Below are 66964 nucleotides of genomic sequence, written 5' to 3'. Positions count from 1 at the left end.
GTAGCAACCCAGGGGCCCCTTCCAGACATCCTCAAACTCGGACCAGACAGCGTCGAGGAAGGGTTGGCTGATGTGGTGGATGCCTGCGAGATGGAGCCCAAGGGCAGGGAACCACTCGAGGCCCAGGAGACTGGTGCGGGGGGCGTCGACCACGATGAGGTGGAGGCGACTGGAACGTTGCTGGAAATGGATGTTCACATGGGCGACGCCACGGACCGGCACCCGCCGCCGCTGGTAGTCCAAAATGGCGATGCCGGTCGGTTGCAGCTCAGGCAAGGCGATGAGGCGCCCCAGGGCGCAGAAAGTGTCCATAGAGATGAGGGTGAGGGCCGAGCCCGAGTCGACCTCCATCTCGCAGGGGGTGCCCTCAATCTGGACCGTGACTGAGATCTTCGCTGCGCCTTGGACCTTGTTAAGGTGGATGCTGTGCAGATGGTCATCGGGATAGTAGCGGTAGGGTGCGACACCAGCCCCGGTGGCGAGCTCGTGCACTGGCTGCGCGACGGGTTCCTTCTGGCTGGGAAGAGCCAATCGACCCTTCTTGGCGGAGCGAGAGTGATTCAGCAGGTCAGCCGGGCAGCTCCCCCATCCTCGTCGCCACTGTTAAGTCTGCATGGGAAGGATTCACGAGGTCAGAGACGGAGTTCAAACAGCAACGCTTTATTGTGGTACAGAACAGAACTGGAGAACTGTTCAAAGGGCCCTGCTTATGTGCCCCCCTGGCCGCCTGCGGCCACTCCCCACCGATCCATGATAGGGGGAAACAACCCCCGGGGTGCCAATGGCATGTCCCGGCTTAGGGCCAATGGGGCGCTCTGACAAGGGCCAATAGCGTGAGCAGGGGCCAGGAGCCTTCGTTGGGGATTCAAGCTCCTGGGTTCCCCCTGCTTACTATCCCAACTATTTACATACATAACAAAATGCATCACTAACAAACACATATTAGAAAAAGCAGAGGGTGTTGTGAAAAATTCAAACAGTGCTCGATAGATTTTTGAAGTGCAGTTTTACAGATTCCTTTGCAGGCAGCAATACGATGAATGCCACTGACTGTGCACGATGACGCAATGTAACTTTAAGCTCTGGATGGAATGGACTCTATGGCATTATACCCTACTGAGGTTGGTCCCCAAACCCCACCCCCAGCCTCCACTCCCAAAATCTTTCCCAGCCTGGAGTTGGCAATCCTATGTGCAAAAAAACATCAGGGGGGATAGGGTTGCCAACCTCCAGGTAATAGCTGGAGATCTCCTGCTATTACAACTGACCTCTATCCAATAGAGATCAGTTCACCTGGAGAAAATGGCCACTTTGGCAATTGGACTCTAAGGCATTGAAGTCCCTCCCCTCCCCAAACCCCGCCCTCCTCAGGCTCCACCCCCAAAATCTCCCACCGGTGGTGAAGAGGGACCTGGCAATCCTAGGGGAGGAGCTATTGGGTGTCTTGGGGAAACCCACATGCCTCCCAGGAAACACATGAGCTTCTCCAAACAGCACCCCACTGGGACTGTTTCAGGTTGAGAAAATGATACAGGTAGGCTACAGCCCCTTCTTCACACGTACCATTGACTCGATCCTAAATAGGCAATGTACATATGGGAACTGAGGAGAACATGCAACTCACAGGTGACTGTGACATCAGACACAGGGTGAGGACCCCACACCCAACCAGTGTATTCCATAATATTTGAAGAGGCAAATCCTGGGCTATTTTTTTCAAAAACCTATACATAAGAAACTGTAATCCATATTCTGACCTGACCTGAACCTACTTAGCTTTAAAATCTGACTGGCGAGGCTGGAATTATTTTCTGCCTAGTTATTGTTTCCCAGGCTTCTTCACAAAGACCGCATTGTTTTAAGTGGCCTTTACGTAACAGCCTGCCTGATTATCTCCAAAATATTTTGGGACAGGAGCTGGATAATGTAATGATGTAAGACCCGACCAATTTTTACAAATAGCAATTTTGTTTTAGGTTTTTGTTTGTTTGTTTGCAGACTTTGTAGTTGAAAAGGATTCGCCGTAATGCTCGAAAACATTTCAAAATGAATTCAGGTAAGATTATTTCATTTCCCTGCTTACCACTGAAGAGGGAGAGGAGGAAATCAAGCATATCTTTCCTTTCTCCCTTAGAAGCGCCTTGATTCATAAATCTTGAGCAGTGTAATTCTAAATCTATTGTTTAAGGGCTATAAGGACTGAGATAAATTTTGCCACCGCCAGTGTGTTTAGGATTACAGTCAATAAACAGGGTATTAGCTCAGACACAGAGATCCAATCTGTTAGAAGAGGAATAATGTAACTTGATCTTAGATCCTCATAAAAACGACTCTCCAGGAGCACATGCGCTAGAGAATCAATAATCAAGCATATCAATGTGCAAGGCACAGAAAAATTGCATGACATTTTAGCAGATCTCAAATACTATCTGAGGAGTCGAATGCAAGGAACAACTATCTTTAAGTTAGTTTTTACATTTCATGCACAGAACCAGACCCTATACAAAGTTTTAAAATAGTTATTGTAATTGTCGTTGAATAACAATGTTTATAAGTAATTAAAGGTATTTGGGGGAAACAAAATGTATCAAGATTAGCATTGCTAGTACTTCTTGGTGTGCTGACTGTTTTATGGTCCCGATTTCAACTCTGTGAAGCTGTTTTCCTCTTGCCTACATAATACAGACTTACAGAGCAAAAAAGATGTGGAGAGGACAGTTTCCCCTTCCCCACACCTACCGCTTGTTGCTTTACAGCGCCATTTTATGTTAAGTTACACCCTTCTAAACTTGTTGACTTCAATGGACTTTGAAGGAACATAACTTTGTTTATGGTTGACTATTAGACCCTCCAGGGTTGCTGTGCAGAGGAAGGCACTGGAAACCACCTCTGTTAGTCTCTTGCCATAAAACCCCAAAAGGGGTCACCATAAGTCAGCTGCGACTTGACGGCTCTTTACACACACACACACATTAGACCCTAAGGTCTGTGTCTGACTTGGGATCTGAGACTAGGTTCCCCGTTCCAAGGTCATACAAAATACAAACCAAAACATTTGGTCCTAACCTTCTTACAACTGAGATGTACCAAGTTGTGTCCATTTATTCAGAATCTTCTCAGTGCTACCTAGGGTTGGCAACATCAATGTGGTACCTGGAGATCTCCTAGAATTACAACTGATCTCCAGATGACAGTGATTGCTTCCCCTGGAAAAAATGGCTGCTGTGGAGGGTGGCCTTCAAACTGTACCCCACTGAAGCCCCTCTCCTCCCTCGAACCCTGTCCTTCCCAGGCTCCACCTTCCAGTAATTTCCCAACCCCAAGCTGGCAACCCTATGACCTAGAAGCATTTACTCCTTGTACAACATTTTCAGCCACAAAGTTTCCCCATGGTACTGGGCAAGAAAACAAGTATGAGATGGTTTGTTGAAAACTAGTTTTTAAAAAAATATATTCTTGGACATATGTGGTTAATGTCTTGAGAAACAGTGTGGTAACTGTTCTGTGCTGCTCGAGTTTGTGTGCAAATCAATATCTGCCAAAACCAGAAAAAAATTGATTTCCCCTTTTATTAATATTGAGAACAGTGTGACCCCACCATTGATCTTTCTGTTGGGACGCATGTAGCTATCTAGGTGATACCCTGATGCGTTGCAGTCTGTTTTCACCAACTGACCCAGACATAACATCACCATTTCCTGATTAGATTGATATGGCTTTCTATTATTTGCTCCCTTATTTTTGCGCCTTGAGAAACAATTCCTTTTTTGTTGTTGCACAGTAAACAGCATTGCAAGGCCCATATTAAATCATAATTATTTACCATGCTGTTCATGCACCTTTGTCCCAGAGGAGTGTGGTGACGTGAATTTACAGGAAGATCGGCGTATTTCTCACCAACAGCTTCCTGTTATTGATATGCTTTTGTTTAGTTGTGATCTTTTTTTTAGCCTTTCAGATTCTCAAGGGAAAAATAAACCAGCACATTCCATTAATCACAATAATGGAAACCATAGTTGGGTGTCTAACAAAACAGTGTTAATTCTGGACTCTGGATTCCTCACATTGTTGTGTCGGGTTTAAAAATATAATAACCAGATTTTTGTTTTTGTTTTACAAAAAAATATTTAGTTCACCACTTTTTTCAAGTCACACAACCTGGAGTTTGGTCACGCTCAGAATAAGGTTGTAAGATTAAATACACGCACTTAAATGTTGGTGCTTTGGAAATCTATGCTGAGGCTGAAGTTATAGGGAAAGAGCAGGTAAGTAGGCCCTGTTCAGATTGTGGGGTAGGGGAAGAAGAAGTGGTTACAATGTCACACCGGGAGCTGGGAGAGCTGGGTTGTAATCTGCATTCTGGCATGAGGCCCATGTATACCATCTTGATTTCCTTGAAGGAGGTATGGAATTGTGGTTTCCAGCCTCCGAGTGGGGACTGGAGTTCTTCCAGAATTACAACTGATCTCCAGACAACAAAGATCAGTTCCCCTGGAGAAAATCGCAGCTTTGGAAGGTGGACTTAGAGCGGTTCCCCAGTGGAACAGGCTTCCTCAGGAGGTGGTAAGCTCTTCTTCCCTGGAGGTTTTAAAGAAGAGGCTAGATGGCCATCTGATAGCAATGCTGATTCTATGACCTTAGGCAGATCATGAGAGGGAGGGCATCATGGCCATCTTCTGGGCATGGAGTAGGTCACTGGGGGTGTGGGGGGGAGGTAGTTGTGAATTTCCTGCATTGTGCAGGGGGTTGGACTAGATGACCCTGGTGGTCCCTTCTAACTCTATGATTCTATGACTCTGTGGTATACCACAGTATAGGAGAAACTGAAGTCTTTCCCAAAGCACAGTCCCCAGATCTCCAGGAATTTCCTGTGCCAAAGTTGGCAACCCTATAGGGAATATAAATATGATATATAGAAGGGTTTATCCTCCCAGTTTTGGCCATCAAGCCACCTCGCTCCTACCCTATTGGCAGCCCTAAAATGAAGAGAGAGAAAACACCTTTGCCTGCCTTTATCCCATCCCAGGAACCTGTGCATGGGTGGAAGAATTAAACCTCTTCTTCCCCCATGGTATGGTTCCAGTCCCCAACTCCACCCAGTTTTCCTCCTTGTACAGGAAGAGTCCTGCTGTTGTAAGGGTATCACCATGCCAGAATAATTTTTCCCCTGCCAGCATAGCACTGTGGTCCTCTGTGTGTGTGTGTGTTAAGTGCCATCAAGTCACTTCCAACATATGGTGACCCTATGAGTTAATAACCTCCAAAACGTCATATCAGTAACAGCCTTGCTTAGGTCTTGCAAACTGAGGGCCGTGGCTTCCTTTATTGAGTCAATCCATCTCTTGTTGGGTCTTCCTCTTTTCCTGTTGCCTTCAACTTTTCCTAGCATCACTGTGTTTTCCAGTAACTCTTTCTTCTCATAATGTGACCAAACTACGATAGCCTGTTTAGTCATTTTAGCTTCTAGGGAGTGTTCAGGCTTGATTTGATCTACAACCCACTTATTTGTCTTTTTAGCAGTCCACGGTATCCGTAAAACTCTCCTCCAACACCACATTTCAAATAAATCAACTTTCTTCCTGTCAGCTTTCTTCACTGTCCAATTTTCACATAGTAATGGGGAATACCATGGCATGAATTATCTTGACCATGGTCACCAGCAACACATGTTTATACTTAAGAATCTTTTCTAGCTCCTTCATGGCTGCCCTTCCTAGTTTCAATCTGCTTCTGATTTCTTGGTTGCAGTCTCCCTTTTGTTTGGTGATGGAGCCAAACAATTGAACATCTTGAACAATTTCAATTTCTTCATTGTCAACCTTAAAGTTGTGTAATTCCACAGTAGTCATCATTTTTGTCTTCTTGATATACAGCTGTAATCCTGCTTTGGCACTTACTGCTTTAACCTTCAGCATTAGTCATTTCATGTCCTCACTATTTTCTGCCCGTAAAGTTTTATCATCTGCATATCTCAGATTGTTAATGATCTTTCCATCAATTTTCACTCCACCTTCATCTAAATCTAATCCAGTTTTGTTTATATGTTCCATGTATAGATTGAAGAGAGAGGGTGATAAAAAACATCCTTGTCTGACAGCTTTGCCAATTGTAAACCATTCTGTTTCCCTATATTCTGTCCTAACAGTAGCCTCTTGTCCAGAGTACAGGTTGCACATCTAATCAACAAGATGTTATGGCACCATAACCAACCATAGATTTTCATAATCCACATGGTCAAAGCTTTGCTGTAATCTGTGAAACACAAACTGATTTTCTTCTGAAATTCTCTCGTATGCTCCAGTAACCAACATAAATTTGCAATATGATCTCTAGTGCCTCTTCCTTTTTTTAATCTAGCTTGAACATCTGCCATTTCTCGTTCCATATATGGTAACAGTCTTTGTGGTAAGATTTTGAGCATCACTTTACTTGTGTGAGAAATTAATACGATGGTCTGATAATTGCTACAATCTTTGAAATCTCCTTTTTTCAGAATTGGAATGTAAATTGAGTGTTTCCAGTCTGTGGGCCATTGTTTTGTTTTATTTGTTGGCATATTCTTGTTAAGATTTTGATGGACTCTGTTTCTGTAGCTTGGAATAGCTTTACTGATATCCCATCTACTCCTGGTGATTTGTTTCTCCCAATTGCTCTCACTGCAGCTTTCACTTCACTTTCTAAAACTGTAGGTTCTTCATCAAAGTTTCTTCTTGGAAGGAATATCATCCTTTAATCTCTTCTGTATAGTTCTTCAATTCATTGTTCCCATGTTTTCTTTATTTTGTGCTGTTCAGTTAACGTATTTCTGTTTTGATTTTTTGGCAAGCCTGACCATGGTTTAAATTTTCCTTTGATTTCTTGGTTCTTGTGGAACAGATCTCTTGTTCTTCCTTTTTTGTTGTTGTCTTCTATTTCTTTACACTGGTTTTTATAATAGTTCTGTTTGTCTCTACACGCAAGTCACTGGAATGCTGCATTTAGGCTTGGTCCTCTTGTATAAGGGGTTTAATAGTCCTATCCAGTCAAGACAGCAAAAATAAATTACAGAATGGTTACATTACACCAAAATCATGTGAAGTAGGTTGAAATGTGACTGTAAATCAACATTCCTGCATGGCGATTGATTGATTCATGGTGAAACCCATTACAACTCCATTCAGAGCTGCCTTTCTATTTGTCACACAAGTGCATAACAGCAGAAGGGCTGCAAAGTACCTAAAACAACAGCTTTAATCTCTTATTGTAAAACTAGTTTAAAGTGAATAATTTCTGATCCCTTGACTGGGTTTTCCCATTTTAGAATGAAGAGTTCAAAAATATTTTTTAATGCTAGGATTTAATATGCACCTGTCTATCTATAAGATTTCTGCTCACAATAGGAATGGGTAGTTTATAACTTGTATTTTAAAAGAAATAAAAGTGTATTGACAGCATTTTAAATCTTAAACGGGGACAATCCATTTCCACGAGTGGGTTTTTACTTCTGCCTATGTCCAAGTTGATAGCTCTTAGTATTCCTGCAAAAAACACTATCAGGATTACAGCCTATCTGTTTACTTTCCTATCTGGTGTTTTGTCCCCTTCCTTGCTAGGGAAGCTATTTATAGGACCTTGGGCTCTATTCTATCTGAAGGTCACATTGTTTACACCTATTGTGGGTCAGTCGTGCTTTTCCTGAGGAGCACACTTAAAAAAAAAAAATTAAGGGCTTCACCTGGCATAACACTGTTGACGTATTACGCAAAATTGGCCGCAAAGAGAGTTCAATAAACCTATAAAGGTGAAAAACAGTGCATATGTAATACATGTTAAGATTGTCTTAATGGTTATGAAATCCCATGGTGTGGTTGAGCTCTGCTGTCCCCTCCTGTAGTTTTAGGCTTAGGGTTGCCAACCTCCAGGTAATAGCTGGAGATCTCCTGCTATGACTACTAATCTCCAGCCGATAGAGATCAGTTCACCTGGAGAAAGTAGCCGCTTTGGCAGTTGGACTCTAGCACTTGGCCAAAAACTCTGGCCTTCTGCTTCCGGGTCGCACCAGAAATTGCATCATCATACGGTAGGGTTGCCAGGTCCCTCTTTGTCACTGGCGGGAGGTTTTTGGGGCGGAGCCTGGGGAGGGTGGGGTTTGGGGAGGGGAGGGACTTCAATGCCATAGAGTCCAGTTGCCAAAGCGGCCATTTTCTCCAGGTGAACTGATCTCTATCAGCCGGAGATCAGTTGTAATAGCTGGAGATCTCCAGCAAGTACCTGGAGGTTGGCAACCCTATCATATGGGGATGACTATTGCAACCCCCCTCCCCCAATTGGCCAGCCAGTTCCATCTACCAATCAGGTAAGCATCAGTGGGCAATGACCAGAATTACCTGGAAGGTCTCTCACCCTAAGGGGGCAAATGGCAAGCCTGAGCAAGACACTCAGTACAATCAAGGTTCCCAGACAGACTTTAAAAAAATACCGGCAAAGTGCTGCTTTGCACTTGGGCTCAATGCTTCCTCCTCCCAGTGCAAACAGTGGGAAGCATGCTGTTTGTACTGGGAGGGGCATCCACCCCCCCAACTGAGAATAGGCTGCTGCTTGAAGCTTGGGCTTTGTGCCGCCTCCACCAACAGCAAACATTTGGGGCAGCTTCTGAAATACAGCACTGACCAAATTCAGGTGTTTTAAGCTTCATTGTACTAATATGCACACAGTTTCTAACCCTTGTGCCCCAATATCTCATATTATAGGGATGCCAGGCAACCAGCAGGAGGGTTGGGGGGGGGGGCATAGTGTCACAAGGCAAATACTTTTTAAAATGCAGCCTCATGGTAACCTCATGTACTTACCAGAAGCCCTTCCGGAAATGACTAAGGGTAGCTGTAGGAATCACCAGAATATGGTAAAACTCTATAGAGATTAAAATATTGTCGAAGGCTTTCATGGTCAGAGTTCATTGGTTCTTATAGGTTATCCGGGCTGTGTGACAGTGGTCTTGGTATTTTCTTTCCTGACGTTTCGCCACAGGCGAAACGTCAGGAAAGAAAATACCAAGACCACGGTCACACAGCCCGGATAACCTACAAGAACCAATCTATAGAGATTCCTTGAGCTACCCCCAGAGCTACTACTGGTAAGGACGTCCAGGAAGCACATGAGACTGCATTCTCCTGCTGCTGCTCCTGGCTAGTTAGCTGGCAACCCTAAGTGAGAGACTTTTGTATCTTACTGTAGTCAAAAACACAATACAAAACATGATTTAAAATCCAAAACCCTGTTGTATTTGAAGAGTACAGCTTTCTTTAGGATAGCACTGCTGATTTTGTCCAACTGGGAGAGAACACTTAACACACACTGAGAGACCGGACCCCCAACAACAGACACAAAACCCAAGTGGGGTCCTTTATACAGGCCATGAGGGGAAAACAAACTAGTTCTTGAGGGCTCACTTACTACATCACATCTCTTATGGGACAAACTTCTGGACAGCAACAGTGGAGTAAACTACGGGCGAAAACGCATGGTCACTTTATCCTCCTTTAATCCCTGTTTCAGCCAGGATCGAACACATGCGTTTCGCCTAATGTGCGTTCGATCCTGGCTAGAACAGGGATTAAAGGAGGATAAATTGACCATGCGTTTTTGCCCTACAGCTATCAACCGGCCTATTGATTTGGTAAAAAATTAAACAAGTAGCCTCTTTCAGCGCATTCCTGACTTCTGAGGACGAAATTCCTCAGGACGCCAGAAGGGGCTGTGCCGGTGTCCAGGCTATTTACACCGGCGTCCGGGCTACTTACGCCGCCGTAAGTGGCCCCAACGCCAACGGGGAGGCCCCGACGCCGGTCTCCTGATGTTGTCATCCCACCGGCATAAAGTCCTGCACCGGCATTCCGGGAGGCGTCCCGGCATCCCCAGGGGCATTCCCGGGGCATGGCGGGGGGGCAGCTCCCTCTCCCCTTTCAGCCCAGCACGCCAGCGGCAAGAGCAGCGGTGCTGCACCTGCTTTTTAGCAGGCACAGCCTTGTTGTTCTCTATGGGGCGAAAAGCCCCATTTAAAATTAAAAAGCCTTTAAAAAGGCTTTTTTCACGTTTTCCGCGCCGAGGAAATGGTGGCGCCTCCTCCCCACTGTCCCCGCACGCCGTAAGCTCAGGAATGCACTATTTAGCCAAAATGGATAGGTCTGTCCTAAGAAGCAGCAGCAGAGGATTTCTACTGTAAACTGGAAATCTTTCTTGGGTATAATTTTAGCAGTATATTCTTATGGTGCTCCTTCCATTTGAAAAAGCCGTACATTTTGTTGGTGCTGGAATCTAACCCCAAATTCCTGTGGGATTTTTTCCCTACTGGAATAATATCTGAGCTATATATTTCAGGCTTGAATTGTCTTTGTGTTCTGTGCCTCTTTTATACCTATGAAGCCATGAAATATTAGAAAGCTGAACAATGTAAACATAATTCCTAAATAGAATTGACTAAGAATTTTACCTTTGCCAATACAAACATACCGGTATACTCCTAAAGTTGGCAAAGAGTACTTGGGTTTCCTCTGGAGGAAAGGGAAAAAATTGACATGCAATATATAAGGAAGAGTTATAAAAGAGTTAGGGGAAGCTACATGGGAAGCCACATGAAATCTAACATAAAAATCAGGAATAGAAAACTAAAAATAACCAGGAGGAAAATGTGACACAGCTGCTAGGATCCTCTTGCATTCTCTTTTTCATTGTACTTCAGACTTCAGGAACATGTTAATATTGTTTTTGGATTTCAATAGTTTTCCAGTTCGTTTTTTTGTTCTTCAAAAATAGATCTTTCTCATAGGAGGGTATGGAATGCTTTGATATTGGTTTTCAGTCCATGTGTCCATTTTGTAAGTGCATTTCCTATGAGTCTGAGTTTGCGTGCTTGCTTCATTTATAGCCCACCTTTCTCACAAAGTCTCAAGGCAGATTAGAAAAATTAGAAATTAACCATACAATTAAAACAATACTTACAATTTAAAAAATCAGTGAATACTGTCATAAATACTGCAACAATATTATTAAACCCCCTTTAATTGGGGTTTGTTTATCTTATCAGCTTTTTAAAGGTCTGCTTCTGTTGTATGGATAGTTTTTAGGCTGCTAGGAGCCAGCATGGTGTAGTGGTTAAAAGCGGTGGTTTGGAGCAGTAGAGTCTGATCTGGAGAACCGGGTTTGATTCCCCGCTCCTCCACATGAGCGGCGGATACTAATCTGGTGAACTGGATTTGTTTCTCCACTCCTACACACAAAGCCAGCTGGGTGACCTTGGGCTAGTCACAGTTCTCTCAGCCCCACCTACCTCACAGGGTGCCTGTTGTGGGGAGGGGAAGGTGATTGTAAGCCAGTTTGAGTCTCCCTTAAGTGGTAGAGAAAGTCAGCATATAAAAACCAACTCTTCTTCTTCTTCTTCTTCTTCTTGTGTCTAATGGCTTGTTTTTTAAAGGCTTTTTTAAATACTGTTTGTTTTAATGTAAGCTGCCTCGAGCAGGACTCCATGGAGGTGGCATAGAAATATTCAAAATGAATATATAAATTTAAAAAAATGCCCTCCTAAACAATTCCATGCACATTGTGAGGAGTAAACATAGTGTAGGAACCTCCTTGACCTCTTCAGGCAGACTATCCAGCAGGTGGGGGCCACTAAGAGAGAATGAGCAAATACCAGCAGTCACTGATCTTAGCCGTTTCCATGGCAGCACCTTCAAAAGGCCTTGCTAAGATGAGTTAGACTGCAGTGGAGAGCATCAAGAAAGGCGTCCCTACAGACATATGGGTCCCAGTGGCCATGAAGGAATTTATAGTTAATAACTAGGGTTGCCAACTGACAGGTAGTAGCAGGAGATCTTCTGCTAATTCAACTGATCTCCAGCCGATAGAGATCAGATGACCTGGAGAAAAATGGCCACTTTGGCAATTGAAATCTATGGCATTGAAGCCCCTCCCCAAACCCTGCTCTCCTCAGGTTCTGCCCCAAAAATCTCCTGCCGGGGGCGAAGAGGGACCTGGCAACCGTATTAATAACCAACGTCTTGGATTGAAACCAGAATCTAATTGGTAACCAAAGAAGCAACTGCAGAATAGGTGTAATATGCAAAGTCCATCATTTTAAAAAGTAAAAGGAAATCATAGTTTAGTTTCACGATGGTCTTGCTGCTGTTATTGCTGATTGCCCAGGAACTGACAGGACACACAGTCATCATAAGGTCAATGTACTTTATCCACATTATTTGTTAGCAAACACATTGGCCCCTTTCAAACTGCCCTTCAAACTGCATCTGGCTGCTAACGGATTTTTTGTGTCATTTGAGACACAACCGTTTTACCTCCCAGCTGCTAACGGATGTTTTAACCTTTCCATACAATGCAGCTTGTGTCCCGTTTGCATCCCAGGGCTGTTGGTTTTTATGAAAACTGCTTTCTCCTGTTGTCAGTTCTTCCTTGTGCTTCTGAATTGCTGCAGTGTGCTATTTAAAATGTCTGGAGTGCTTCTGAAAAGACCACACTTTTCCTGCCTTTTTTCATTCTTTTTTGGCTTTTTTATGTTCTAAGATTACTGCTATAGCGCTATAGCAATCCAGTGCATCCGTATGCTGGTGATATGCTATATCACCAGCATTCGGATGCATTGGATTGTTATGACGCTATAGCGCTATAGCAGTAATCTTAGAATGTTTGAAAACAAGCTGGAAAAGAACACTCTGCGAAAAAAGGCGGCGGGGGGCAGGAGCGGGGCACTGTTTGAAATGGCCAGAGCGCTTCAGAGTGCTTTACAGACGGCTCATTAATGAATTGAAATCAACAGTATGAAATGCCCTTCCCTATATCGCTTTATTTGGAATCGAGTCAACAACAGATAACATCTGGTTTCGAATAGTAATCTGAAAGGGGCCAGTGTGACTTTCCCTATTAGTTTCATCTAGTACAGCTATGAAGAGGGCTTACAAGTAACAAATGGTATTCTGATTAAATAGTCACATGTGCTGATTGCTCATGAATATATTCAGCAAGTCATGGTCAATCTGATTTTCCTAGCACATGAGCATGAAGTAAAATATATGCATGTATAATCATCACACATAATGACCTACATCCAGAAGTGCTGTTAGGTAATTTTAGTCTCTGGGTTTGATGGTCTTATGCTTCCTCCCCTTAGATGGTAATAGGTGCAGTAATAGAAAGTGAGCTTGCGGACAGTAGCGTAAATAAGTGGTGCAAATATAGTATTTGATTTGGTTTTGAAGGTAGTTCAGATTCTCACTTGGCTATGAAACGCACAATGTGACTTTGGACAAGTCATTTGTTTCAGCCTAGTTTTCTTTACAAGATAATTATGAGAATAAATAAAATCTTGTGCTACAAAAGATATGAATCATAATGATTGCAAGATTTGTCACAGATCCTGCAGAGAAACTGCATAATATTGGGGGGCATACTTTTTTTTTTTTTGCTAGATGATGCGAGTGCTCTTACTTTCCATAGAATGGTGGGATGATTGGCATGCATGTGAATGGTTAACGGGTACAGACAAAGGGTTGGAGTACCCAGCTTTTTTGCTCATTCATTCCCAATCCCCCTCCTTATCTCAGCTTCTGTACCACATGGCTTTTGTCAATGCAGGTCCCGTGATCCCAAGCATAGCCTCTTTGATGGTCAAAGCAGATCCCTTGCTTCCTTTTCCACCAGTGGAAAAGTTGGTTGGATCCCACCCAAGGTGAGTAAACATGCGTTTGTGAATTTTCATAAGTCTCCACGTGTAATTTTTTTATGCATGACAAAAATATGTTTTTATTCACTGCATTAAACTAACAACTTGTTATATCCATCATAGTTAATCTGTGGATCCCTAAAGTCAGATGATTTAATTATTTTGACACCCAGTGGCAAAAATAGTAATAAATGTCCAACTGCACACCATCCAGGAATCTGTCAAGGAACTGGTTTCAGCTTGGGATGTTCCTGTTTTCTACAGACACAATAAAAACAGGAAATATTTACCAAATTCCCAGGTGTCAGGAAGTACTTTCAAACCATTGTTGCGACCAAAACGTATCATGTAAAAAGATGCAACATTATGCACAGGTGTTAAGAAGTGCATTTGTATTCAAAATCTATGCTTAGCCACAGTGGAAATGGACTGAATTAAAATATACTCTTTATGTAATTCATGCTAGTCTTTGAATGACAGGGAATTCTTTCATAGTTCTAGTTAGGAATGTCAAGCTATTTCTGATCAGCTTTAACTAACATCGCTACAGTTACGCAACAAAAAACAGTAATGGATAGGTGGAACGTATTTATCTAACCCATATAATAACTAAGCTTTTTTTTCAGTTGTGATGTCGGAATTTAAGCATTTGCAATTGTTGCTCACAGATGGAGATTTTAGAATTTCAGAAACCTAGATGGTAGGCAAGAAACAATCAGCAGTTTTATTAAAGTGCCCCAATTTGGATGTCACAACAAAATCTGGTTTCTTTCAAACCAGCCAGGACTTCATCATGCCTTCATGCATGAAAGGAGGAAGGAGGTGACAGAGTAGGATTGCTAACCTCCAGATAGGGCCTGGAGATCTCCCAGAATTGCAACTGATCTCCAGATGACACTGATCTGTTCCCCTGGAGAAAATGGCTGTTTGGGGGTGTGGTGCGAATTCTTTAGCATTAAAACATATTACTAGTTTGTGTTAAGAAAGAACCATTTATAGGCTTTAACTTATAGTTTAAAAATCATATTAAGGCCTGACTATGGCTTTAGCTTTAAGCTGCTTCTAAACCCCATCTTCAGATTAGATGGGTGCTTACAATTCCTTTCAGAGACATAAAGAGCCTCTGAACCAGCAACAAAATTATCCTGCTGAATGAGGGAATTTACACAAGCTCCACAAGCAGACAATTGTCAAGGACTTTTTCAACTAAAGTAACATATCAGGAACAGAAAGCACAGGCCCATCTTCGGGAGAATTCGCAAGGAGGGGCTGTTTTAAACCCTCTCTCGCACAGTTTAGCCTATAAAATGTCTTCCAAGATTCCAGTTCGGGGTCCTTCTAAGAAAGAGACCAAGGCCTGATTGCCATCCGTCTCCTTGAAATGATCCAGAGATCTCTGCTAACTGTTTGTATGTCGAATGTATGTAAGCTTGTTAACTGTTGTCATATATATTCAGTTACGTATTGTTGTTTCCTTTTGCCTTATATTTCTTGTAAGCTTAATAAATCTGTCTGGTTCACTATCATAATGTTTCTGTTCTATGTAAAAGTTTTCTAATTATCTAAAGGTGCCTTGTGTGCACGGTCTATGTTATCTTTATCTTTCCCCTGATCATTGCTATTGGTAAGTAAGCAGGCCGGGAAGTCCAAATACAACGACCCAAAGGAAGGAGGGGGAAAATTCTCCCCCCCTCTCAGTTGGAAAAATTCTCACATCAGGGGGGTAGACCCAGGGCCATCTTAACGCATGGGCCCAATGGGCACTTGCCCGGGGGCCCCATGAGCATAGGGGCCCTATGCTAATCTGTGTATGTTAAGTGACTTGCCATAAATAAATACTACTACACAGTAGTCCAGACTATACTAAACTTTTTATTCCTGTGAGTGGTTGTTGTAGGGGCCGCAGCACACTGGTTTGCCCAGGGGCCCATAATGTTGTTAAGACAGCCCTGGGTAGACCCCATGGCATTATACCCCGCTGAACTTTCTTCCTAAACCCTGCCTTCCTGAGGCTCCTTCCCCAAATCTCCAAGAATTTCCCAACCCAAAGTTGACATCACTAGGATAGAGTGCTGAACACCAATAATAAACTACATTCATTCTCATCATGAACAAAATTGTTTTTTTTAAGACATCTGAATACAGCTCTAGCAAATGAAGTCTGGAATCTGAAAGTACATTCCTAACTGCTGCCAAAGTTGTGTGAAAGGGTAATAACATTCCCGTAGCCCAACAACATATCAGGTATGTGAGCTTGAAAAAATTACTATTTAATCACACGTTATACCATACATTGGGGCATGATGTAGGGTTGCCAGGTCCCTCTTTGGCGGGAGATTTTGGGGCAGAGCCTGAGGAGGGAGGGGTTTGGGAGGGGAGGGACTTAAATGCCATAGAGTCCAATGGCCGAAGCGGCCATTTTCTCCAGGTGAACTGATCTCTATCAGCTGGAGATAAGTTGTAATAGCAGGAGAACTTTTGCTATTACCTGGAGGTTGGCAACCCTAGCATGATGCGCAGTAACCTAAGACTAAGCTTAACATGGGGCTGTTTGGTTTGCTTGACATGGGCCATTTTGGCTTTGCTTACTGTATGCATCAATTCTGTTCACCCCTGATTAGAGAAATATACAAATGTCTTTTCAGATATTTCTAGTAGTCAGGGTTCCCTGATTACTTGCTTTTTAGATAAGTGTGTAGGAGTCAGAAATACAGTCCCATAGCTCCTTTTATCTATAGGAAGGAGAAATTACAGGTACCCATATTTTGTTTACCACCCGACTTGGTTACATGGCCCACCCTTTCCACAGTTAGAAGAAGAAGAAGAGTTGGTTTTTATATGCCGACTTTCTCTACCACTTAAGGCAGAATCAAACCGGCTTACAATCGCCTTCCCTTCCCCTCCCCACAACAGACACCCTGTGAGGTAGGTGAGGCTGAGAGATCATGACTTGCCCAAGGTCACCCAGCTGGCTTCGTGTGTAGGAGTGGGGAAACAAATCTAGTTCACCAGATTAGCCTCCGCCACTCATGTGGAGGAGTGGGGAATCAAACCCGGTTCTCCAGATCAGACTCCACCGCTCCAAACCACCGTTCTTAACCACTACACCACGCACATTCATTTAGCTTCTTTGCTGTCTCCCCATTTTCCTTTAGTAGTCTTTTTATGCCTTGGTCATCCAAAGGCCCAGCTGTGTCTCTGGCTGGTTTCCTTCTACAGATATATTTAAAGAAATGCTTATTGTTTAGCCTGTGCTTTTAGCCATCCTCAAATTCTCTTTTTGCTTACATAATTTTTAACTTACACTTCTTGTGCCAGCCCTGTTCACTTCTGTTCACTTCATTGGGGCAGATCCTCCCCTTTTTAAAAGAAGCCTTTTTTAGTATCATTATCATATAACAAGTTTATAAACAACTAAAGTACAATTTATTTGATTAGACAGTTTTTGCAAGGAAGTTTTGCCATATCGTATTCAATTTGAACACATCTTTGCCTCTTTTCAGATTTGTCAATTTGATCAACAAAAACATCTCTTTACATTTTGTAAAGACCTTTTGTTTTTATGGCTTCCTTGACTTAGGTCATTAAGGTTAACCATGCAGGTATCCTTAGTACATTCTGTCTGGGCTTCAATTAGTGTGGTTTTAAATAGCTTCCAAGCATATTCTAGGGCTTTGATTCTATTGAGTCTCCCTTTCATCTTCCTTCTAACTAGTCCCCTAATTTTTGCAAAGTTTCCTCTTTTGAAATCAAATGTTATTGTTTTGGACTTCAGGAGTAACTTGCCATTGACATGAATGCTGAACCTAATAGCATTGGGTCACTGTTCACAATTGGTGCAGCAACATCTACAGCTTGCACTAGATCTCGAGCCCCACTCAAAACCAAGTCCAAAGTCCCTTCCCCTCTGGTTGACTCTGTGACCAACTGTTCCAGTGTACAGTCATTAATTATGTCTAGGAAGCTCATTTCTACAGCATGATTCAAGCACATGTTTACCTAGTCATTATGAGGGTAGTTTAAGTCACCCGGTATCACAGAGTTATCTGTTTTAGTAATCTCTATCATTTCTTTCTCCATCTCAAGATCAGCCTCAAGGGTTTGATCAAGCAGATGATAGTACACCCCCACTTTTAAGTGAACACATGAACCAGCCTTATCCTGAATCAGACGCTTGGTCCTTCAAAGTTAGTATTGTCTACTCAGACTGGCAGCGGCTCTTTCACATCACCTACTTGCCTAGTCCCTTTAACTGGAGTTGCTGGAGATTGAACCTGGGACCTTCTGCATGCCAAGCAGATGCTCTACCACTGAGCCACAGCCCTTCTTCCATTAGGACCTAATATCTCCACCCATAACTATTCTGTCACAGATTTCATTTCCCTAATGTTTTCTAGCTTATTTGACTCTTCAAGCAGCACCTCCCCCAACATTCCCCTCTCTGTCCTGTCTACAGAGCTTATACCCATGGATGACCTTATCCCATCGATTTACCCAATTCTACCATGTTTCTGAAACATCCATGATATCTAAATTGTCACTTAGCACTACACACTCCAGCTCCCCCATCTTGGCTCAGAAGGTTATGGCACTGGTATATGGATACCCATAAATAATATGTTTCCTTCTCTGACAATCCTCACATCCCTCAGCCTCTTTGTCTCTTCATGTGGCCCTCCTTTGTCATCCTAGTCTCACTCCCAAGTTCTATTGTGCTCCTACCAATAATACCCTGAGTGTTTACACTTACATACCCTTTAGACTAAATTGTCCAAAACTGGTGGATCTCCAGCTCCTGTTAGCTTTCCACTTGGGATACATTTAAAAGCTGCTCTGCCACCCTTTTTGATTTTAAGTGCCAGCAGCATAGTTCCCCTTTGGTTCAAGTGAACCCTGTCTCTTTTGCACAAGTTTGGCTTGTCCCAGAAAGTCCCCCAGTGCCTAACAAATCTAAGGGGGTTACCGCACTTTGTATTCCCAGCAATGTATTAAGAGTTTGAAAATGTTATAAAAAACATCGGGGGTTACCGCACTTTGAATCCCCAGCAATGTATTAAGAGTTTGAAAATGTTATAAAAAATACTGTTCGCACTTTCTATGTATTCCCACCGATGTATTACGAGTTTGAAAACATTATAAAAAATACTGTTTGCACTTTGCTTGGCCCCTTTAGCTGTGACGACGTCTTCCAACCATTTATTAGCCGTGGTATCCAAAAAACCTTTTAAAGCGATGCTTTTTATAACATTTTCAAACTCTTAATACATCGCTGGGAATACAAAGTGCGGTAACCCCCATCGCTTTAAAAAATAGTTTTTGGATACCACGGCTAATAAATGGTTGGAAGATGTCTTCACAGCTAAAGGGGCCAAACAAAGTGCGAACAGTATTTTTTATAACATTTTCAAACTCTTAATACATCGCTGGGAATACAAAGTGCTGTAACAGCCTAAGTCTTTCCTCCCAGCACCACTTTCTCATCCACGTCATGTGTTCAGACCCCTAATCTGTGCTTTTCTAGCTGGTCCTGGTCATGGAACCAGTAAACGTTCTGAGAACACTAGTCTGACACTGAAACACTCACACCACACAGACTCTCTAATAGATAACTAGGAACAGTCTTCTGTAGTATTCATTCAGTTTCTCCACCCCACTCCACGGAAATTAGGACTAATCACACTTTAGGAGCTGTAATATGAGGTAGAAACTCAGACATATGAATTGTATGTCTGCTTCAGGAGATGCTCTGTGTAAAGTATTTAAACTTAATGTCTGTGCAGAAACAAAAAAAGAACAATCTGTTTTATGTTTTATTGAACAATAATAAAAGGTATACACTTACAAAACAAGTTTGCTTATTACATGTGCATTTAAGGAGCCATCATAGTCATCTGTATTTGGCAAAGAACAAGAGTTAAATTCATGTTAATATTCACAGCGCTATTTAAATAAACTCTCTCATTATGTCCATCAAACCAGACGAGAATCTTGCTTCTCTTGATTCTGCTCAAAAATTTCCTGGAGAAGCATCAGATTTTAACTTGCAGTTGCTTTCTAATGGTCCATTTTCTGACAGAGGGATTGTTGGCACTTCTGACAGAGGGATTGTTTGCACTTCTGTAATGTTGGTTGTGTTGGCTCCTTCCTTATAAACTCCTGTATTCAGATGCTGAACTCATCTTCCATATGGTCTAAATTTTGGGCTATTGAAAGGTGGAGCAATTGGCTTAGCACCAACAAATACATGGTAAGAGAAAGGGCCACCCAATGCAGTATTCATACTTCAGTTGTCTGATCAAAGCAAGAGGGAAGGGAAGGGCAAGTTCTCTTCAGTTCTTCGTCACACTGCATCCCTTTGGTGATAGGTACTTGGTCCAAGAATGGCCAGCACCACCTTTTCAGGAGATCTCCTGGATATGCTTCAATAAGTACAGGGCTGGCAAGTGCATTGTGCTCACAGTTCATAGATTCAACCCAATAAATTAAGGCTGACTGACTTTTCTGTCATTTTCTTTTTAACTGTTGTTGCTAGAGCCATCATTTTGTAATGTCCCCCTTATACTGTTGTTGCTACATACATCATAAAACATGCCACTGAAAGATTTTAAAATTATTTATGTCTTCAAACCGGTGATAAGTTTCTTCCTGTAACTACTATGGTCTCCAGCAAAAATCATCATCTGCACTCCAGATTTCATAATATTTTTTTCCTGGCTGGTTTTTATTGTTCACTATTATTATTTGTTATAATGTTTACATATTATCAATAGCCTGTATAATTTACTTCGCACAAGAAATATTCCATATCATCATAACATATTATCATAGTTCTATCTCTGGTAAATTTGAAATGACCAATACATACAGTGCAAACTGAGTTTTTTTTTAATGTGAAAGATTACTTTTTAATCCATTAGTTGTCAAATAGATAAAGTCTGAGGGAACAAACTCCTGAATGAAATTCAAATTTGTTGAATTTAAACAGCCTCTATGAGTTCAGGATTACAAAATTAGGCCACAATCCAGTACAAAATTTAATGTCTTTATATCCGCTGATATCTTTTCAATTGAGTTATGCTGGATTATGGGCATACAATTAAAACCCGTGCATGAAAAAAACAAAAAGAAATCTTGTGGCAAATGTTTTACAGATTGGCTAGAGGCCTCTTTATTAGAGGCATGAAATTAATTCTCAGCCAAAAATGAGTTGGATCCAGCCAGTTTTTTCATTCAGTCTCACCCAGTTCCCCTCCATGCTACACCCCTTGTCCCACATGGCTTTTGCACTTGCAGGTTTCATGATCCCATAGCTTTGTTCAGTAGTCAGAGGGACTCCCTTTTTCTTTTTTTCAGCAGAAGAAAAACTGTCTGGATCCAACCCAATATATACACAGCAGAGGGAAAGAAAAGAAATTGTGGGGTTAAAAGGCCAGAAATTCAGGAAGTATTAGCTTCAGATGTTTATGATACTTCTGTGCAAAGCTCAAATGTACCCAAGACAAGCACAGTGACCACAACAGTGGTAACTGATGATAAGTTAACCTAGAGAACAACCTTGAACAGGTCTACTCAAAATCCTATTCAAGTTTATTCAGTGGGGCTTACTCCCAGGAAAATGTTTTTTAGGATTGCACTGTTAGTTATATTAAGTAATTCAGTACTGCTAGGGACTCAGAAAAGGTATCTGGTTGAGTTGATAGTCAAACCTGATGATGAATTCTAATTGCTGGATCCTACCTTTTTATATTCTTCTGCTGAAAGGAACAAGACAAATTCGTAATCCTGTACATCAAAAACTAATCTTATACTCAGCAGTGTATTCCACTGAGTTCAATTGAGTTATTCTCAAGTATGTATGGGTAGGATTGCAGTCTTCATCTTCAGAATTAACTCAGGGGCACCCAATGAAATACGGAAACACTTCTTTACTGAAGCACAGATAGCTTTAAAATGTAGGTTAAACAGCAGCCTGAACAGCCCATTTTAACTCAAGTTCCTCAGAACCTAGACGTTAAAGCAGGGTCAGTACTTGGATGAGAGACCACCCAGGAAAACCAAGATTGTTACACAGAGAATGGTAGTGGCAAACCATCTCTGCTTCGCTCTTTCCTGGAGTGTCCCATGGATGGGATTCTCATGGGTCAGTTAGGACTTGATGACATGTTCTTCTTTTTTAAAAAACATTCATGGAGGAGAGGTCCATCAATAGTTACTAGCCATGGTGACTAAAGGGAAGCTCCATATTCAGAGGCATCAAACCTCTGAATCACAGCGCTAGGAGGGAGCATTGGGGGAAGCTTTAGCATCTATGCCCAGTTTGTTGATCCTCCAAGGCAAATTGGTTGGCCGCTGTGTGAAATAGGATGTTGTACTAGATGGATCAGTGATCTGATCCAGCAGACTGTGTTTATGTTCTTCTGTTCTCATTTGAGGCTCATGATTCCGAAGGGGTAATAATGCAAGTCTGTTGCAACAACAATAATTGGAATCTCGTGACACGTCAAAGATCAACATTTGATTCCTGAATCATTGACTTTTGTGGATTAGAGCCCACTTCTTCAAATGCATTGAGCAAGTCCTTAGTTTAGTGAAGTGGGTTTTAGTTTCCAAAAGTTTATGCTGGAATAAAACTGTGAGCATTACTTCTGAGTAAATGTGCATGGGATTTCATTGTTAACCACTCATTTTGCCTCAATCAGTCCTGTACATTATTATTATTATTGCATTACTAAGGATGTCAGTTATAAATGTTGGATTTTCTGACATCCCAACACCATAAATTTCACAATTTTACATGAGCATGAGGAATACTATGTGTAGGGCTTGCACAACTGAGATGCCTGATTTTTAAAGGTTTTTTTTTTCAGTTTTGTTAATATTTTACATTCAACAGTTCATAATAGATTTTACTATTCAAATGCTTATCAGATCTTAAACATCATATACACTATACACAGTCCGTTGAAAGTTTGCTCCCTCCCTCCCCCCCCCCCCCACTGAAGATACGTAGATTTTTACACATTTCCTTTGCTGGAGATCTACCTTTCTTAAAGTGATCTGTGAACATCCAACAGTTCTGAAGAAAGAAAGTTTGAAAGTCCTGCACATGTGGCCTGATATCAACGAGGATTTAGCCATTTTATTATTGGTGAGTGAACAGCTTTCTCTTTGGCAATGTCCTCTTTTACAGAATTTCCATCTCCAGATGCCATGTCGTTGTCTGAAAGTTAAAAAGGGGGGAAAACTGATCAATAACTTTTTCCAAATATTTGCATTTGGTAAAGACGTTTAGAGAGAGAGAAAAACACATTGGATTGGTCCAATTAAAAAAAATTGTACTTACAGTGTAATCCTAAACAGAGTTACACCCTTCTGAGCCCATTGATTTAAAAGAGCGTAGAACAGTATAAATAGGGTTGCCAACCTCCAGGTGGTGGCAGGCGATCTCCTGCTATTACAACTGATCTCCAGCTGATTGAGATCAGTTCACCTGGAGAAAATGGCTGCTTTGGCAATTGGACTCTACGGCATTGAAGTCCCTCCCTGTCCCAAACCCCGCCCTCCTCAGGTTCTGCCTCAACCTTATGCATGGGGGTGACAGTCTTTCTGGCAGCCATGGAGAAGAAGAAGAGTTGGTTTTTACACCCCGCTTTTCTCTACCGAAAGGAGTCTCCCCACACACACACACACACACACACACACTGCAGGCCCCTTGTGAGGTAGGTGAGGCTGAGAGAGTTCTGAAAGAACTATCAGTAGCCCAAGGTCACCCAGCAGGCTGTATGTGGGGAATCAAACCCGGTTCTCCAGATTAGAGTCCGCTGCTCTTACACTACACTGGCTCTCCCAGTTGCATGCACTGCCGTACACTGTCAAGGAAAGGCTGGTGGTGGTGCAGGTGATGGGAGGGCTTGCAAGCGGGTGGGGGGCACAGTTGGGAGGCACGAGGGCGGGTAGGCTGGAAGAGAAGTGCAAGCAGGGGAGGAGGCCCCCTGTGCAATCTCTGCTCAGTGCCCCCAAATCATGGTAACATCCACCAAAGTCAAGCATCCCTTTGGTAATGACATGTGGCACCATCTCTCAAAAAGTTTTGCATGAGCGCAAGAGCGTAGCAGTGGTGTCCTGTGCTTCCCATTCATTTCAATGTGCCTACAGTAGGAACTTGTGCCGGGAAGAAAATCTACAGTGTCTAGAGTTGCCAATCTCTAGGTACTAGCTGGAGATCTCCTGCTAATTTACCTGATCTCCAGCCGATAGAGATCAGTTCACCTGGAGAAAATGGCTGCTTCGGCAATTGGACTCTATGGCATTGAAGCCCCTCCCCTCTGCAAAATCAACGGTGTCTAGAGTTGCCAATCTCTAGGTACTCTTCTATGAAGATTTGTTGCAGTTCATTGTTGGATACTTGTACCTGTATGGGACTGTTTATACCAAATTCCCTTGCCATTCTTCTATGAAGATTACTCATAGTGGAACATTTGAGACTTGTACCCTTTAGGACTGTTAACATAGGATTGTATATAGATTTGTGTGTTGTATGTCATTCACTGCACTTAATACACCTTGTTTTTGTAAACTTGTGATTGATTGATTGATTGAATATCATCAGCCTTTCCTGTACTTAGTTCCTTACCTGTGGTAGTAGTACAGAGGTGTATATTTTGGTTGCTTAATCTCTAGGTACTAGCTGGAGATCTCCTGCTAATTTACCTGATCTCCAGCCAATAAAGATCAGTTCACCTGGAGAAAATGGCTTCTTCGGCAATTGGACTCTATGGCATTGAAGCCCCTCCCCTCTCCAAACCTCACCCTCCTCAGGCTCCGTCCCAAAAACCTCCCACCGGTAGCAAAGAGGGACCTGGCAACCCTAACAATGTCTGAGCTTACCTGTATGTGAAATTAATTGCCGTCTATTAGGGGGTTTTGATGCCGCCAGTTGGAAAAACGAGAACTTTAAACACTTTCCAGTTACTCGGTCACATATTCCAGACTGACAATTGCATGTTCGCCTGCATTCTAGTCCATAGGTGCCATAAGGACATTCTGGAAGGAAAAAAAGTTAAACATCAACACATCTGTTAATGCAGTTTCTCATGGAGGAAATGCTGTGATGTTTATCTTATTCTTTTTTAAAAATATGAATTATTCATCTTAAAAAAACGAATTGCAGTACAATCCTAAGAGGGGGCTGAATTGGTTCAGGGAGCCGACAGACCCTTATACTAGCATATATCTGATATACGCTGGTGTAAGGGCCAGTAACGCCAGTGCAGGACCCCAGTGTTGCTGCGCAACCCTAGCCTGGATGCCCAACCACTCACGAGGTAGGGCACGCAGCATGGAACACTATCTGACAACTCGCTGCCATACAGCCTTAGACTGAGCACTGAGGCACCTTGGTGGCGGGAATAGCACAGAGAGGGCACTTTTAGCACTACCAGGCGAGTCCTTTGCACCAACACCCAACAGGGAGAGCAAAGTCCACACTCTGTGGCTGACCTCTTCCACTTCTGAACTCTAACAGGTACCCCATCTCCAGAGGTAGGACCCAAAGGGTAAGCACTGACAGGTAAGCATAGGGTTGCCAGGTCCTTCTTCTCCTCCGGCAGGAGGCCGTTTTGTTGAAAGTGCGAGTGCGCGCGCCGATACATGTGTATCACTTCCGGTTTAGAACTTTACCACTCAAACGAAGAGGTATAAGGCCCCTCGCAAGGTGGAACTTCCATTTCTAAACCGGACATTGCGCGCGCGGTGTGCACGCATGTGCACGTTTGCCCGCCGACCCTCAGGTAGTCGGCAGGCAGAGGGGCAAATTGGCGGGGGTTTGCCCGCCACCAGCGGGCACCTGGCAACCCTAGGTAAGCAGGGGTCTGTTTCACCAACTCCCTTTCCCTCCACCAGTGGTCAGGAGCTGCCTGGGCAACGCCGCATCCCGCACCTGAGCACAGCAGTGTGGCAATGTGGCAGAAGGAGCCACAAGATCCACCACCACCACCACCATGAACCATTACACCAAGGGGGTGAGACAGCTGCCAGGGGAGCAAGCCCAGGTTTTCTGCTCTGCAAGGGGCTGACAGCTCATTCAATTGCCAGGCTCCCCTTGAAACAGGGTGCTTTGTTGGGGGGGGGGCAGGAGAGCCCTACCATGTTCAGTGGAGTGGGGTAATCACACAATTCTTGAACTCATTCCCTTGCAGGAGCATAGCCCAGTGGAGCAGCTGCTGAGCAGAATCCAGCATTTGCTGGTGCTCGAGAGACGTATGTCACACAGGTGAGGGTGTTTTGGATTATGCCAACCTCTGCCGGGGGGGGGGGAGTTGCACAAGTGTACCTTCCCATGGGCTCTGAAGATGCCAACTAAGGGTGTGACCAATCACCCCCCCTCTCCTGCGTTGGCCAAGCCCCCTCCCCAGCACCCAATCATAGTCCTCCAGCCCTACAAAAACCTCAGCCAGGCTACCCAACAACTCACAAGGTAGGGCAACCCCGATGGGCATGTTAGTGCCCTCCAAGGGATATTTGGCCCCTTGTTGTAGCTGCATATCTCTCTGTTTTGTCATCCTGCAGGTGACAATCCAACAGGGCAGGCGCAGGCTCAGACCACTGTCTCCCCAGCCCCACTGTGTCCTGGCCACAGACCAAGCCAGCCTTCGGAAGTCAACAACTGTCTGCAACCTGCTGCCCTTCGTGGTCCTCTTCCCTATTTGGATGGCACCCTGGGAAAGGAACACCCATTTCCCCTGAGGTTAAGACAAGATGGATTCTCGTTCTCTCAGCCCCTTTCCCCTAGTAGTCCTCCAATAAAGTGTCTTCAGTTGCCACAACTGTGCGTGTGTGAATATGGGTGCTGTCTGAGGGTGGGTGGGGAGGTTGGTGTCAAATGCAGATGCTTCAAACTCCCTGTGGTGCTTATTCTGCAAGTAATCAACACACATCTGTTTGCGCAGACCATTGGGTCCCCCTATGCTGTCGCCCCCTGAACAGTGAGCCCCCAGTTGATAGCAAACTCCATGCATGAAGGTCCTGCAGGATGTGGAGGGAACTCATCAAACAATCAGCTGGGTTTTTGGGTTCGTGGCTGCATTGGAGAGGGACGGGATAAGGTTGTGCCAACGATTAACATTAATTGGGAGGGGATTTGGAAAGATCACAAAGGATCAATGGAACATGGTCTGACCCTGTTTGCCTTGGTGTGTTCATGGGGGAGTGGAGCAGGTGGCGTGGTTTGTGAGAAATACCTTGCCCCCAGTATTAACAGTGGACAGCTGTGGAAATCATTGATGGTCAGTTTCAGGGGGTCTGGCCCTACGGAGGCTGGGAAGGGCCAAGTGGTTCCCAAGGGAAACCCTTCCTCTTGGGTGCTGCGTTCTGTCAGGCATGCTAGTGGCCAATGGGAATAGTCCTGCGGGTTGGTGGAGTTTCCCAAAGAGCAGTGTAAGCGTAAGCGGGCTCTGTTGATCCTGCGCCTGCTACCTTAGATTGGTTCTGCCTGCCCTGTCCGTCATGGCCCCACCGCCTCACAACACCTGTCTGGGACACTACGGCCTGGCTGATGGGGACCCTGGTGTGGTTGTGGCTCCTGAAACCTAGCAAGTTAATTTTCCTGCTGGCCACTGCATAACCAAACCCTTTAGGGAGTGGATTAGTGGCCCCACGGTGACACCACAGCTGGTCTCAGTGGGTGCAGACACCTCACAGGATTGCTCTGCCCATGTTTAGGTCTTGCTGAGGCTACACAGGGCCAGTTCTAAGAACATAAGAAGGCCAGTGGTCCATCTAGTCCAACATCCTGCATCACACAGTGGCAAACCAGGGGCAACAAACAGGGCATAAATGATATGGTTTTTAAGAAGAGGTTAGATGGCCATCTGACAGCAATGCCAATTCTGTGACCTTTGGCAGATGATGAGAGGGAGGGCATCTTGGTCATCTTCTGTGCATGGAGTAGGGATCACTGGGGGTGTGGCGGGGAGGTAGTTGTGAATTTCCTGCATTGTGCAGGGGGTTGGACTTGATGACCCTGGTGGTCCCTTCCAACTCTATGATTCTATGATATGGCCTTCCCCTGATGCTGCCTCCTAGACTGAGATTCAGACAAATACCCTTGCAAACAGTAAAATAATAGAAATCTTTGCATTCTTACAAGAAGAAGAAGAAGAGTTGGTTTTTATATGCCAGCTTTCTCTGCCGCTTAAGGAAGACTCAAACCGGCTTACCATCGCCTTCCCTCCCCCTCCCCAAAACAGACACCCTGTGAGGTAGGTGAGGTTGAGAGAGCTCTAGGAGAGCTGTGACTAGCCCAAGGTCACTCAGCTGGCTCCATGTGTAGGAATGAGGAAACCAACCCGGTTCACCAGGTTAGCCTCCTCCGCTCATGTGGAGGAGTGGGGAATCAAACCCGGTTCTCCAGATTAGAGTCCACCACTCCAAACCACCACTCTTAACCACTACACGACACTGGCTCTCTTATACAAATACAAGGAATATAAAGAACTATCTATGTGTACACCGAAATGTATTTATTTGCTCATATTTAAACATAATGGTTAATGAACGTTATTAAACTTCTTGACTCATTAACCAATCAAGTGCAAGTTTATTCAAACTTTATTCCTGCTAAGCTCAATTAACTTTAATGCCACATAAGCATAGGTAGCGTTACCATCAAAGTGTGCCTGCAACATTAGTATCACAACTTGGATTTTTCAAAATATTTTACAATTTGAAATGGAACAAAACCCTACCCAGATCCCCAATAACTGTTGGTCATTATTATTCTCATTTAACAAAAGAAGAAATCAAGGAGAAGATACTGGCAAGAATCCTACCAGCTTTTCCAATGGGAAAGAGGGTCCCCCTTTTTGACCACCGAGAAGGCTACGCTGGGGATTATGGGACCTGTGTGGACAGGTTGATGGCTACGGTGAGAAGGCACTGAGCAGAAAAACTGAAAGGATCCAACTCAGAGACTGGCACGGTGATTCGTTGAGAGGACAGATCAAGCACCAAACAACACAGTACGATTTTGATGTGTTCTGGCCAGTTCCTCGACCTGGCTTTGAATCTGCCAGAGAATTCCCTACCAAGAACTAATTTCCCAAGTTTATGGGGCTCCAGTTTGGATCAGGTCACAGTGCACAGAGAGAAGGGGTTTCAGTCTCCCCTGGGTGCTGTTTTCCTCGCCAGAAATGGCCTGGGGTGGTATTTGTCCTGTTGGGGGCTGCACATGGACTGATAGACTGCATGTGCTATTTGTAGGGTTGCCAGGTCCCTCTTCGCCACCAGCGGGAGGTTTTTGGGGCAAAGCTTGAGGAAGGCGGGGTTGGGGAGGGACTTCAATGCCATAGAGTCCAATTGTTGAAGCAGCCATTTTCTCCACGGTAACTGATCTCTATCAGCTGGAGATCAGTTGTAATAGCAGGAGATCTCCAGCTAGTACCTGGAGGTTGTCAACCCTAGCCGTTTGCAGGAACTTACATTGACGTATGTCTTTTGGATTTTATATCTAAAGTCTTGCAGCAACTTTTTAGCTTCTCTGCTACTACAGTGAGAAACAATTGCTTACTATTTCCACCACCCCCCCTTTTTGGTATATTTTCCTTTATAACTTTAATCAGTGGTGTAATTTTCTGTAGTCAAGAAGCACTGAGGAATTTTGAATGAAGAGTACCGCAGAACTGCGTGGCTCTGCCCCATTTTGGTAAGCAAGGCTGCATAATTTAATTAATCAGCTAAAAGGTTCAGTTGATTGATAGCTAGGGGACTAATCAGTGAGGCTGAATATTACAGGCATACTTATTTACTTTCAGGGACTATTTTGGTTCCAGGGTGTGACTGTAATAGGAATTGAAAAAGGAAATATTAAAGAAAGCCTTTCCTTCCAACCACAAATGGTAGTTTCTCTTCATTAAACTGTAATGTGCCTTGGACTATCTCAAAAGAGGCTTTAGTAATATGCAGACTTACTTAGGGCAGATGATTATCAAACCCAAAAACTGAGCCCAATTTCACAGCACTGGCTGCGGCTTTCAATGCAGCTGTGCAAAGCATTTTTGGGTTCTTGCAGTTAAAGCATACCTGGGACTTTGATGCAAGTGTGAAAAAACTTGCACTAGTCAAAATGTTCATTTGAATGACAAAATGTCTGTTTCTCTTTCTATAATACCTATCAGATATTCACATAACCGGTACAAGACAGGCTCAAAACAATTAAACACTCCAGATCCCTCTTCTGCAAGATTCTTTGCACAGACCCTTTGCTGGATGTGGGACTGCACTTGTGAATGGGTGTTAAGAACATAAGAAAGGCAGTGCCGGATCAGACCAAGGTCCATCAAGTCCAGCAGTGTGTTCACACAGTGGCCAACCAGGTGCCTCTAGGAAGCCCCCAAACACCTGCAGCAGCATTATCCTACCTGTGTTCCAAAGCACCTAATATAATAGGCATGCTCCTCTGATTCTGGAGAGAATAGGTAAGCATCATGACTAGTATCCATTTTTACTAGCAACCATGAATACCCCTCTCCTCCATGAACCTGTCCGCTCCCCTCTTAAAGCCTTCCACGTTGACAGCCATCACCACTTCCTGGGGCAAGGAGTTCCACAATTTAACTATGTGTGTTAAATTGTTGTAAGACTACCCAGCTCTTTCTGGGACTTTGCACATGTGAAATAAACTGCAGTGGGTCCACTTAGGTATCTGGGAATAAATATGGGATTGGATTTAGCCTGCCCCCCATGAAACAGCTAATTGGCAGGATTGTGCCTTGTTTTATAGGACTATACACATACAGCACCACCATTGCACACAGGCAGAATCGGATTAGGGCCTAAGCCTACAGTCTTATGCAGCAGACCATCTTAGAAGTCAACACAGAAACCAGAAGGAGTTTATGATTTGCATAAGGTGCTTTTTGATGACAACCAAGGCATTGCTTCTTTACCAACGAAGAAAAGTGCAGTTGTACCACGGCAAATGTGTTGATTATCCCTCAGACTTTGGTTCTCAATTCATGTATGTAGGAAAGGGTGCTGCTAACTTGACATGGGATTCACTTTCCAAGGAAAGTATCTGGACTTTGAGGCAGCATGATACAAATGTGGCATTACCCATTGGGGAATTATTGAAGCAACTGTAGTGCCATAAATTCTGTTGCTTTGGGTTATTTTTGCTTTATACAATAAGAATGTCCTTCATTATGTACCATTACCTACCAAAATTGTAGCTTTCTGAAGTCAGTGTCACAACTTACATCATTTTCAAAATGTGTATGTAAAAATGTAATGGTGTATGTGTGTTTGCTGTGGGAAGTTAGGAAGCGTTTGTTAGCTTGCTAGCAGAGTCCCATTAATAATAATAATGCCCGTCTTCTCCATCAAAAGTATGGCAGTTTTATCAGTGGGACTCGCAGGATCTTTGAAGAATCCAACCTGCCCCCCTTCCCCAAAAAAGGCAGGCACTGTAAGAACAGAAGAAGACTGCATGCACATACTGTACTTTATTGTACAAAGAGTCTCTCTACTACACGATTCCGAGAAAAGTGTAGAGATTGACTCTTTGTACAATAAAGTACAGTAATGTGCTTGCAGTCTTCTTCTGGTAAAAGTGGTAGAATTACGGATTGCTTCACTTAAGACTGAAGGAAGAGGATTGTATGTAGTAATGCTCCTCCATGGAACTTTTAAAAAAGGTATCTGCACGAGGAAATCCATTGGAGAAAAAAGATTAACAGCGCTTTCTCTGTGATGTGCTGATTTACTACATGCAAGGAACTTTTATGAGGGGAAACCTGAAAAAAAATGACTCACACAGCCAGAAACAATCTGAAATGGGGTAACCTAGATTCAGCCACCATATGCTGAACCTTGCTCTGCTAAACACGTAGAGTGTTGTTCAGGCCAACCTGGACTGGTATCTCCAGCTGTACCAAACACCTTTTAGGTGCTAGGGAAGGGAGATCTGGACTCAAAAGTCTTACAGCAACAATCTTAAGGATGGTGGGAGATGAAGGAATGAGGAATTCTTCGCCTGGTGCAAGGACTCCATATCTACTTTAGTGGATTTGGGAGTTCTCACTACACAATTCTGGCTGTTGTAGAAAACCACTTGCACACTTGCTCTGTCAAAGACACAGATCAGTGCCAAAAACCATTGTCTTCTCTTTATGGCCCTGCCCTGAGATCACCCGTGGATCGCAGAGCTCCCAATCAAGCAGACAAATGTGCCCTTTGCCCTGTCAATAAAACCAACAGGATCTCTTAGGCAAAGAGCTGGCTGACTTAGGAAGGGGTTAAGTCCCAGATTGGTTAGGCAAATCATTGCCCGTCAGCCTTGATTCTCCATACACAAAACAGAGAAAAGGTGACCTACCTGATGGAATGGTTGTGAGGTTAAGAGTTAAGCAAGCTGTGCATGAATGATCTGGAATAAATTATCATTTGCATCTGTTTCGTTTTTTGGATGCATTTTTCACCGTGCCAGGGCAATACGCAAACTGTAGCCGTTTTTCTCTATCTTAAGTCCTAATTGCACATTTTCTGTGAGCCATTCCCAACCTCTATACATTGGAGCCTTTCCATCATTGCCATGACAACCATCTCCAAGCTCCCACTCTTTACCTTTGCAGATACCAAACTCATCCCCAAAGTCATCTTCTTCGGAATAAAACTGGCACTTCAGTCCGGGGCCGCATTTGACTCCGTCCATACCCGAGACGGTCCGGTAGCAAGTCTCCCCCAAGGCTGCAGCGCATACCCTGCAGCAACCGCAGTCATCCAGCACTGTCCGCTTACAGTGCAGAGGGTTCTTGCATTCAGTGCTCTCACAAGGCTCCGGGCAGTCTACTGCATATTTCCCACTCCAAGTAGATCCAGCACGCATGGGTACCAGTAGGAGGAGGAAGACTAAGACACTCTTCATCTCTTTGGTGGCTGGAAGTCCAGTTCCTTGGGAAACAGGTTGAGAGTTCAGCGCGGTGGTCCTCTGCTGCAAAGTGCGACGGTGAGGAACCAGAAGTAGTAGCTGAAGATCAGCTTACCGTTTTCTTTAGCTTTATACAGCCGCGTTGCCCACAAGGGCCCGTCGTCAGTTTCCTCAATCTGGCAGTTCTGTCCTCCTGCCAGCCTCCCTTGTTTTACTTTGCGAAATCCAGGATGAAGGCTGGATTAGCACGCTGCTGCCATCCAGGAATTGAAAAGCCTGAGCTGATGTAATCTGTTATGTTTAGTTGGGTTGTTTTGCAATGAGGACTAAAAATTCTCTCACATCCGTCTCAAATGCTCAAGGACGTCTGCCAGAAAAGTGCTTTTTTTTGGGGGGGGGAGCAGTAGTAGGTTACATACCTTCCTTCAGGACAGCAATTGCTTTAACACTGGGTCTGTCCCTTGGCAAATAAGACCTTTCTCTTACTAAAGTCATTCCTAAAGGCGGTAGAAAAGATCATATATCTAACTGTATGGTTCCTGTGTTAATCTCATTTTCTGAACCCCTGCTTGCTTTGGTCATAAGGGAAGAGACTGATGCTTTAGAAAATGACAAAACACCTTTTAAAGTCAAACGAAAGTATTCCTGGAAACAAAAGAATAATCCTGTCAATATTTAGATTGATAGATAACTGGGAATTGCATTCAAAGGCCAGAGACAACAGAGTAAACAGATGTTAAGGCCTTGTGGTTTCATCTTCAAAAACCTCAGGTAGCTGACAGTTTAATAGTTTTCAGCCAGCCTGCAGTCTCCAGACTCAACATCCAGCTGTAGCCATTATTCTCTTCCAAAGCATCAAGAGATCCACTCTTCTTACCTGTACTCTTCTTACCTGCCCCTTTGGCTCCATTGAAGGGTGGAGGTATTCCCACCCCCACCCCCACCCCCCATCTCAGAAATTGAGAGGCTCCAGATTATAGCTGCCAGTTTACTGATCAATGTGTCAACTTGTCAAAGCAATTTCAAGACTGAGGCAGCAGAGCTCAATCAAAGTTAGGAGGCCAGAGACAGATACAATCTAGCCATCAAAAACTAGGGATATACGCAGACAATTTATTTGGGGTCATGTTTATTTCAATTTATTAATTCATTATTTCGTTTGAACTCTTTAAGAGCTTGGAGGAACCCTTTGGATTAGTTAATCAGTCCAGTTGCTGTTTCCAGGAAACAAATTTCTACCTGTAACTGCCCCATTCTTATAATCTAAATTGCTCTAAATTGCTAGAGACTTACTTTGAAAAACTGGTACACATATTTGTTGTAACATTATATTGATATAATCATATTCTAGTGCTGATTTAAAATATTCAAAGCCTCCTGTGGTGGGAGGAGGGGCAATCTCAAGGAAAATGGCTGCCATGTGGGTGAGGGAAATCTGAACTTTCCTGCCCACACAAAAGCCATCCAGGCTTTACTGTAATCTTTCCCAAAACTTTGGAGCAAAGGTAGTTTTGAGAAAGATTGGAGAAAAGCCACCGAAACCCAGGAGGTGCCTGGGGGGGAAGCAGGAAAGAAACCCACTTTCGGATAGCATTGAAGCCGAGGCAGATGTCTAGGGTTGCCTGGTCCCCACCCCCTCCACCGGCGGGAGGTTTTTGGGGGCGGAGCCTGAGGAGAGCAGGGTTTGGGGAGGGGAGGGACTTCAATGCCATAGAGTCCAATTGCCAGAGTGGCCATTTTCTCCAGGTTTCTGAGCAGCCTTCTGGCGCAGCTAGTGTGAATATTTAATTCTGTATTAGACTGCTACTATTGCATCTACAAAGACAAATTATTTAATATTTATGAAGATTCCAGCTGATGAAGCTGCAATTTTGCAGTGAAAACGCTTGAGAGCATCCGGACCGCGTTACTGTTGACTTCTTCATCCTTACCCAACTTTCCTTGTGCTACTTTTTTGAAGAAACAACCTAGAGATAAGACTTTTACTTACCTTGGAAAAGACTTTCCACTCTGGACTTGCTTGTATATATAGATTCACCGTTGTTTTCACTTGTTTGTAGATGTTACACGTCTTTCACAATATATGTTTGCATAGCTTGCTTGAGTATTGTTTATTGTGCTTGGTTTGAGCCCAGTGCTATATTTCCACTACTATCCTAGTAGTACTTGTGCATATTTCTCTCAGTCAGTACCCGGAGGTTGGCAACCCTACAGATGACACATGTGGAAGTCACCCAAAGCTGGATACTTTACTACAGTGAGGCTGAGGTGAACACTTGTCTATCCGGAGAGGTTGCTAAACCAATCATACAAGCCAGCACTGGAACAAGGCAAGACCCCCCACATACACCTTTATTTTCAATTTTTGATCGCATTCCTTCTCATCCTTACTCTGGCTGGGAAGTTAAAACATGTCCAGTGGGCTAATGAAATCTTGGTACAAACTGAGTAAGTAGTTGCGAAGGTCAGAAATAGCTGAGAGATTCTAGAGGGGGAACCAAGGGTCCGATTCAGTATAAGGCAGCTTCGTGTGTTCATGTGGGCAGCCATGTAAGCCTGTTGTTGTAAAACCAAAAAAAGGAATCTTGTCCAGGAGCCCATAGGGTTCTCAGGAGCCCTGTGGGTAACCATGCCCCCGTCACTGTTTTGAGGCTAACCTACCTCACAGGGTTATTGTCAACATAAAATGGAAGAAGGGAGATGCATGCACACTGCCTTAAACTCCTTGTAGGAAAGGCAGCATAAAAGGAGATTGTACCCTTCCAAAGGCCAGATTTGTAAAGGAGATACTTGTTGCTGAGACCCAGCATAAACCAACCCAGAAGAGGTAGATAATTTAGGTTAGCAAACTCAGACTAATAGTTGTTCAATCCTTTCTGGGAAAATGTCTGGGGGGAAACTGAATGTGGTTGTGAATGGAATATGAATGCATTAAACAAAAAAAGATAAAATAGATGAAAGATAACAAAACTCAATGCCAGGCAGTAAGAAATTAAGCACTGGGGATTCTTGACCGTGCCGTTCTTTTTTTTGGGGGGGGGGGAGATAAGTTCTGGTGTGGAGAGAACTGCTCCTTGGGGAACAAACATGATAATTGCTGGGAAAGGGACCCCATAGTGGTGTTTTTAGAACTTGTGCAGGACCAGGTAGGGCTTTTGCCCAGCAGGGCTTCTGATTGGCCACTGGAGATCTGATTGGCTGGGTGGATTTTGGCTGTGCAGCATGGTGTAGTGGTTAAGAGCGGAGGTTTGGAGCGGTGGACTCTGTCCTGGAGAACCGGGTTCGATTCCCCATTCCTCCACATGAGTGGCGGAGGCTAATCTGGTGAACTGGATTTGTTTCCCCACTCCTACACATGAAGCCAGCTGGGGTGACCGTGAGCCAGTCACAGTTCTATTAAGAGCTCTCTCAGCCCCACCTACCTCACAGGGTGCCTGTTGTGGGGAGGGGAAGGGAAGGTGATTGTAAGCCGGTTTGACTCTGCCTTAGGTGGTAGAGAAAGTCGGCATATAAAAACCAACTCTTCTTCTTCTTCTTCTTCTTCGCTTCAGCAGCAGCTGCTGCCACCACAACACAAAGATCTTCCCTGCATGAGTGAAGACAAGTTGTGTGTACGCAAGACATTATTTGTAAACAATATGGGAACTTTACAGGGCATCCTGTTAAGCAGAGCTTCTACCTGAAATGCTGAAGAACTACTGTTAGAGTTATGCATAACCACCCTCCCTGACATTTTGTGGGTGGCTCCGCCTCCTGCAGCAGCCATTTTGTGGTTGGTTCCGCCTCCCGTGGCAGCCATTTGTGGTTGTGCCTACCACCCCGTGTCAAAATTCCAAGGGTACCCGCAGCCTCAAAAAAAGTGGGGACCCCTGGCTAAGGGCATGAATAACACTCCAAATTTAAAACATTTCAGATGTTTTAAGGGTTTAAATATCCCAGGTGTGCCTTGCAAGGGCAAAAAGCAGCCATATGTGATAGCATTTAGCTGGAAAATCTCCATAATTAATTGGTTCTTGTAGGTTATCCGGGCTGTGTGACCGTGGTCTTGGTATTTTCTTTCCTGACGTTTCGCCAGCAGCTGTGGCAGGCATCTTCAGAGGAGTAACACTCTCCTTCAGAGAGACACTGTCCTTCAGTGTTACTCCTCTGAAGATGCCGGCCACAGCTGCTGGCGAAACGTCAGGAAAGAAAATACCAAGACCACGGTTGCACAGCCCGGATAACCTACAAGAACCAATGAACTCTGACCGTGAAAGCCTTCGACAATATTCCATAATTAATGTTTGAAAGAGTGGGTTATTATCATTTCTAAATATATGTGCATTGAAAAAATGCTTCAAAGCATGCTGGAATCTTGATGATGACTCAAAGCCAAAACAGATGGTGGCAGAGACTGTGTATCTATGTAAATCATAAATTGCAGCCACAGTTCAGATCACGAATGGAAGATGGGTTTAACCCTTTAAACTCTGCTCAGTTTCACTCATTAACATTGGGCTCCCCGTGCAGTTGTTTTTAAGGGGAAAGACAGGTTATAAAGTAATGGGTCTTTGCTCCCCCCCCCCCCATAGAACTGCAAATAACAGCACGGGGAGCCCAGTTTCAATTAGAAAAGCCAAGCAGGGATTAATGGGTTAAATCCTCTCTTCCCTTTCCACCTGGTCCTGATCCAGCTACATGTGAACACTAAATTTTATGAACTGGTGGATATCAAAATGTCTATTTTGGCTAGGGTTGCCAGTTCCCTCTTTGGCACCAGAAGGAGGTTTTGGGGGTGGAGTCTGAGGAGAGTTTGGGGAGGGGAGTGACTTCTATGCCATAGAGTCCAATGGCCAAAGCGGCCATTTTCTCCAGGTGAACTGATCTTTATCAGCTGGAGATCAGTTGTAATAGCAAGAGATCTCCAGATAGTACCTGGAGGTTGGCAACCCTAATTTTGGCCCTCAGAAACCCTCATTATCTTCTCCCTTGGCAACAATTCTCCAACTCTGCCTCCACATTCTTCTCCTTTTGCTTTTCTCTGCCAGCGTCGTGTAATGGTTAAGAGCAGTGGTTTGGAAAAGTGGACTCTGATCTGGAGAACCGGGTTTGATTCCCACTCATCCACATGAGCAGCAGTGGCTAATCTGGTGAACTGGATTTGTTTTCCCACTCTTACACATGAAGCCAGCTGGGTGACCTTGGGCTAGTCACAGCTCTCTCAACCTCACCTACCTCACAGGGTGTCTGTTGTGGGGAGGGGAAGGGAAGCCGGTTTGACTCTGCCTTAAGTGGTAGAGAATGTTGACATATAAAAACCAACTCTTCTTATTATTATTCTAATGGTGCCCTTATTTAAGTGGTATGCAAGGATTACCATCCTATGCAGAGTTACCCGTTCCAAGTCCATTAAAGTCAGTGGGCTTTGTAGAGTGTAACTTTGCTTAGGATAGCACTGTTGGAGGTGTTTATTTGGGGGGCTGCCAGCAAGTGTGAGCCAGGACTTAGAAAGAGCCAGAGAAAGAAGTCTAAAAGGTCAGCATATAGAACGGCAATTATATAAGGGCAAGAACATTCTTTTCCAGTGCAGAGTTCAAGGCCTCTTCTGTAAATGTATTTAGGAAGTACTCATTGTGCAAAATACCAAACAATATTTGATGGGATGAAAGAGATTCCCGGCACTTTTCAATTTCCTCAAGGAAACTATCGTTACAAGGTGATAAAATGGAAACGTTAACACAGATGTGACAAAAAAAAACCCCAACCATTTAAAAAAACCTCCAGCAATAAATTCACATGGAATAGACCCAACATTATTTGGATCTGAATACTCTTCGTATTACATCTTTCCAGGTAGATCGCAAAACAAATATACTGCACATCATGAATGACATTAAAAACAGGGACATCAAATGGCACCGATGGCAGATAAGTTGCCTAATAAATTATACAAGATGAAGTGATATGGAAAGAAGACATTAGTTGAAAGCAGATTTGGTTTGAGGTTTATATTGACTCAAAATGATATCACAAATTAAATCATTCTAATAACCCATATATTTGTTATGGTATAGTGGTTAGAGTGTCAGACGGGTTTGGGAAACCCAGGTTTTGTGGTTTTGCAATTATTTACAAGTTGTGCATGGACATCATATCTGCCACTAGAAAAGTTGATACATTTTTTAAAATAGCAAATTCAGGGACAATTTAGACAACTTTTGAGTGTATTACAGTAAAGCAAGTTGACATGACGGTGACCAGTCTTGTGAATGCTGCCGGGCATTCCAGATTCAATATTAAGCAAACAGTATCAAGTGTATTCAAAGTGCAAAGCAACAATACGCAAACAAGGACTGTACACATAAACAATGGTGCTGAACCACAAAAGTGTACTGTATACAGTATAGAGTATTTACAACAAATAGTCATCACCAGATTCATTCATCAAGCTATTTAGCTTACTGATACGAATAATGTCCATAGACTCAAAGTAAAGCACCCGGCTTCATCTGTTTCTTGAACTTCCCTTAAGAGAATAATACCAAATGTCCGGTGGGGACCACAACTGAATCCAAATTGTTCAGAACCGGATCAGAGAGAGGAACGCAGATCCATGGTATTCATTGCGTTTCACCTAAGGCTTCATCAGCCTCAATTAGTTTCTCCAGTCTCCTAGTTCACATCAGTCAGTTTTCAAAACATGCTCAGAGGAGCTAAGTTAGTTTTCCATGTTTTGAAAACTGACTGATGTGAACTAGGTGACTTGAGAAACTAATTGAGGCTGATGAAGCCTTAGGTGAAACGCAATGAATACCATGGATCTGCGTTCCTCTCTCTGATCCGGTTATGAACAATTGCGTATTGTTGCTTTGCACTTTGAATACACTTGATACTGTTTGCTTAATATTGAGCCTATTGTTGTAATTTGTATTGAACTATTTCAGCACAACTAGGAGTAATTTTGTTTTGGGCATTCCAGATTGGCATGGAGGGGGTAGTTCACCGTGAGTACAACCTAGCTGTGAAACCAGTGGTGACCTGTTATCCTTCCAGTCATGAGGAGCCAGCATGGTGTAGTGGTTAAGAACAGGGGTTTGGAGTGGTGGACTCTGATCTGGAGATCCAGGTTAGATTCCCCACTCCTCCACATGAGTGGCAGAGGCTAATCTGGTGAACTGGATTAAGCCAGCTGGGTGACCTTGGGCTAGTCACAGCTCTCTTAGAGCTCTCAGCCCCACCTACCTCACAGGGTGTCTGTTGTGAGGAGGAGAAGGGAAGGTGATTGTAAGCCGGTTTGATTCTTCCTTAAGTGGTAGAGAAAGTCGGCATATAAAAACCAATTCTTCTTCTTCTTCCTTGCATATCTTCTGGCCACATATCTGCACATAATGGTTTTCTCTTGACCCAGACCCCTTAGAAGCTTCAGCTTTTGAAGGTTGCGCTCCTGACTGCCAGTCCCTGTCCTTTTGCCGGAGGGCTTCAGAGTAGACACCACCAAATCTTTTATCCAATTTTCAGTGATGTAAATCAATGCATAGTTAATCAATGAATAAGCACCAACGTATGGTGGTGGAAAGTGCTGTCAAGTTGCTGAGTTATGGTGACCCCATAGGGTTTTCAAGACAAGAGATGAACAGAGGAGGTCTGACGTTGTCTGCCTCCAGAGGAGAAGGATGTAGGCTGCTTTGGGTCCCATTGGGTAAACAGTAGGGTATAAATTAAATAAACAAAATAAATCTTGTTTACTCAGAAGTTAAATCCTCTGGCTCTTTGGGGCTTAATCCCTACTAAATGTGTTTATGTTTGCAGTATTTTTCAATTGCTTTTTTCATTAAACTGGAGAAGAGTAATTATTATTTTTGATGGCATTAATTCAACTGATAACCAAAGGACTCTTGAACATTGTACAACATAAAATACAGTGTACAACAACTGTTTGAACATCTGAAAACTATATTAGTTGGGCCCTAAACTTAGATTCTTCACATTCCAGAACTAGCTAACCCTTCCTGTGTCTTCTTTTACACAAAGCCATGCGTACAATACTATATATAAGAAGCGAGAGTTAAAGGGAAGCTACGAAAGGAAGCCAAGCTGTGAAGTCCAGAATGAGACACAAGCAGTAGGAAGCAAAAAAAAACCCAGGAAGGTCTAACACACACATACACACTTCTGTATTGTTGCTCGTCTTGTGTCTTTCAATGGCCTACTAATTGTGCTTTGTTTCACATAACACTGTGGCTCCACTATTTCAGGGGGGTTAAAAATAGATGGTTCTACTGGGCAAAGATGGTTTTATTCTTCCTTGGTAGACAAAGGAGATGCTGACCAACCGGTCACCGTCCCATTAGCGGCGAGATGTTTCAGTGATAGAAAGGCAAGATATCCAATACTCTTCAAAGACATTTCATTAAAGATGAAAATTGCAATTAGCAGTTTATTTTAAGAGCATTTGTTATGGTTATTTTTTTAAGTTTTCAAAAATTGTTATTAAAGTTTATTGTTTATTTTTCATTTCTCACAATCCAAAGAGAATAATCAAGAATAATGTCAGATCTACGAATACATCAAGTCTAAAACATAAATGAGTTATATTCGACCTAACTCCACATTTACCCAAGTTCGTAAAGCAAATCAATATAAGTTACAGAGGGGTAGAACTATTACAGGACCAATTATGAAGCAACTATGCCCTGTCACAATTTTTTTCCCCTCTTCCCTTTTTCCTTTTGTACCCCTATATCAATACTAAAATAATAAAAAATGTTATTAAAAAAAAAGAATAATGTCAGATCTGAGAAAATAAAACATGTTACTGATTAAGCATTATTCTAGAAATCTTTCCATCAGCTCATCAAAGTAAGTCTTCCCAGTGCTCTTTTGTAAGGGCATTTTCACACATGCCAAATAATGCACTTTCACTCCACTTTCAGTACACTTTAATGATCATTTGCAAGTGGATTTTGCCAGTTCACACAGTAAAATCCAGCTTCAAAGTGCATTGAAAGAGAATTTAAAGTGCATTATTTGGCATGTGTGAAAGTGCCCTTAAGCAGTGGCAAACCTACATTTTTGGGGCCCTGAAGCTTGAACTGTTATGGGGGCCCCTTTGCAACCAGCGACAATAGGGCAACATCCAACAAGGTCAAAAGGGCCTTGCTGCCCTTGCAAGGACCTCGAGGCCCAAATGGTGGAGGCCCAAAATGGTGGGGTGGAGTCCTTGAAAATGGGCCATACAGTGACAAAATAAAACTACAGAACTATTAAACAGTGCACCAACAAAGGATTTGAGGATCCAGCTGCCCAAATGTAGGCTGTGAACAGATTCTGGCAAGCTCAATGAGCCCTTACAGCTGGGGGTTCGAGCTCTGCAAACCCCCGAGAAAATTTTGAAATTTGCCCATTTACAGGGACATTTTGAGGCCATGTGAAATGGGTATTAGAAATGGGTAAAGTCAATATTAAGTACTTCAACCTATTGGCTTATGATTCTATCACTAAAAAACACCATCGATTTTTTTTGAGAAATTCACTCCTTAAAAAAAGTTGCTTCAGGGCCCCCCTCCAGGATTAGGGATTAGCTTAAACTTCATTAGTTTCACAGTAGATCCGCCTCTGCCCTTAAGTCAATTTAAGGTGCTGGTTTTGACCTTCAAAGCCCTATGGTTTGGACCAATGTATTTGAAGGAATGCCCAATCCCTCATGAACCTATCCTACCATTATGGTCACTTTCAGAGGCCCTGCTTCAGCGTCCCCAAAGTATTATTTCCACACCAAGTGGAACAGTATGTCCAGTTATTTTTTCCTAATATTGCAGTTATGATTACTGTTTATACCACTGATAACCAGAGATATATTTCTGAAGATGAATCACAAATTGTTTGAAACCCTGATGTGGAGATGGCATGCCCCTCCATTCCCCATTCCCTCCAAAAGATTTTTCTATTATTTATTTAAAAGCAGAGAAAGGGTTTTCTGTTCTTTTTTTACAGTTAGTGGGCCAGAAATCTCAATGAAGGGGACAATATAATATACCTCAATATAATATACCTCAATATAATCATCTGATCTACAATGCCCTATTTGGCAATCAACAATCTGTAGGAAAAGTTCCATGGGTGTACATCCTTCATATATTGAGAGAGAAGGTTGTTGGGCTAATAGTCTGAGCCCTTCTATGGGATTTCAAAGCAAATTCTATTTCCGCCGCCCCCCCCCCCCCGCAGACTCTACTCTCTGACAGGTTAGTTTTCTATGTGCATGGAATTTCATGGGGGTACGCAAAGGAGGATTCAAATACGAGACCCCTCACTTGCATTTGTCCTTGCTTGGCACTTTCCTGTCGTTTAAGCCCCAGGCTCCTGACCTGGATAGCCCAGGCTAGCCTGATATTGTCAGATCTCAAAAGCTAAGCAGGGTCAAGCCTGGCAACTATTTGGACAGGAGACCCAAGGAATACAAGGGCTGTGACGCGGAGGCAGACAGTGGTGAACCACCTCTGAACGTCTCTTGCCTTGAAAACCCCACCAGGGGTCGCCATAAGTCAGATGTGACTTGAGGACCAAAAAAAGCTCCAGGCCGAAACTCATGTTTATACTTCGGCTTTTAATTAGGGGTTTTATCTCACCAGCTTTCTTCTGGTCTGAAGTCTGTTTTATGGATAGTATTTATGCTGTTTATGTCCAAGGGCTTGTTTCTAATACCTTGTTGTTTTATATTGTTATATTATTGTACCTGTAAGCTGCTTCGAACAGAACGTTGAACAGTCAGCATGGAAATATTCACATTAATCAATCAATCAATTACCGGTAACACAAATTCATTAATTACTTAATTAATTAATAATGCTGCGAATGCAGGAACCTACAAGTCATGTGTGATTGTTACACAGGACACAAAGTATGGAATCCAAATCCAACCTATGTACTCTATAATGTGTGAATCAACTTGAGTGTCAGTTAGGGTTGCCAGCTCTGGGTTGGGAAATACCTGGAGCCTGAGGAGGGTGGGGTTTGGGGTAGGAAGGGACTTCAGTGCCAATTGCCAAAGCTGCCATTTTCTCCAGGTGAACTGATCTCTATCGGCTGGAGGTCAGTTGTAATAGCAGGAGATCTCCAGCTACAACCTGGAGGTTGGCAACCGCACTTTCACACATGCCAAATAATGCACTTTCAATCCATTTTCAATGCACTTTGCAGCTGGATTTGTTATGCCAATAAAGGTACCTGGGCTGGACTGCAGCTGGATTTTACTTTGTGAAATGGCAAAATCCACTTGCAAGCCATCGTTAAAGTGCATTGAAAGTGGATTGAAAGTACGTTATTTGGCATGTGTGAAAGCGCCCCTAGTGCCTATGGAATGTTATTTATATATGAATATAAATGTTTGTGATTGTGGCAGTGCTTTCCCCTGCTGCTGAAATCACAGGGTCATTGCTGATCGTGAACATCTGGCTTACATGGTTTTTTCTCCATGCCAGCATGTGCCTGAGGTTGGTCCATTGGCCTATATATAATGTGGCAAGACATAAGAAGGCAGGCCTGTTGGCATGCCAGGTGTCGAAGCAGCAGTGGAAAACATACAGTGATCATAGTAACATTCCATCATTTTATTTGTGTTCATTCTGTGGTTATTAAAAGTGTCTATTAAACTCCCTTTTGGAAGTCCTAGGCACTCTGTGTAGAAATATCCGTCAGGTCTGTTCTTGAAAGACTGCTCTGTAAACATCTCATGCTGCCCTCAGATCAAGTTCCCGAAGAGGAAGCATCCTCTGACAGCACTTGTACACAGACAAACGAGCCTTGGTTGGAAGATAAACCGATGACTTATCCTACCAGTTGTGGACAGGATCCGTTCCCAAAACACTGCACTTCCAGGAAACAACATTTGCTGTAATCTCTAAATTGTGAGTTGCAGAGCCAGAAGTGAACTTTAGACAACAAAAAGAAAGAAAGAAAGAAAGAAAGAAAGAAAGAAAGAAAGAAAGAAAGAAAGAAAGAAAGAAAGAAAGAAAGAAAGAAAGAAAGAAAGAAAGAGCATAGGTTCTCATGATGACACAAAATCAATCAAGATAATATTTATTACCATTCATACTTATCCATATATCTAATTCCCACCTGTGCCCCCTGTCTGCGGATACCTAAAGCCGCAGATAGGGGGCACATTCACCCCAACATATGTTTCAGCAGATGTGGGGAACCCCCTAAATCTAAAGAAAAACCTGAAATTTAAAAAATGGGGGGTTTAAATCCCCCCAATTTTTTTAAAAAAAGACAACACTCTTCAGCCACCGCCACAGAGATCTGGCCTTGGCCATGTCAATGGCAGACTCTAGGACCAGCTCCCAGACTGTGCTGCAGCAGCAGCAGATGCCTAGGCCACTCCAGGCTTTTAGGTAAGTGGTTGGGGGGGGGATTCCTACCCCCTCCTTGAGCCAGCAAGAGAGCGGGGCTGGGAGGGAGGCCGCGCCACACCCACCTGGAGCAGCGCCAGGCGAGCTGGCAAGAGAGTGGGGCTGGGGGAGGGAAGAGGCCTAGAGCCGCGATGTAGGGGGAGATAGGATTCCCCCCTGTGAGTTTTGTGGGGGCCCACTTGTTTGATCTATTCACACCCCACTTTTCTCCCTAATGGGGACTCAAAGTGGCTCACAATATTCTCCCCTTCTTCATTTTATCCTGACAACAACCCTGTGAAGCGGGTTAGGCTGCGAGTGTGTGACTGGCCCAAAGTTGCCCACCAAGTTTCCATGGCAGAATGGGGATTCAAACCTGGGTATCCCATATCACAGTCAGGCATTCTGACCACCACACCACACGGGCCCGTATGTACGAGGTATAGGAGGAAATCTTTAATGTCAACATTTCCATGACGCCAGATTCTCACATTCCTTTTTGAGCTGGCAAGGTCATGAGAAGATTAGCTTCCTCTGAGAACTGCAATCCTGCACACAATTAGACTGCTTAAATCCCATTGAAATTAATGTGATTTAATAGCCTTTGGGCAGGATTGCAGCCAAAGTGACAAACGGGATCAAAGGGCAGGTTTCCGTTCTCACAGTCACACGGTGAATATTCTTAATAACGTGCTCCAGTGTGGCAGCAACTGGGCTTCCGCATGGCATGGGAAAGGTTTCCGAATTAAGCCGGTTCTCTTGGCAGGTAAATACCAGCTGTCACCACAGGGGGGTGCTTCCATTGGAAACATCAACCTCATGAAACTTAATAAGGCCGAATAATCTTTTGATTACTTCTTACACCACATCAAAAAAAAAGGGATTATGAGTAGGACTCGGAGCAACTGCTTGACGTACCCCACTCCTTTAAGAGCTTGTTTTCCATGTATATTTTCAGCCAAGAGAATGAGCAGGTGTTTGGAGCTCTTGTCCCTGCTCACTGCCAGGAAGAGTTCTGCTTCCACTGCCAGTTGTCCTGTGACTGCAGTTATAAGGGCAGAAGAGAAGGTCACTGGCTCCATCACCAGCCAGAAGGCTTCACCAAGGGCTGATGGGTAAGTCACACCACCTCCATCTTGGCAACAATAATGGAAAAGGAAGATCAGCCTGGTCTCAACAACACCGGGGGAGAGGGTTTGGCTAAGCGGTAGAGCATCTGCTTTGCATTCAGAAGGTCCCAGGTTCAATTCCAGTTGAAAGGATTGAGTGGTAGGTGATGTGAAGGAAGGAACTCTATCCTGGGACCTTGGAGAGCTGCTGGTAGTCTGAGTAGACAATACTGATCTTGGTGAACCAGTGGTCTGATTCACAATAAGGCAGCTTGGGGAGGGGCCGTGGCTCAGTGGCAGAGCATCTGCTTTGCATGCAGAAGGTCCCAGGTTCAATCCCTGGCATCTCCAGTTAAAGGGACTAGGCAAGTAGACCTCGGCTTAAAACCATGGAGAGCCGCTGCCGGTCTGAGTAGACAATACTGAGTTTGATGGACCAGGGGTCTGATTCAGTATAAGGCAGCTTCATGTGACCATATATTTATGTATGTGTTCATGTGATATGTGTTGCCTGTTATCAACACATCACTGCAATCAGACATGATCAAACAGATGTTCCTCCTATACTTCTACCCTTCCTTTCTAGATCTTTTTAAATTGGATTTTGTTTGTTTATTTAAGTTAGTACATTTTTAGCCCTTTCTCCAAGGAGTTCAGGTTGCCATACATCTCCTCCATTTTAAATAAATAAATAAAGGATACTTTTTATTCATCGTTATCATTTTAATAATCATTATCCTTTAAAATAAATAAATAATCTATTTGAGGTAGATCAGTTAGGACTGCCAGGTCTCCTGCTGTAGTTGATACCCCCGATTCCCCCCCCCTTTAACGAGGGTGGTGGGGGAAAGCGCTGGGGAAATCGCCATTGCTCTGATAGTGTGATGTCACACCCAGTGCAACCCTTGAAGTGATGTCATCACATTGGGGCAATGCTGTAGGATTCTGCTGAAACTCTGTGGTAAAACTCAAAGTGGAATCCTAGAGTGTTGCCTCTCAGTACAATGATTCTGGGGTCACGTTGGAAGTGACGTCACAGCTCAGGAGCCAATGGTGGTTTGAATCCCCGCCCCAGCCTCCTGCAGGCTGCCAGCACTTGGCCGATAACCCTAGTTGAGAGAAGGGGACTAGCGTCACATTATGTCAAAATGGGGGTTTGAAGCTGGGTTTTCCAGATCTTAGCTTGACACCCTAACCACTACACTCGCTTTTTTAGATCCCCTACAGCTGGGTTAAGCTACACCATCCCTTTCTTGATGTTTTAGACCTTGGTTTTAGGCTCATTTTAAGGCTGATTTTAAGATGTTTGTGGTCTTATCCCCTATTAAACCAATATTTTTATGGCTAATTTTAAAATTGCAGATTGTTTATATTTTTAAACTATTGTATGCATTTATTGTTATGTATTATTTATTATACAGAGTTTGAAGCCTAGTACTATTCTTTTTTTTTAATTAGCCACTGCTGCCTTCTTCAGAATTGTTACCTTTCCTCCAGGGAGCTCAGATAGCATACACGCCTTTCTCCCCTCCTCCATTTTATCTTCACAACAACCCTGTAAGGTAAGTTAGCCTAAGAAAGAATGACTGGCAGCTTCATGGCTAAGTGGGGATTTGAACACACGTCTTCCTGTTCTTAGATCAACAACTACAACATAATGGCTCTCCCTACACAGCTGTGACAAGTAGGATGTCCCGACTAACCAAACACCTGCATTATTAAAAGGCACTGAGGCAATCTTGTGTGTGTGTGTGTGTGTTAAGTGCCGTCAAGTCGTTTCCGACTCATGGCGACCGTATGAATCAAAGTCCTCCAAAATGTCCTATCTTTGACAGCCTTGCTCAGATCTTGCAAATTGAGGGCTGTGGCTTCCTTTATTGAGTCAATCCATCTCTTGTTGGGTCTTCCTCTTTTCCTGCTGCCCTCAACTCTTCCTAGCATGACTGTCTTTTCCAGTGACTCTTGTCTTCTCATGATGTGACCAAAATATGACAGCCTCAGTTTAGTCATTTTAGCTTCTAGGGTCAGTTCAGGCTTGATTTGATCTATAACCCACTGATTTGTTTTTTTTGGCAGTCCACGGTATCCGTAACACTCTCCTCCAACACCACATTTCAAAGGAATCTATTTTCTTATCCGGCAGATCTATTTTCTTATCCAGCAATCTTATCTGGCAGATAAAAACGGCAATAGCTGTAATGCCAACAGTCCTTGGAAGCTTAATTTCTATAGTACAAGAAGGCTTTAGCTGATTTTCATGGAAGGGGAATGAAATAAATGGTCTTTCTATCTATCCCTACATCTATCTAACCCTCCCTCCTGAAAGGCATAGCTGAACAGCCAATAAAGTCTCAGAATGTGTGAATTCAAGAGCCCTCTAGTGGACAGGAAAATATTTCCAATCCAAAAATATTTCCAGTCGTGTAGTTTTTCAGGTAGCTTGCCCGGGCTTTCCACATTGCATTGGCATGATTGACCCACACGTCCATCTGAGCACCAGTCTGGCAAATGGAAGAGTATGTTAGTCCCAGGGATTTTTACTCAGTACTCCTCCAGAGAACTAAGGACCACACCAGGTGATTCAGAGATGCTGGGATGGGATGGAACAATGTAACCATGATGCAGTCTCCTTTCGCAACTGTGCAAGGTGCACGGCAATGGATGCAGGAGATTTTGTGCTTGGGAGCCCAACCATCACCATTGGTGAGGTCTAAGTTCCACCCTTGATTGTGGCTGATGAAGCATACCTCATTCAACTCTAGCTGTTATAAGGCCTGTTCACACTTTACAATGAACACACGAAATCCTGAAGAAAAAGAAGAAGCGTTGGTTTTTAGACCGTGCTTTTCTCTACCTTTAAGGAGTCTCAAAGCAGCTTACAATCACCTTCCCTTCCCCTCCCCACAACAGACACCTTGTAAGGTAGGTGTATTGGGTCAGCTCAGGTATACCCAAAGGATATACAAGAAACATTCCTGAAATTCCAGGAGTAATGGTAATTAATAGGGCTGTTGAATTAAAATTTTTTTGGTATAGTTCGGATTCGGCCGAATTCAGCCCGTTTAGATTCAGGATATGCCGAAGTCCGAACTCCCCCACTTCGGATCCGTTCAATTCGGCGGGAATTCAAAGTTCGGGAAAAAATTCGGCCGAATAAAGCCATTAAAAACACAATCGCGCCTTTCCGCGGCTCTGGGGGGCATTTTTGGGGTTAGAGGTCCCAAACTTTCAGCAGAGCTTCAAAGGACGTTTATTGAAAGACTCCCCAAGTTTTGTAAAGATTGGGTCAGGGGGGGCTGAGATATGGGCCCTGAAAGGGGTCCCCCCACCCTTAATGTGCATCTCTCCGCAGAGCTTGCTGCCCACGCACAAAGCTCCCAGCCCCGACAACAGCCGAAAAATTTGCAAAGCAACTGCAAAACAACTGCAAAACAACACAACCTTGTTAAACAATACCTTTGCAACACACAACTGAAACCTCCCCCCTCAAACCAGGGAGCGAGAGACTCGAGGGGGAACACACACCCCAGGCAGAACCGACGAAAGCCCCCTTTGGCTTCTCCCCCACCCACAGAAACTTCTCCCTCCCCACACACACACACAGACTCTGCTTTCCCCCCCACACAAACACATACACAGGAGAAAAATTATAGATTAAAGCCCCCAAAGGGGTCTTACTGTGGCTGTCTTCTGTTCCATCAAGAGGGGCTGAAGAGGACTTGTAATCCAAGATGATTCCAATTAGGCACGGGAGGTTTTGCTCTGGAGAAGATGCACAGGATCGGCTGATCCATTCATCCCAATAGGGAAAAGGGGAAAGGGGAAAGCCCATATCTCGGGACCCCCTGACCCAATGTTTACAAAACTTGGGGGGAATCTTAAGAACACTGGTCTGAAACTTCGCTCAAAGTTTGGGATCTGCACCCCCAAAAATGCGCCCCCTGCAGCCATGGAAAGAGAGGCGATATTTCTGTCCCCACTGAACCCATCTTTACAAAACTTGGGTAGTATCTTAAGAATAATTGTCTGAAGCTATGCTAAAAGTTTGGGGGCTATAGCCCCAAAAAAGCGCCCCCTGCAGCCACATAAATGGAAAAGGGGGGAGGGAAAAGGGGGAGAGCCCATATCTCGAGACCCCCTGACCCAATGTTTACAAAATCTGGGGGGTATCTTAAGAAGCTTCATCTGAAGCTCCAGTGAAAGTTTGGGGTCTGTACCCCCAAAAATGCGCCCCCTGCAGCCATGGAAAGAAAAAGGGGGGAGCCCATATCTCGGGACCCCCTGACCCAATGTTTACAAAACTTGGGGGGTATCTTAAGAAGCTTCATCTGAAGCTCCAGTGAAAGTTTTGTGTCTGTACCCCCAAAAATACGCCCCCTGCAGCCACAGAAAGGAGCGAATGTGCACAAGCACCCCACACACACACACGAGGATTTTGCTCTCTCTCTCTCTCTCCCTGGCTGGGCCGCACATCAGCTGATTCCTCCAGTACTCAATCCTGACTGATTGGCCAGAAGAAGACCCAGCTTGGCACCGATTGGCCGGGGGAGGAGAATGCTGCTTACTGACGGTTATGCTGCTTACTGATGGCCGAATTTGCTGAATTTATTCGCGAACTCCCGAACTCGCTGAATTCTGCCCCCCTGGTTGCCCGCCAGTTTTGAGTTCGGTTCCTCCCGAACTAAAAACCACCGAATCAGGGGAAATTCGGCTGATTTTCAGTTCGGGCCGAACCGAATTGACAGCTCTAGTAATTAATCTCTTGGAATTGCAAGAGTGTTTCAGATTTTGAGGTGGGGAGGCAGAAAAGACCATGTCACATTTGCATGAGCACATGGAGGAGATATCAAAGCATCCATGATTCCCCCAACCTCTATGGTATGGTATACCAAGGTTGTAGCACATACTACAAAAGCACATTAAAGGTAAAGGTCCCCTGTGCAAGCACAGGGTCATTCCTGACCCATGGGGTGACATCACATCCCGACGTTTACTAGGCAGACTTTGTTTACGGGGTGGTTTGCCAGTGGCTTCCTCAGTCATCTTTCCTTTACCCCCAGCAAGCTGGGTACTCATTTTACTGACCTCGGAAGGATGGAAGGCCGAGTCAACCTTGAGCTGGCTACCTGAAACCAACTTCCGTTGGGATCAAACTCAGGTCATGAGCAGAGCTTGGACTGCAGTACTGCAGCTTACCACTCTGCATCACGGGGCTCCTTACAAAAGCACATACCCCACCATTTTGTGCCTTTTTTGGGCTGCTGGGTGCTGGGCTGGTGCCATCCAGCACCAACAGATCAGAGAGAGATCAATGGATTTCCCAAATCAAACTGGCAGCCAAGGGGCATGCATTACTCTAGTATTATAATTTCTATGGTAGCTCTATGCTTCTTTCCTCACTCTGCATCCAAACCCTTCCTCAAACCTGTTTCTCATTCATGGCAATCAAGATAGTATATGTGAACCCTGGCATCTCTTCCTAAGGAATTGCATGCCCTATTTTTATTTGCTGTTCAGCCAGCAATGCAGCAGAAATTGTTATCACTTACCCTATAGGTCCTATACCCATATCTCTAGGGTCTACAGTCACTAGCTTTGCTTCTTTCCATAGATCTATACCTTCACCACCTTTCACCATCTATTTAACTCAAGCTATCTTTTGACTCAGCAGGAAATTATCACCCACCCAAAATGTTCCTTCCTCTAACAGTACTCATCACTTCAGTTTTTCACAGCAACATCAAATATACAGATGTTACTGGAAATAGTCGTATATGGCAGACCACGTACACAGTGAAACAGCATTGCCTGGCTAGCCACTTATAGAACAGGCAATGCCTAGAAATGACACCTTTCTCTAGAAAGCTGAAAGGCCACATGGGGGGGGTGTTACATCTTTCCGTTTCTAAAAGCACGTTCACAGCACAAGAAACCAAAGCTCACTTCCTTTATGTTCTCAATATATACTGGATCCTTAATTGGGGAGAAACACAAAGCAGCAACGATGGAGCATTTCTTTGTCTTGTATTTCTCTGCTACTATTTTGCTTGTTGGGATTTCCAAAGGTAAGTGCTATCATGCTGTATCTGGACATTCACCCTTCCCATGACTGGACTGTCAGTTGAAACCTTCTGAAACGTGACTGTCCTTTCTATGGTCTGTGCAATATCTAGCAAAGTGCTGGTAATATGGAGTATACAGGCTGGGTTTGGGGTCCCCCACCCTGCATCAGATGTAGCAGTCAGACATGAATTGCAGTTTGTTCTCAGTCCTCATGTGTGTGATGCCTGATTCTGATCAGGACCGTGTCATGTTTGGAGAAGGGGCTTCAGCTTTCCCACATACATCCATGCACACACCATTTTCTTGGCCCACAATTGGCCTGGAAGTGCACCTTTATCTCAGGTAACATGTGGATTTCTCCAAACAGTACCCTGTGAGTCAGTTTCAGGTTGGAAAAAATGGTGCCGGGGTTGGCTGAAGCCCCTTTTGTACATGTGCTCTGATCTTGTCCTGAACCGGGCACTGCATGTATTGAGGAGAACTCACAACTTAATAGTCTGTCAGACTATTATGTCTGACAGAGGAGGGACCCCAGGCCTAACCTGTATAGTTGAATGAATGATAGCAGTTTGAGGGTTTAGCTGTACAGAGAGCCAGCGTGGTGCAGTGGTTAAGAGCCATGGTTTGGAGCGGTGGACTCTGATCTGGAGAACCAGGTTTGATTCCCCACTCCTCCACATGAGCGGTGGATGCTAATCTGATGAACTGGATTTGTTTATCCACTCCTACACATGAAGCCAGCTTAGTGACCTTGGGCTAGTCACAGCTCTTACAGCTCTCCCAGCCCCACCGACCTCACAGGGTGTCTGTTGTAGGGAGGGGAAGGGAAGGTGATTGTAAGCTGGCCTAATTCTTCCTTAAGTGGTAGAGAAAGTCAGCATATAAAAACCAATTCTTCTTCTTCTACATTACATGATCTCATGGTATGGATTGGTATGGGTTTAATCAATGTTTGGATGAGAGACTGCCTCGGAGCCCTATGCATACCATCTTTAATTCCATTCTGAAAGAAAAGTGGTATATACATATGATGAATGTGTATTTGTGTGTGTAAAGTGCCATCAAGTTGCAGCTGACTTATGGCGACCCCATAGGGTTTTCAAAGCAAGAGACTAACAGAGGTGGTTTGCCAGTGCCTTCCTCTGCATAACAACCCTGGACTTCCTCAGTGGTCTCCCATCCAATTACTAACCAGGGCTGACCTTGCTTAGCTTCTGAGATCTGATGAGATCAGGCTAGCCTGGGCCATCCGGGTCAGGGTGATGGATGTAAGTAGATAGAAGCAAACATGTGCAACAATAAAACTCTGAACAGTTCCTTCAAGTAAGGAAATACGGCACTGGGAGGGGTGAACACCTTTCTAGCAGGTGATTGAATGCAGGAAGTGGGGAATGGTTGACTACCCTTTCTCCCCCACGTCGCCTTGCCTTCCAAACTGCCCCACCAAGGTCCCTGTCCCTTAACAGAAACATCCATTGGTTTTGCATATAATGCTTAGTTAGGCAGTAAATAGTTCATAGGAGCCGGTTGGTAGCTTGGCAGGGCTGCTGGCCTCCTGCTGGGTAAGCGTAGTGGCGGCGGTCATTCCTCAGAATTGTACCCAGAGCATGTGTCAGTGGAAGGGTCGGGCCTGATTAGAGTGATCTATTTCTGCGGGGTGGCCACAATTAAGGAAATGCCACAGGAACAGCCTCATTAGTCTGCTGCAGCCAAATAACAAGAGTCTTGTGGCGCCTTAAAAACTATTCTGGCACAAAATTTTGTGAGCTGGAGCCTCTTTTGTCAGATGCAAAAAGTGTTGGCACTTTAAAAAACTCTTTCAGCCACATGCAGCCTGCCCCCCCACCGACCGTATTTTCTGTAGCAGATGGACAAAATACATAATGTTTGACACATGCAGTGTTCTACCTTTTGACATCATGTTGACCTAATAGTGATTCCAATGGAGAAATCCAGTAGTATAGTTCTGTATAACTACAATCCTATGCAGAATTACTTGGCCTATACCAACTAAAATAAATGGGCTTAGACTGGAGTAACTGTGTATAGGACTGCAATGTATATAGGATTGCCTGCTCTGGGTTGGAAAATTCCTGGAGATTTGGGGGATGGATCCTGGGGAAGGTAGGATTTGGGGAGGGGAAGGACCTCATCTGGGCTATAAAGTTATAGAGTCCACCCTCCAAAGCAAAGGGGGCCCAGCTCCTAGCTCTTGACAGGGTGCAACTAATTCCTGCATCGTCTGTCAAGAGTTCGTGCATGACTTTAGATGCCTCTCTTACAATGGAGGCACAGGTCATGGCTGTAGCCAGAGTGGCATTTTATCATTGTTGCCTTGAAAAACAGCTGGTGCTCTGCCTCTCTCACCCTGACCTGGCCACAGTGATCCATGCAATGGCCACCTCCAGACTAGACTACTGTAACTCGCTCTATGCATGGCTGCCCTTAAGACTGCTCCGGAAACTTCAACTGGTCCAGAATGTGGCGGTACAGGTCCTTATGGAGACCCCCCTGGGGAGCACATATTCGACCAGTGCTCTGCCAGCTGTGCTGGCTCCGGATTGAAGGTCGAATCAGGTTTAAGGTTTTAGTAATGATTTTCAAAGCCCTTAATGGTCTGGGACCATCATAACTGTGGGACCACCTCTCCCGTTATGTCCCCCCAAGAGCTTTGAGCTCTGCTGGGGAAAATCTGCTGGTGATCCCTGGCCCAAAAGACATCCGGCTGTCCTCAACCATGGCTAGGGCCTTCTCGGCTCTGGCCCAAACCTGGTGGAATGCTCTCCCAAGTGATATCCGGGCCCTGTGTGACTTAAACCAATTCCACAGGGCCTGCAAAATGGAGTTGTTCCACTGGGCATATGGCTGAGGACAGCAATGGTTTCCCATCTTACTGGCCTCCCTTCTCTTCTTTCGTCCCCTTTTTATTTATTGCTGGGATATTGGAAATGAACTGCGCTGTTGATTTTAATTGATGTTATATTGTACTGATTTTATATTGCATTGGTTTTTAACTGTATAATAATGTTGTAAGTCAATCTGAGCCAGCTCGCTGGGCTAGAGCGGCCTAAAAGTCCAATAAATTATTTTGTTGCCTGCTTGGGACTACAAAAATAGAGTTATGAACATAAAACTGGTGAGCAGTTCTTAGTCTGGTGGCTCACACGTTGTGTGGACTTCCTTTCCATTATGATACTACTTTGCAGTGTTAGTAATAGATTAAACTCTGCCACCATCTGTACAACCCAGCCTGATTGGCACTGCTTGTTTCTACTTAGGTGAATGTGCAAGTATAATTGGAGGGAAAGAATCGTTTCCACATTCAAGACCTTATATGGCCTTGATCAAAGGAAAAGAATACTGTGGAGGAACTTTGGTCAAGCAAAATTGGGTTCTAACAGCCGCCCATTGTGTTTTGTAAGTCTGGATTTCTATTTTGTTGTTGTTGTTTGCCAAGTTCTGCTGGACATAATTTGACAAGAGCACCTTAGGAATGAGCAAGACCATAACCTGTAGATCTTAAAGTACTGCTGTCATTTATAACCACTGATAAGGACGCTGGAGTTCTTAGACCTGGAAGGTGCTTTATGGTCAGTTGTTACTATGCATATTTGCTAGGAGGCTTAAACTTGGAAACAATAATCAAACAAGATTTATATGTTGACTGTTCTTTTAGGAACTTCACCCAAGCCCTGCCTGTCTAAAACAATACTCTTAAAAGTCCCTGTTGGATTCCCTAAAAATCTCAGGATACCTTCTATCTCCTCTCTCTCTCAAAAAAAAAAAAAAAAAAAAACCTCCCACCCTTCAGTCAGTAAGTGGATGTTATCCCATCTCAGATAGGTTTTTCCCCCCTCCAACACTCCATTCAGTGTTTTTAATCTGATTACTTTGAGTGGAATGGGGAAGAAAAACAACTGGAATCTTCTCCATCACAACTGCACCCTTGAGACCACCACAAGAATGCAGTATGGCCCAGTTTGGCCCTCACTCTCTCCTCCTGTGAGTTCCGTTTGTATGAACACCGTACTGATACTTAATACTTGAAATCACTCTCTTGTCCACATATGTTAATTCTCTCCACTTCAATGCATTCTTGAATCCCCTTTAATAATCCTCATTTCTGACTTTGATCTTTTATGCATGGGCACTTTGACTTACTTTCTCCACTCGTCTAACTCAGTTTTCCATTGGGGTTATGCATGAGTTTTCCATCCCTTAGAGATGATCTTACGCCCAGCCCGTGTAATGTCCGGGTCTTCCTGGTTCTGTTGTAACACGATTCTTCGATATCCCCTGAGATCATCTCAGGTTGAATTGTCCCCATTTTTATGCATAAGCAAAAGAGCGGGAGTGGGGAGCTGTGGGGTGGGGGTGACGTTTTTCTCACAGTAAGCACTACAGCCAATTACAAAGCAGCGTTTTCAAGGGGCAGGGACTCAGATGCTTCCGGATTTCTGCTGGTGATTCTGCAGTACTCCAGAAACCCCAGGACTTTCTCCAGGGCTTTTTGAGTAGCCATAATATGTGAGTTTGTTACCTACATAGTCAGTGAAGCTGCCTTATATTTGTGGACCTGCCCATTGGTCCATCTAGCTCAGTATTTACTCTGAAACCAGCTTGCTAAGATGTCAGGCAGAAAAAAAGTCTTTCCCAAAATATGAGACTGTATAAGTGGAGATGGCAGGAACTGACTGAGGCAGTGATTCAAAGAAGGTCCTCTGTGAAGTATTTATCAGAAAGGGAATACTAGTACAACACTGATGAGAAATGAAACTTTGGTCACCCTTCAAACTATCAATGTCATTTTATCTTCTCAGGGACAAAAATTCTGAAGTTGTTCTTGGAGCTCATTCATCATCTAAGAAAGAAGAAAGTCAGCAGATTTTTAAAATTGCTAAATTTGTTCCCTACCCATGCTATAATGAGGAGACAAATGACAACGACATTAAGCTTCTGCAGGTACATGTTAAAAACAACACATGCATTTACAATAAATACTAATGAAAACCACATTTTGTATATATAAGAAATATATTTATAAGAAATTTCAGAAACTCATCCTTCTTGCCATGTGAATAATATATTTTAACCACCAAATTCAACTATCTGAAACTGAACTAGTTGCTCAAATGGAAGTTAGAGGTCAGTTTTACAATTATACTATTAACAAGCACAGTATCTGTAAGTGTCCCAGCTCTCTGGTTTAGTTGACAGGTTTACAGTGGATATTGGTTTTATAAAGTCTGCTGTAGATTATCCTACACATACCCACTGTGAGTGTAATAAAGAGTAATTTATAAGATACAATTTACTAACTCATTGTTACCATTAATTTAGTAGCCTTGGTGTGCCGATTGTCTCCCTGTGATTCCATTCCAACCCTGGGAAAGTTGATTCCTGAGGTTGTGGGACCCAAAGACTAATATCATGTGGACTGGGGGGGACAGCACAAAATTGTCTCCTCCTCCCTTTTCTGCAAGCACCCACTCTGAGAGTCAGTGTGGTGTAGTTGTTAAGAGCAGCAAGCTCTAATCTGGAGAACCGGGTTTGATTTCTCACCTCCACATGAAGCCTACTGGGTGACCTTGGGCCAGACATAATTCTCTCAGAACTCTCTCAGTCCCTCCTACCTCACAAGGTACCTGTTGTGGGGAGAGGAAGGGAATGTGATTGTAACCCAATCTGAGACTCCTTAAGGTAGAGAAAAGCGGTTATAAAAACCTACTCTCCTGCTGCTGCTGCAACAGGCGGGAGGGAGATTTTGCCCCCTCCTCAGTGCGGCCCCCTGACTTGCATGGCTATTACTCCACATGTGCCTGCACACAAGAAGCAACTTCCCCCAGGTTAGAAATTATCACTAGGGAACGATCCACAACTGCAAGCACCTCTCATTAATACATCCTTTGATATTTCTTTTGGTGAGCAAGGGTAAACGCTTTTGAGGTCAACCATTTTCCTCTATTTTTCCTTCTTCTGCTGCTGCAAATTGCAAGAAATATTGCAAAAAGTTAGTATGGTGGCATGAAATCTTATGAACTAAAGATCTGCATTTGCCGTGTGATTGTTTCTAACCGCTTCTGGGTTTCATCACTCCTTTAGCTTAAGGGAACAGCAAAGCTCAATCAATACGTGAAGACCATCAAGCTTCCTAATACTGATGATGACCTCAAAGCAGGCACGCAGTGTCTAGTAGCTGGATGGGGCATTACTCAAAACAAAGACAGAAAGCCCTCTGATACTCTGCGTGAAGTTAACGTCACGGTCATTGAGAGAAGTATCTGCAATGACAAGAAACACTACAATTCCAATCCTGTTGTCACAATGAACATGATATGTGCTGGTGACAAAAAAGGAAAGAAGGATGCATGTCAGGTAAGAAAGAGAATGTATTTATCAAGTAGGGGCTCACTCCTGCTTGCTCTGCTTCCCAGTGTCATTGTTCACAGCACTCACAATATTATTTATAAGGGTTCAGACCCTGTAAGCTCTGTGGGCAAACCAAGAAAGCGGCTTTTGGCCCCATTTTTCTCCTATAATATTTTCAATATATTTTGTTTGACAACAAATAACTGTTCTTTAAAAGAAATGATTAAGAACACCTGAATTTAACAATATGTAGCATTTGGACTTTAATTAGTTGTATGAAGAAATCAGCAAGTTGTACCCACATATTTTCCCTCAGGCAACAATTTTGGACACTAATTCAAACGTGTAATGATTGGATGTAGGCCTGTAACTTCAGTTCCTTATCAGTTTATAATCCTCGTGGATTATATATAGGTTATATGACAGGTCAAAAACACCTCCACCCACACCCCAGTGCACACAGCAGTTTTTTCTATTATTTCTGTAAAAATGAGAATGTACATGAGCATTATATATGTATGTTAGTGCAACACCAAGCAGACTTCAACATTTCTTTTCAAAGGTTGGGCAGCCCAACTGACATATAAAGCAAGAGCCTAAATTCTTGCTGGTTCAGTGTTCAAGATGACAAGTTGCTCTGCATGCAAAGACCTTGCTAGGACTGATGAAAAAGGCTACATCAGTCTTCACCACGAAAGTTGCTCCTAATCTTTTATCTATTGTAAATGGTTAGTATAGCACTTGTATGGTGATTTAGGGCTAGATTGGAAGCTCCTTGATTGGGTCTCTCAAGCAACTCCTGTTACTGCAGCCATGGGTGGTCTCAGTTTGGATCAGAGCCACCACAGGGGGAGGGTCATGGTTCAGCATCTGCAGAAAGTCCCAGGTTCAATCTCCAGCATCTTCAGTAGGGGAAAAAAATAAAGTAACTGACAATATGAAAGACCTCTGCCTGAGACCCTGGAGGGATACCACAAGTCAGTGTAGACAATGTGTGTGTGTTAAGTGCCGTCAAGTCACTTCCGACTCATGGCGACCCTATGAATGAAAGACCTCCAAAATGTCCTATCTTTGACAGCCTTGCTCAGATCTTGCAAATTGAGGGCTGTAGCTTCCTTTATTGAGTCAGTCCATCTCTTTTTGGGTCTTCCTCTTTTCCTGCTGCCCTCAACTTTTCCTAGAATGACTGTCTTTTCTAATGACTCTTGCCTTCTCATAATGTGACCAAAATACGATAGCCTCAGTTTAAGCATTTTAGCTTCTAGGGTCAGTTCAGGTTTGATTTGATCTATAACCCACTTATTTGTTTTTTTGGCAGTCCATGGTATCCGTAAGAGTAGACAATACTGGCCTTGATAGACCAACTGAGTATAAAGTAGCTTCAAGAGTATGGTGGGGGTTTAATGGTTCCCCCCATGCCATTTTCCTGACCTTGGACTATATTGTAGAACAGCTTTTTTGCTTAATTGTGAGAAATATATAAGGCACAGGTATTTATTGTATGCAGGGTTCCTATTTACAAATAAAAACTGCTTGGGAAACCCAATCATGGATCTCTAGGGTTGCCAGCCTCCAGGTACTAGCTGGCGATCTCCTGCTATTACAACCGATCTCCAGCCGATATAGATCAGTTCATCTGGAGAAAATGGCCACTTTGGCAATTGGACTCTATGGCATTGAAGTCCCTGCCCTCCTCAGCCTCCACCCCAAAAAACCTCCCACCGGTGGCGAAAAGGAATGTGGCAACCCTATGGATCTCCTAGCATGGGCGTAACCAGCATCAAAGTAATCATTTTCAAAGAATGTAATACAGTCCTGTTATGTAGTCCAATTTGTGGTAGAAAGACAAAGGAGAAGTCAGGGGTTCCTGCTTCTCTGGCAACCAAGTCTGGACATCACAGTAACACAGTGTCATCAGAACTAGGTCAAGTAAGGTATCAAGCTTTTCTCTAACGAACATATCTTCCCAATATAAGAGCAGCAAGGCATGCAACAATATTTGTACCCAAGAGGGGAGAGGCAACTGCAATTGTCAGATCTTTAAAATGTTGTGGCATGTGCCAGCTTGTGCAAACGTTAATGTCAAATCTCTCACTTCTTTTTTTCCAGGGTGACTCTGGTGGTCCTTTGGTATGCAAGGATGAACAAAAAGGCATAACATCCTTTGGTAAACAGTCAAAATGTGCCTCAGCTCAATACCCTGGTGTCTACACTCGGCTTACAAAGACCCTTCTCTTGTGGATAAGAAAAACCATAGGGGGTAACTGATCATTGATTTTGTGATTCCCTCTCCAGATAATGACTGAGGTGGCAGGCCTTTAAGATTGCCGGGTTTTACAATTTGTTAACAATTCCCATTCATTCAGGCAATAGTATATCTTGAATATAAGTAATAGGACTGTTTCCTAATTGATAAAATGTATTGGTCACAGAGCTCATATTTCTAATCAAACAATTCATGAATATAATTGCATATTAGTAAAACTGTAATTGCGAATTGAAGATTGTACATGAATATACCTTGCTGTAAGCATCTCAGATGATAGGTTAGAGTAGAAGGAATGTATCTCCTAAGCAAGAGCCTACCGCTCAGCTTTTAAATACTTAACAAAGAATCTTTTAACCATAGAAGTGATTCATCTACCCAATAAATCAATTAAATACTGCAATTCATTCTGACTCTCATTTTAACATATGGTGAACTAAGGGAGTAATCTTTGGTTGCCAGGTTAGTTAGTGGGTGGATGGGAAGGAAAAAGAGGCACGGCAAGGTCAGTATATGGGGGTTGCCGAGAGGAGAAAAATAGGAAATGGGGTGGGGAGGGGGAGGGGATACAGGGGGAAGTGAGGTGCTACCGGCAAGTCCTTGAGGGTTTCCCACTGCTCAACTCATCCCAGCCCAGTGGCCAGCAACATGCGGTTGGGCCAGAGGCCTGCACCATCCAGCTGCTAGAACCAAGCAAGCACTGTTTTCTCAGGAACAGGCTGCCAGTGGAAGGGAAGGAGGGAAAGATGGAGACAGGGGGGCATATAGAGGTAGGTTTGCTGGTGGGTGAGAAAGAGAGAAGGAAGCAGGAAAAGTGGACAGGCTATGGGGACTTTCAGGGAAATGAAAGGGTTAATAGGAGGGGAGGGGGAAATGAGATGCTCCCTGCAAGTTGTTGCAGGTTCCCCACTTTTTATATGTAAATCTTAACCTGCCCATAGCTGCAGATAATTATATCTTGACAATGGGGCCATGTACAGAGAAAGGAGGAAGAAGAAAAAGAGTTGGTTTTTATATGCTGACTTTCTCTACCACTTAAGGGAGACTCAAACTGGCTTACACTCTCCTTCCCTTCCCCTCCCCACAACAGACACCCTGTGAGGTAGGTGGGACTGAGAGAATATGACTTGCCCAGGATCACCCAGCTGGCTTCATGTGTAGGAGTGGGGAAACAAATCCAGTTCACCAGATTAGCCTCCACCTCTCGTGACAGTGGGGAATCAAACCTGGTTCTCCAGATCAGACTCCACCGTTCCAAAAGAAAGGAGTTTTTCTACAGACCTAGGGACTCCCCAAGTTTGCAGAATAATGCAAAAAGTTAAATATTGGGTTTTTTAAATACCCCAGAGAAGTTTTATCTGTACAAGATACTGTGGGAGGGGGGTAGACAGGAAGAGCAGGAGGTGTGAAGGATGAGGAGGGTGCCACTGCCACCAGGATTTTTCCTGTGTTCTTGTTGGTGGCACTGCCTGGGGGAGGAGCCTGAGCCAGTGCCACCAGGCTGGCAGAGGCATGGCAGAGAAAGAGTAGAGGAAAAGTGGTAGCTACCCCCCTCCACACACACTCTACTGCACTACCATTGCTGGCCATCGCATGAGCCAGGCAGGCAGAGGTGGCCATGCTGCAGGTGGGCAGGCTGGGTGGCAAGTAGCCGGGGGCGGGGGGGAATGAGATCCCTCTCCACAAGGTCTCTCTCTTGTCCAACAGAAACTGAAAAGGAGAGGAACAAGAAAAGGAACATACTTAGCAAAGACGTTCAGGTCTGGAAGTGGATCCACATGGTTCCATATTTCCCAAGGAAATTTCTGTCTCTTTCTATTTACTCTGGTTTCTCTTTGGATCATACCAAAGAAGCTGTCTCTTGCTATCGCTTTGATCAAATTGGTTAATCAGTGGATGTATGGGCAGAACCACAGAGCCTGGAAGAGGTCTTACTCATCACCTACCACCAGATCTTTTTCCTTCAGCATAGGGTTTGAATTTGGAGCTTTCTGCATAGAAAGCAGGTGGCCTACCACTGAGTCAGAGCCCCTCCACAAACATGGGACCACAAGACTATATTTCTTATGTCATTGGTGCCAATGTACACCATGACTGCTAACTCCCCTGCAGTAGCTGTCAGCTATCTAGACAGCATGTGATGTCTGCAACCTTCACACCAAGCAGGCAAGTCACCATGCAGTCAAAGTGTTCATCACAGACTGCAGTCTGTATATTCCTAATGATCAAAAACCCATTATAAAAAGTCCACCTCCCCCCTACCTGAGAGCGGTATCCTCAGTACAAGATGATATTGGTTCATTACAGCAAGGAAAGGGTACCTTGTATTGTATTTCTGCCCTCCTCCACCTGATGCCTTCCAACCTCAAGATCCTCGCCATCCTTGACAATAGAGGAGATATCAGTACAGGAGTGGGACAGCTCTAGCATGTCCCTAAGGGTGTCCTCCACACAGTTCTCTGTCTCCATCAAGCATACCTCCTTGGGGAGGGTGTTCCATTATCATGGGGCTGTCACTGAAAAGGCCCTCTCTCATGTACCCACCAACCAAGCTTCTTTGGTTGATGGGGCAATCAGGAAATTCAATCCATTGGTTCTGATATTCTCTCCCATCCCTTTGCAAGAAAGTTTCCCTCAACACCCATGAAAACTTTGTGTGCTCAGGACTACACTGAATATTTCAGCCTAGAAAGGTGATTAGCTTCTATCTCTTCTTGTGACCAGATTGCAAAGCCATTTCATTCAGTGCAAGATTAATTCATTTCTACTAATTTCACTGCATTTTTAAATCGTACACAATAAACCTAATTGTTTTATATGTATACATGCAAATTGCCCTTAGATGTCAATCAGGTATCACATGCTGGGGCTCATCATGTGTAGAGACAAAATGAGGGTTGGATTCCCCCCCCCACACACACACACACATAGCCTCCCATGATACTAGGGAATCCCTGTGACTCAGTATAGAAATATATGAGCTATTTGGGTGCACTCCAAAGAAATTTATAGGCGCTTGACTTCCTTTAATGGAGCCCCGTGGCACAGAGTGGTGGTAAACTGCTGTACTGCAGTCAAAAGGTGAGCTCATAACCTGAGCTCTATCCTGAGGGAAGTCGGTTTCAGGTAGCTGGCTCAAGGTTGACTCAGCCTTCCATTCTTCCAAGGTCGGTAAAATGAGTACCCAGCTCGCTGGGGGTAAAATGTAGATGACTGGGGAAGGCACTGGCAAACCACCCCATAAACACAGTCTGCCTAGTAAATGTCAGGATGTGATGTCACCCCATGGGTCAGTAATGACCCGGTGATTGCACAGGGGACCTTTACCTTTACTTTTATTATGTATGTATCTATTATCAATGTGTATACATAGAACATTTAACCCTTGCTTAATCTCAGCATGCTACCACACTCTAGAACAGAAGGTGGAGCCAGCCACATAACGGCTGCCGTAGCTTACCTCCAATCACACAGGGAAGATTCTTGTGTGGCGTGGCAGCTGCTGCCAAAGCAACATTTTAAAAAATCTGTACAGCCAATCAAATCTCCAATGGAGGGGACTACCTTTATCTTTTTTAACTTCCTTCAAGTTCAATAGAATCAAGCCCTTTCTAAAAGTCTGGGGGAGGATGGGGGGGGGGGTCAATGTTCCTTTTGAGTTAACCCTCCTTCCAACAATCAGGAGGATTGATTCCTGACAATGACATCTTTCCCCTCTGTTTGATAAAAAATAGATATGTATATAATCCTTTCAAAAATATTATTAGTTAACAACATTAACATAAAATGGTTGTCTTGACAACTGAATGGCATCCCTCACCCCAAAAAATATACTACTTGATTCCTTAGCAAAGTTCAGCTCTTCTTCGGTAGAGGTCCCCTCCACTGATCAATGAGTTTTGGATCTAAAATGAGTGGGGAAAATGGTGAGTGGGGTTTACTTACTTTTAAAAAAAAAAAAGCTGACCACACATTTTATTCAGGAACTGACAGTGCAATTCTAAGGAGAGTTACTCCAGTCTAAGCCCATTCATTTCAAGAAATCAGAAGGAGATTGAGACTGGGAAGGGCAGCCATGAAGGAGCCAGAAAAGATTCTGAAGTGTAAGGATGTGTCACTGGCCCCCAAGATTAAGTTAATTCATACCATCGTATTCCCTAATATTATGTATGGGTGTGAAAGCTGGACAATGAAGAAAGCTTACAGGAGGAAAGTAGACTCCTTTGAAATGTGGTGTTGGAGGAGAGTGTTATGGATACCGTGGACTGCCAAAGAAACAAATCAGTGGGTTATAGAAGCTAAAATGACTAAACTGAGGCTATCGTATTTTGGTCACATTCTGAGAAGACAAGAGTCACTAGAAAAGTCATGCTAGGAAAAGTTGAGGGCAGCAGGAAAAGACGAAGATCCAACAAGAGATGGATTGACTCAATAAAGTAAGTCACAGCCCTCAGTTTGCAAGATCTGAGCAAGGCTGTCAAAGATAGGACATTTTGGAGGACGTTGATTCATAGGGTCGCCATGAGCCGGAAGGAACTTGACGGCACTTAACACACACACAACTCTGCATAGGGTTGCATTGTGAGTCATGCCTGCAAGCATTCCTTCCTACTGAAGGTTGGGTAGACTGAGTAGTGCTGAAGGCTCTGGCCTAGTGTAGAGTGTCAGACTAGGATCTGGGATGACTATTTGTAGCCCCTCCTTAATGAAAGGGCTGGAATAGAACTTAGAGATGTGACTGATAGGGCTGCCGGAGGCTGTTGGTATCTTCTGGGTAAAAACCTGGAAATGAATAGGGTAGCTCAAGGATTCCCCGAAAGTGTTGCAGCAGTGCACATGTCGTGCCCCCCATGTCCCCACCCTTGAAGCCCCACCAGTTTTAGGGTTGCCAGGTCCCTCTTCACCACCAGCGGGAGGTTTTTGGGGTGGCGCCTGAAAAGGGCAGGGTTTGGGGAGCGGAGGGACTTCAATGCCATAGAGTCCAATTGCCAAAGCGGCCATTTTATCCAGATGAGCTGATCTCTATCAGCTGGAGATCACTTGTAATAGCAGGAGATCTCCAGCTAGTACCTGGAGGTTGGCAACCCTAGATGGCAACAAGTTTGTGCTGAAGAACTGCTGCTTAGCCACTAAGCAGTACTAGCTCTTTTGAGAGATTTTAATTATCACCAGATTCCAATTATAGGAAAACAGCTATGTAAGGCCCCTATTGCAGTGACCGGGATGGCCCAGGCTAGCCTGATCTCATCAGATCTCAGAAACTAAGCAGGGTCAGCCCTGGTTAGTATTTGGATGGGAGACCACCAAGAAGTCCAGGGTTGTTATACAGAGGAAGGCACTGGCAAACCTCCTCTGTTAGTCTCTTGCCTTGAAAACCCCATAAGGGGTTGCTATAAGTCAGCTGCAACTTAACAGCACTTTACACACACACAAGGCCCCTATTATATTAACTCGAGATGTGCTTCTGGCATTACTTGGCTCCCATCATTAAGTGAGGGAGCCAGCGTGATGTAGTAGTTAAGAGCGGCAGACTCTAACCTGGAGAACCGGGTTTGATTCCCCACTCCTCCACATGAAGCCTGCAGGGTGACCTTGGGCCAGTCACAGTTCTCTCAGAACTCTCTCAGCCCATGCAGAGGCAGGCAATGGCAAACCACCTCTGAATGTCTCTTGCCTTGAAAACCCTACGGAGTCGTCGTAAGTCAGCTGTGAGTTGACAGCACTTTCCACCACCATCACTAGGTGAAATTTCCCAGTTTGGCTTCCCTTGCTATTTAACCTGGTCTCTAAATCTAACACAAATCTCTATTTTTATTAATAAAATGGCTGGAATCTTTTCCTTCTTTTCTCGGTCTTTTCAATCAGTTCCATTTGATATTACTGAGACATTTCTGATGTTGATGTATTTAGTGACTGGTGTTTTAAACTCTTGTATTTTATTTGGTTTGTTTTAATAAAAAAATTTTTTTGTAAGATATTAGTGAGACATTTTGGATCACCTTCTGCTTTTTACATTTTCAACTGAAGGCTGCCTTTTCCCTCTTTTCCCCTGAAAATCAGCGCTACTTCCTGTAACTATATCTGTGTATCTCTGTGATCTCATGATCATTTGCCTGCATGACATACGCACTGCTGTGAATTTCCTAAACATGA

At 43.9% G+C, this 66964-nt stretch overlaps 2 protein-coding genes across 2 annotated transcripts; one reads left to right on the top strand and one right to left on the bottom strand.

The window, feature by feature from the left end:
* Positions 1-22739: 22739 nt before the first annotated feature.
* Positions 22740-32630, bottom strand: ESM1 (endothelial cell specific molecule 1). Its single transcript, XM_056848889.1, has 3 exons — positions 32330-32630; positions 24599-24754; positions 22740-22931 (listed from the first exon to the last, which is right to left on the bottom strand). The coding sequence occupies exons 1-3, from the start codon at positions 32628-32630 to the stop codon at positions 22831-22833; spliced, it is 558 nt and encodes a 185-aa protein (XP_056704867.1). The 3' UTR covers positions 22740-22830.
* Positions 32631-52117: 19487 nt separating this feature from the next.
* Positions 52118-60813, top strand: LOC130476761 (granzyme A-like). Its single transcript, XM_056848745.1, has 5 exons — positions 52118-52178; positions 55455-55593; positions 56997-57138; positions 58279-58551; positions 60655-60813. The coding sequence occupies exons 1-5, from the start codon at positions 52118-52120 to the stop codon at positions 60811-60813; spliced, it is 774 nt and encodes a 257-aa protein (XP_056704723.1).
* The last annotated feature ends 6151 nt before the right edge of the window (positions 60814-66964 follow it).

Source organism: Euleptes europaea, chromosome 4, assembly GCF_029931775.1.
Source record: "Euleptes europaea isolate rEulEur1 chromosome 4, rEulEur1.hap1, whole genome shotgun sequence".
Lineage (NCBI taxonomy): Eukaryota > Metazoa > Chordata > Lepidosauria > Squamata > Sphaerodactylidae > Euleptes > Euleptes europaea.
This window is presented reverse-complemented; position numbering and strand designations above follow the sequence as displayed.

What these genes read in the sequence shown, in the direction of transcription:
- ESM1 (XM_056848889.1), bottom strand. Translation starts at nt 32,630, where the DNA reads ATGAAGAGTGTCTTAGTCTTCCTCCTCCTACTGGTACCCATGCGTGCT. An exon ending in TGAGTTTGGTATCTGCAAAG is followed by an intron (nt 24,755 to 32,329) that starts GTAAAGAGTGGG and finishes TTTTCCTTCCAG; the next exon opens with AATGTCCTTATGGCACCTAT. An exon ending in GCAATTAATTTCACATACAG is followed by an intron (nt 22,932 to 24,598) that starts GTAAGCTCAGAC and finishes TTTAACTTTCAG; the next exon opens with ACAACGACATGGCATCTGGA.
- LOC130476761 (XM_056848745.1), top strand. Translation starts at nt 52,118, where the DNA reads ATGGAGCATTTCTTTGTCTTGTATTTCTCTGCTACTATTTTGCTTGTT. An exon ending in ACAGCCGCCCATTGTGTTTT is followed by an intron (nt 55,594 to 56,996) that starts GTAAGTCTGGAT and finishes TTATCTTCTCAG; the next exon opens with GGACAAAAATTCTGAAGTTG. An exon ending in GAAAGAAGGATGCATGTCAG is followed by an intron (nt 58,552 to 60,654) that starts GTAAGAAAGAGA and finishes CTTTTTTTCCAG; the next exon opens with GGTGACTCTGGTGGTCCTTT.